The 72089-nt window shown below is 34.8% G+C and overlaps 2 protein-coding genes across 2 annotated transcripts; both read left to right on the forward strand.

Annotated features, from left to right (window-relative positions):
* Positions 1–5098: 5098 nt before the first annotated feature.
* Positions 5099–5963, forward strand: LOC138340365 (uncharacterized). The gene is made up of 2 exons (XM_069292079.1): positions 5099–5513; positions 5953–5963. Exons 1-2 carry the CDS (start codon positions 5099–5101, stop codon positions 5961–5963), a joined length of 426 nt encoding a protein of 141 aa, XP_069148180.1.
* Positions 5964–22533: 16570 nt separating this feature from the next.
* LOC101250377 (protein ANTHESIS POMOTING FACTOR 1) lies at positions 22534–40067 on the forward strand. The gene is made up of 11 exons (XM_004252166.5): positions 22534–22763; positions 23739–23839; positions 26225–26334; positions 26412–26478; positions 26923–27022; positions 32167–32283; positions 32356–32493; positions 37782–37860; positions 38811–38860; positions 39166–39559; positions 39661–40067. The coding sequence occupies exons 1-10, from the start codon at positions 22692–22694 to the stop codon at positions 39334–39336; spliced, it is 1005 nt and encodes a 334-aa protein (XP_004252214.1). The 5' UTR covers positions 22534–22691; the 3' UTR covers positions 39337–39559; positions 39661–40067.
* Positions 40068–72089: the final 32022 nt, after the last annotated feature.

A 72089-nucleotide genomic window follows, 5' to 3' on the forward strand; every position in this document is an offset into this window, starting at 1 on the left:
GTCCGTCCTGCCCAACTGTCATGACGGTCAAAGACCCTATTCCTAAATGTCTCATTTTTTTATAAGTGTCCACTAATGGACATCTAGGATGGAGCGTCATACCCTCGACGGTCCGTCCTGCACAACCGTCATGACAATTAAAGACCCCCCTTCTAAGGGCCTCCATACTTTTTTGAAGTTCCCCATAAGGGGCATCGACAATGGACAATCATTATCACGATGGTCCATCTTGCTTATCCGTCATAACTGTTAGAGACTTTCCTTTTGGGGTCTCAAAATAAGCATCGTTGAGTAAGACACGATGGACCTCATGACGGTTCGTCATACTCACGATGAGCCGTCGCCTGGTCCGTCGTGTTTCATTGCTACTACAGAGATGTCATTACAACTTTGCTCTTATGTGTATTTTGTATCATTTTTGCTTGTCTTTTTTGCTTCTTCTAGTACTTATAATGATTCGTTACAGGTATTATCTATAATGGCACCAAAACAAGATCGAGTTATAGGCTCTGATGATAAGCATGATCCCAAGTACGTGCCCCCAGGCACTGCCACTGCAGCACGAGCTGCACCTGCAACCAGAGCAACGCCCAAAAAGGTGGCGTCCGACGTAGTCACTACCTTCCAGTCTGATAAGGAGCGCACACTGACTGATACACCTTCTGGGTTAGCTACACAAGAATAAGGAGTATCTGGTTCCTTAGGAGTTTTGTGGTCGAAGGAAGCCTCCGGGTCCACAGAAGTCTCTGCACCCGCCACGGTTGCATAGTCTACCTTGTCTGATGAGGCTGACAGTCTTAATTCCACTTCAGGTTCATCGACTGGAGTTCCCGCCCCGGTTGCCGACCAGCCCTACCGGTGGTGTGTCGATGGGCAATAGCAAGTGTATTCAGACGCCAAGTATCTAAATGATAAAAGTGTCATGACACAGACCCTTACACTAGAGAGGCGGGTCCTTACGAGAAGTCTCCCCACCATGCCAGATATCCACACTCTCTTCACCAGACACCGGCTAGAGTGGACAACTCGTTCTTTGGGCTGCTACAGTGAGGAAGTGGTCCGAGAGTTTTACGCCTCTTATGTGGCTACTCTTCGATCACTGATCGATAAGTGGACTGCCCCCACCAAATAGGCCCCGCTTGAGCACGTCAGGGTACGCGGCATACAGGTCGACATCTCGGTGCCAGCCATCTACCGGTATCTATACGGTGAAGATGTAGATACTTGTTAAAGATGGTCGATTCTTGCATGATCAATCGCTTAGAGAGACCACCAAGAGGTGGATGGTCCTGCATTTATCTATTGATAGAGAGGGTAACGACTAGGTAATGGAGCCGAAGGGAGCCATCAGGAAGGTTAGGATAGCAGAGCATGATGAACCAAAAACAACATGTGTAACTAGACATAGTTCATACGAATTCCTTGTAATGCCATTTGGGCTGACTAATGCCCCGGAAACGTTTTGCAACTTAATGAATAATGTACTGTTTTACTATCTTGATGACTTTGTTGTTGTCTACCTAGATGATATTGTCATTTATAGTCGAACATTGGAAGTACATGTTAATCACTTAAGTTTGGTTCAGTCTCAGTTAAGAAAAAACACACTTAATGTCAAGATGAAAAGTGTGAATTTGCTCAACAAGAGATAAAATTCTTGGGGCATCTTGTTAGTAAAAACCAAGTTCGAATGGATCCTAAAAAAGTGAAAGCAATTGTTGAATGGCAGGCACCTCGTCATGTGAAGGATTTGAGGTCGTTTCTTGGCTTGGCTAACTATTACAGAAAATTCATTGCTGGTTACCCAAAAAGGCAGCGACTTTGACAGATTTGTTGAAGAAAGATACAAAGTGGGTTTGGTCTGAATGATGTGATGAAGCATTTCAGAATTTGAATAATACTATTGCATCTGAACCTATGCTTAAATTGCCTGATTTTTTGTTACCATTTGAAGTACACACTGATGAGTCAGACAAGGCAATTGGCGGTGTATTAGTGCAAGAAGGTCATGCAGTGTCCTTTGAAAGTAGGAAATTGAATGATGCTGAGCAGAGATAGTCAACACATGAAAAAGAAATGGTTGTGGTGGTACACTGTTTGCAGGTTTGGAGAGTTTATCTTCTAGGTACTCGATTTGTAGTAAGAACTGATAATGCAGCAAATACATTCTTCAAAACACAGAAAAAGTTGAGTCCTAAACAAGCACGGTGTCAAGAGTTCCTGGCAGAATATGATTTCATGTGGGAACATAAACCAGAAAAACACAACCCAGTTGCTGATGCGCTGAGTAGAAAAGAAGTGTTTGTTGCAGTATATTCAATTTCAAAACTTGTAACTGATTTCTATGTTAAATGGATGTGTGCTGCAAATGATTCATTATATGTTAAATGGATGGGTCAAGTGCAAGATGGCACAATGAGATGGTTTTGGATCGAGGACGATCTGCTCTATTTAAAAGGGGGGAAAACCGTTGTACCAAATCAGGGCGGGTTGCACAAAGACGTAATGAAAGAGGCACATGATTCTGCTTGGGCTGGACATCCCGGTGTTGAAAGGATGTTAGCCTTACTGTGTCGTGTTTATTTTTGGCCGAAGATTGAAGACGATATAGAGGCATACGTCAAGACTTGTCATGTTTGTCAAGTTGAGAAGAGTGAACGTAAGAAGGAATAAGGTTTGTTGCAACCTTTGCCTGTTCCTGAAAGGCCATGGATATCAGTAAGCATGGATTTTATTTCTTGATTCCCTAAAGAATATGACAAAGCATCTATCATGGTGGTAGTTGACAGGTTTTCAAAATATTCTGTTTTTATTGCTACACCTGAACTATGTTCATCTGAAGTTGCTGCTGATTTGTTCTACAAAGATATGGTTAAGTATTTTGGTGTTCCAGCTGACATTGTGAGTGATAGAGATACAAGGTTCACTGGTAGATTTTGGACAGCTTTGTTCAATATGATGGGAACTGAAATAAATTTTTCTACTGCAAGTCATCCACACACAGATGGACAGACAGAAAGAATTAATCACTTGTTGGAAGATTACTTGAGGTACTATGTGAAAACAAGTCAATGGAATTGGGTAACATTGTTAGACACTGCGCAATTCTGCTATAATCTGCACAAGTCGTCTGCAACAGAAATGAGCCCTCTTAAATTGTTTTAAGAAGACCGCCTATGATGCTACTTGATGTTGCAAAATCAAAAAATCAGGGAAAATGTCCAGCAGCATATAGGGTTGCAAGGTATAGACTTGAAATGTTATCCAAGGCATAGGATAGCTTGCGCAAGGCTCAGCGGCGCATGAAGAAATATGATGATCAACATCGTCGCTCAATTGAGTTCAATATGGGTGACAAGATGTTACTTAAACTTACCCCACAAATCTTGAAACAGATTGTAAGTAAGACCAGACATCGGGTTTTGATTCCTAAGTATGATGGTCCATTCAAAGTGGTGAAATGAGTGGGCGAAGTTGCTTATAGGTTAAAATTGCCAGAAAAGTTGAAAATTCATCCCACTTTCCATGTGAGTTTCTTGGAACCTTACTTTGCAAACGCAGATGATCCTGACAGAAACAGGTCAAAGAGGGCTCCTCCATTTGTACCTACACAGTATGATGTTGAAATTGAGAAGATCCTTGATCACCGGGTGTTGGGCACAAGTAAGAGGAATACTAAGATAGAATTCTTGGTTCATTGGAAAGGCAAGAGTGCAGCTGATGCAGTTTGGGAGAAGGCAAAAGACTTATGGCAGTTTGATGCTCAACTCGAGGACTATCCTAAAACAGTATCGATGAGGACATCGAGTTCAAGTGGTGCAGGTGGTCTGTTAGACCCACAAACTACTTGATCTAACTACCCGCAGACATGTCAAGGACTTGGGCATTGGTCTTGACATGGACGATGACAAAACAATGCAACACAACTTCAAGGTGCTTGGGTGTTGGCAAGGCAGCTTGAACATGCAAGGCTTACGTGCGGGATCAGGTCATTGGCAAGAGAGCGTGTTGTCTTGACAAGGCAAGGCTGTGAAGACTTGACAATGGCAAGAACAAAGGCAGTTCACCCGAATTGCTGAAATAAAACTAAGTGTGGGAGGACAGCTGAAATATTCCAGGTGTTGGAAGCTAGCTGAAATATTCTAAGTGTTGGAATGTAGCCTGAAATATTCTAAATGTTAGAATATTAGTATTTCGTGTAGATAATAATGTATTTTGAATTAGATTCTATTGGTTAGAAATATTATTGTTGAAAACTTAGTTTGAACCCTGTGATGACAAGTGTCGGACAGGTGTCCTTTGTAACTGCCACATGTAACTGCCATGTGTAGAATTTTTATTAAGGTGGAAATTCGTCTAAGGCTTAGACAGAGTGTTTTTTAGCCTTAGAATAATTCGTGAAGCCTTCTATGTGTATTAGTTATCAGATTAATAAAGGTTAGGACAAGTTCCTTTAAAGTCTGTTTACTATTTAACTTTGCTTTAAGTATTTCTATACTTAGTCAAATTCGTGGGTGTAAAGTAGGCTAAGTGTTACAGACGTTTGCAAGACTGCCTAGAGTAGTGTCAGGTAAAAATAAATGGACCCTCTTTCCTTTAGTATGAAGAAGGGCATTGCATAATTTGTTCCTAAGTAATCGAATTGCTAGCAAATTAAAGTAGAACACCAAAGGCACAAAGGTAGGGATCAGAATATAAAGATTCTAGAATGGAAGTGGGATATGATTAGTATAGATTTCACTATAGGTTTTCCAAGATCTCAAAAGAAACATAATTCTATCTAGATTATTTTGGACAGAATTTCTAAAGCATCCCACTTTTTACGAGTAAAGACTACCCATTCAACGAAGGATTATTATGCGAGGTTATATATTAATTAGGTTGTAAGAATTCATGGAGTTTCTATTTTGATTATATCAGTTAGAGGTGCGTAATTTAGTGCACATGATTTTCAAAGTAACCCAAGAGAGGTTGAAAATTGCACAAAGTCGTCAGGAATCCTACACTGATGTTAGGAGAAGGGAGTTAGAGTTTGAAGTAAATGATTTTTTATACTTGAAATTTTTACCCATGAAAGGTATTATGAGCTTTGGTAAGAATGAGAAGCTCTGTCCTCGATATATTCTTTAGTAAGAATGAGAAGCTCTGTCCTCGATATATTTGCCCTTATAGAATATCAAAAAGCTTGGGTAATGAAGCTCATGGGTTGGAGCTACCACAAGAGTTAGAGGAGGTGCATTCGGTGTTGCACCTCTCCATGTTCAATAATTGCATGAGTGATGATTCATTGATCATGCCATTTGAGGATAATGGGATCAAGGATAGCGTATCTAATGAAGAGATTCCGGTTCAGATTCTAGATCACAATGTTCGCAAATTAAGGACTACGAAAGTAACATCAATAAAAGTTCTTTGGAAAAACAAATTTGTTGAGGAAGCTACTTGGGAAGATGAGAAGGATATGAAGAAGAGATATCCACATGTTTTTGAATTCGGAGAAACTATAGACCAAGGTACTAATTCTCTTCTTTGTACTCTTTAACTTATGAGATTGCATGTGGTATTTGCATTGCTTCTTGGGTGTTTGAGTTGACTGTTAGTTATTACACTGTTAGCCTACTAATATTAAGCTCATGCGAGTATGAATAATTACAAGGGGATATATTGTAACACCCCTTAATTATAAAGTACTAGAAAGAAGTTAGAAATTTGAAATAGTTTTTTTTAGAATATAAAAATCTGGAAATTTTTTAAGTGTGTTAAAATAGTGTTTAAGTAATTTAGGTGTGTTTCTATATATGGTAGGAAATATCTTGGAATGATCCTTCGAACGCCGAGTTTGTGCAATTTCGAGTTTGTATGAGTGAGATATGACCATTGGAAGTTGGTTTGTTTAAATAAGGAAATGTCCAATCTGAATTTTTAAATTATGTTTTTGTTTTTTCCATACAGTATTACTGTAATTTTTAGCGAATTAACTAAGGGTCAAAACTTATTTGTTTCAGTTTGCACAATTGGAAATTAACGCTAGTGTTCTAAAGAGAAGGACACAAGAGAAAGTAGAAGAGAAAAGTGAGATTCTTCATTTCGTAAGGAATTGATTGTGGTTTTTTTCAAGGATTTGATTCTACAACATATGTAAGTCTTCTTTAATGTTTGGTCCATTCACCCATACGAATCATTTTTATTTCAGTGATGTTTGTTCAAGAAAGTTGAAAATTGATGAGTCTTAAATGTTGTTCTTTAGTTCTTGAGTTAGTTTGAGATTGAAGAGTTTCTTGAGGTTAAAATATTGTTTCCTTTATTTGTTTGAGTTAGATTCATGTGCATAGGTACTAGTTATCTGAATCTAAAGGAAAATTTGATAAAAAAAATAAAGTTAAATGGAATTGGGGTCCGAAAATGAAGAAGGAATAAGTCAGACAAATCTGAATGCCAGGTCCCTATCATGGACCTGTTCCTCATATTTGAAAAAAACAGTTTCTCATCACGGAGCAGTCACAGGTCGGTCATCCTCAGAAGTTATTTTGCGACCTAATATTTAATTCATCTTCGCGTCGCAGATTAGGTTCCTAACAATGATTTCTTGATCGTTTCTCATCATTAACTATATAAAATCACTCCTCAACATCATGAGATCTTTCTTATAACAAATGTTAATCCTTAAATCCATAATTCAATTCAAGGATCAATTAAAAGTCAAGACAAGAGAAGTTAATATCCAAGTTAAGAGAAGTTCTTAGAGTCTTCCAAAAGTCTTTTACAAATGATTTAACTTTGTTTTAAAACTTGAGTTTTGAGTTTAGTAAGGAGTAAAGTTGAAGTTCATTTCTTCAAAAGCATATGGGGACTATGTATCTCGGAAGAGTTTAAAGTATTTTTACATTTAAACAAATAAGGAAACTTTGACTTCCAAAAGAACATTTGAGCTAATTATTAGTAAAGAGTCTTTAATCTAGTTTTTCAGTAAAGAGCCTTTGAGCTAGTGTTTTGATACAGAGTAAATGTTTTAACAATTAACCAAGAGAGGAAACTTTGATTTCCAAGGTAACCTTTGAACTATGTTTTTGAGCAATTGTTTCAAATCACATAAAGAAGTATGTTTTTTAAATATACGAGCTAGTATCATATTTTGGGAGTATTATTGAGCACTGATATGGGGGAGAGTTCAAACAACTCACAGCCCCCATACACCATGTAGCCACAGTGGCTAGAAAAGTGTCATACTTTTCAAACAACTCAATATATTGTAGAACTCGAGTATTCAAGTTCCAGTTTCCTAATTATCTAGGTTTAGAGTGGAAAAAAATTTCAATAGTGCCTAAGGGTCGTTGCATTTCATACCTTAAGGAAAGGAAGTTCTTTTCTACGAGGTGTGTCTATCACTTGGTTTGAGTTAATGACTCTTAGAGTAGAGATACCTCCTATTCATTCAATTTAAGTAGTAAGAGAGTTTCTGGAAGTTTTTCCAGTGATGTACCCGAAGTCCCTCCTAAGAGAGAGACATAATTCAGTATATATGTTCTCCCAAATACTCATCCTATATCTATTCCTCCATACATAATGGCACCAACAGAGTTGTAAGGGTAGATAGAGCATTTTGAAGACCTTCTTGATAAGGGATTTATTCGACCAAGTGTCCCAACTAGTGGCGCTCCAGTATTATTTGTGAGAAGGAAATATGATTCCCTTGTAATTTGTATATATTATCGCCAGTTGAACAAGGTTACCATTAAGAACAAATATTCTCTTTTGAGAATCGATGATTTTTTCGAGCAACTCAAGGGTACCATTTGTTTTTCTAAGATAGATATCAAATTTGGCTACCATCAGTTAAGAGTATGGGAATGTGATATTCCAAAGACAACCTTCAGGACCCCTTATGGTCATTATGAGTTTCTGGTCATGTCGTTCGGCTTAACCAATACACATGTAGTGTTCATGGACCTTATGAATAGAGTACACAAACCTTATTTCAATATGTATGTTATCTTCTTCATTGATGACATACTAATCTATTCATGAAATAAAGAAGATCATGCTAGTCCTCTCAGGATAGTTCTCCCGACTTTAAACGATAGAGAATTATATGTCAAGTTCTCTAAGTGTGAGTTTTGGCTTGAGTATGTGGCATTATTAGAACACATTGTGTCTGGAGGGGGAATTAATTTTGATACTTAGAAAATACAGACAATGTAGAATTCGTCTAGACCCACATATCCAATTGATACTGGGAGTTTCTTGGGTTTGGATGGCTATTATAGAAGGTTTGTAGAGGGGTTCTTGTAACACTCCAGAAGTCTATGACTTAGTCTAGAGCCTCACATTATGAAATAAGACTTAAAAAAATGTTTATAATCCTAAACTAATGTATCCAACCTAATTAGGAAATGTTAGGATCAAAACGTCAAAGAAGGTTTGGGAGTATCATATGAAGTATAAAACATTTAAAATGACTTTAAATAGGTAAAATAATTCTTATACATTCCAAATGACCATTCACGACTTCCCAAGGACCACGGGAAGGATCCTTGAGAACAACCCAAACTTTGGCAAACTGTTTGCGACCAACAATGATTTGAATGCTATGGCGTGTCGCACCCTAAACATTTGACAGGAAAAGAGTTCCTCATGAAGCGGGGCCTTTACGAGGATCAACCCGTATTTAAAAAAAAAGATCTGAATGTGACCCGCGACGCACAACCACTTCACAGATTCGTTTGCCTAGTTTTTAAGTCAATTCAACTTCACAAAAGACCTAATTAAGTGAGGTGTTTTGGGTAATTTAGGGGTTTACTATATATTCACTTAGGGTCAGTTTTAAGTCATTATTAAATACTCAAATCAATTCCCCAAATCACTCTCACTTTTCTCTAAATTCTCTCTCTACTGAACCACCATTGAAGAGCAATGGAAGCCTGAAGAAAGGGGCCAAGTTCTTAACTTTTCTTATAATATTTTGTGGATTAAGTCTTCATTAAGGTATGAATTCTTCACTGTTGGGATTCCTTTCTACCAAGAGGTCCATTCAAAGTTTATTTCCAAATCACCTAATTTCAAGTGTTTTTCTCTACACTTGGGTTTCCTTCTAAACTTGAAATTGTTGATTAATTATGATGAATTATGATAACCTATGAATAATTAAGGGTATATAGTTGAGTAATTAATGTTGATTAATTTGAATTTCATGTAATCCATTTCCTTATCCCAATTTCCCCAAATCTTAGATCTTGGTTTATAAATTGCTTAGAGATGATGAGGTTATGGATTGATATATTGGTGTTGATGGTATTCTTTCTTCATTGACTGTTATGTAACATGTTTTTATGGGTTTTTGATCTTGTTCTTGGAGATTCTATTTGATGAACCATTTTCGGTAACACAAGCTATGAATTGGACTTGTAAATGACTAGGGTTGTTACAATTGATTATGTTATTGATTAATTTACTATATTATAATGATGATGAGAGTATTATTTTGATAATTGTGATGAATTGAGGGTATGATCTTGAAGAAGGTATTGGAAACTATTGGAAAGAGTTCTTATGACTCTGAGTTCTCTACTTAAATTATGTTGGTTTATTCTTAATGATGATATTCAATTGAAGAATGATTATGTGAGTAGATTAATAAGATGATGATTATGATGCTATATTATGAGTATGATGAACTTTGAGATCTTGATAAGGGTATGATCATGCATGTTTGAATATGGTTCTTTTGTGTGCCTTATTATGATATGATTATGATATATTGATCTCACTAATGATTGTTTGTGATGAAAGGAAGTTATCATAATATACCTAATGAGATAATGACATTATTATACAAGGGGTTAGTCTCCTACGGCCTATATTAAATTTTGATGATTCAGAATGTGTTAAAGGAATTTCACAAAGGGACTTTAGCTTAGCACCGAGCGAACTAGATATGAGAGGTGTCCCTTCCCAATGCAGGAATGTAGGTTGACAATGGTTCTCATGATATGGAGATTACAATGCAATTACGCATAAAAAGGGTCTCTAGAATATCTCCTGGTCCTTTAACTATGTCACTTCCATAAGAATACTAGCTAGTGGATCCACCTAGAATGTTGTTCATGTTTTTGTTTTACCTTGTCAAGTAGAGCACCTTCTTTCGATGTAGGGTTTCATGACACCGGATTCCATGTTTATCTCACATGGTCTATTTCGATTAAGGCAATTGTTCCTGAAAGTAAAATAAATGAATCAACTAATGATGATGAAAACTATGTAGGGTGACTTAAGGGGTTCTACTTAGTGTAGGTAGGGGTATGGGACCATATATATACATTGCACAAGTTGGCCTTGAGGGGGAGTCCTAGGAGGTTTTTACTATGTTATCATGCATTTATGATATCATGAAACGTATATATGTTAATCTTATATGATTTGGCTCTTACACGTTGTTTTTTGTTACATTGATGAACATGATATTGGTCTAAGTTGATATACATGATGATGACTATGCATGATGATTATGTGATATGAAGCAAGGCGTTACTTATAGTTCCTTTTCTTGTTAACTTGGTTGTGTGGGGTTATGGGGCTTCACATGAGCATTGCACTTGTAGGCTAGGGATACGATTGTGGTAAGGGTCTTATTTTATGATATGAACCAATGAACATGTAATGTCAATATGAATTTATGATTATGTTGTCCATGTTTATGAACATGTCTTATGTTGTTGTGATCCTTGTATTGTATATGCTCTTGTGTGTGCATAAAGGCTTTTCACCATGACTTAGCATGTTTATAAAGAAATGGTCCCTTTGTGCATGTCTTAAAATAGTTTATTTGCATATGTCCATACTTAGTATGAGTTGTTGTACCAACCCATATTTTTTATGATTCTTCAAATATATAAGTTTGGGTCGTTGAAATTCTAAGAGGCAATTTGTGAAAGACTTGGATATCTTTCCCAAGTTGATTGGTGCGTTCTCAATGATTCTGGGGATGGTGCCACCTATCTCTCTTAGTAGGATTGTTATGTTATGTCTAATGACATTTGTTTTCTTCCTTTATCATTTGAGACTTCTGATGTAAGGCCATAATGGCATATTCTACTTGTAATGGCTATGTCCAAATCTTTTACTCCTTTTAGATCATTTATATGAGATACAAGATATTAGACTCTTATATGATTTGTTTATGATAAACGAGAAGTCTATGTATACTTTCTAAACGAGGAGTCTATGTAAATTCCATGATTTGTTTCCGCATTTTTTTTACCTATGACATGTAATGATGAATTCTAAGTGCTAGTCTAAGTCCTCTTCGAGGACGAACATGCCGGTTAAATCTAAGGGGTGCTACCCGGTCGTGACAATTTTCATCCATTTTGTATCTTTTGACCAAGTTGACTCAGAAAATAATGAAGTTTCAATGGTCTAAAGCTTGTGAGAAAAGCTTTAAGAAACTTAAAAAAAGGTTGATTAATGCCCCAGTGTTGACCTTAGCAAAAGTTACTCAAGGTTCTTTGATGTATTGTTATGCATATAGAGTTTGTTTCGGTTGGTTGTTGGTGTAGAAATACAATGTTATAGCCTATGCCTCTAGACAGTTAAAAGTTCATGAGAAGAATTACCTAACCCATGACTTAGAGTTGGATGTTGTAGTATTTTTGTTGAAGATATGACGTCATTATTTTAATGGTGTTTATTTTGATGTATTCACAGATCAAAAAAGTCTTCAATATGTGTTCACTCAGAGCTTAATGTCAGACAGAGGAGGTGGCTAGAACTACTCAAGGATTATGATATGAGTATTCATTACCATCCATGTAAGACTAATGTTGTCGTTGATGCTATAAGAAGGTTGTATATGGGTATATCCTACCATGTTGAGGAAAATAAGAAAGGGTTATCCAAAGATATGCATAGACTTGCACGATTGGGAGTCCAACTAATGGGTTCCATATTATGAAGAGTGGTAGTTAAAAATGGGGATGAATTATCATTGGTATCACAATGAGATGCAAGACCAAGGATCTAGTTTTTCTTTAATTGAAGGCAAATGTTCATAAGAAGAGGCTAATGGCATTTGAATGTAACAACCCTAAAAATGGATATGCTAAGTAATGGTTAATGTTTCTAGAATGCCTTTGATTAGTCCGGGTTCACATGGATTGATGCGTGTAGAACCAGATCTCTAAACCCTTACGAAAGCCAAGCCAACTAACTTGGGGAGTTTAAAGGTTTGTTCCAGCCATGTAGGGCTCCCAAATATGAAGATTTACTCGGATGAGTCTTTACCGGACTAAGAAAAGGGAAATCTTAAGTTTGAAGGGTCTAGGGGTAAAATGGTCTTTTTCCAGGCTAAGGGTAGTATTGTAATTACCCTAAATATATAATTATTTATTTAATTAATAAGATGGAGGGGCATTTTGGGGTAGAGAGGGTCGATAATTGGCTGTTAGAATGAAGTCTTGCTCCACCCGGGTTTGAACCTAGGTGGAAGTGATGATTTAAATTATTTTATTATTTAAGTTGGTAAAATAATGTAATTAATATATATTTATTATTTATTGTATGATTTAAAATAAAAAGTAAATCAGATTTTTAATATTTAACTAAACCTTATTTGACTAAGTCCTAAACTAGACTCCTAAGCCTAAGATAACTCTCTCTTCTCACATCTATCTCTCAACACACGTTCAATGTCTCTTATCTCTCACATTCTCTCAACCAAAATAACTTCAATAACAGAAAGATAAACCAAGTTCTTCACACTTTAAGAACTCACCACATAATATAAAAACAAACAATGAAATCAATCACATATGCAAAGAGAAGGTTGTCCGTCGACTTAAGTGTCGAACTTTCGGTGTTGGACGTGTGTTTGGAGGAGTTCTTTGAGCATAGAGTTGAGGTTTGCACCCCAAAAAGGTATGTGTTCTCTTCTTTCTTGGTACCTTTCCCAAGAGACCCCTTAAGGTTCAGTATATTATGTCCGAAAACTAGGGTTTGTTTCCGCGTTGCCTGTCCCTTTCATTAGCTCCCAATGAATCATAGGTTGGGTATGTTTGCTGGTAGAAAACTAGGGATAAAATGTGTTTTCCTGATGCTTGTGTCTTTATATGTATTTTCAGAATTATGTGACTTATGTTGATGTTTTCCAAAAAAAGTTACTACGTGCGTTTGGGTGTGTTGCCGTGGCTATTGGTCACCGTTTAGAAACTGAAATGGCATATTAGTTCTTTGTATTTCATGTAGACATGTTTATGTAAATTATGAAATTCATATGAGATAAAATGTGGCTGATTTGAGTGATAATCTTTTGGCTAAACGATTCCATAAAAATGCATCTAAAACGTTCTAAATGCACTATGAAATTCCCCTAAGTAACGTGTAATGGAACTGAAAAGAAGCTGAAAATGTAAATCAAATTTCCAGCACCTTGTTGATTAATTTCAGGAAATTTAAGTTGGTTAAAATGTCATGAAAAGTGAAGAAAAACAAGTGAGGTCATTGAGGGTCGAAACAGTGACCTCACCACATTAAAATTTGTGAAAATAAAGAAGTGAAAAACAATGTGGAAAGGGGGAATCGAACCGTGCTCCTGGATGTAAAATAAAGTATGAAAATCAGAAATGAGAGGAGAAGATTCGAACCCACAACCTCTCGGTCAAGCTTAAAAAGAAATTTAAAAGAAAATGAAGGCGGTGGGGCTTGATCTTGGGTCCCCAAGACATGTGGACCAAAAAAATTAAATGAAAAATGCAAGTGTTGTCCATGGGATTTGAAACCGGGTTCCCTTGCACAAATTTCGTATCGATATATAAGTCATACGTGAATTAAATGTTCAAGAATAATGTTGCCTACATAGATCGGAATTGAGATCTTGGAATACATACCAGATGCATAAGTCTTGTACCACATAATCTTAGAAAGATGTGAATCACGTAAACGAATTATGATTGAAGCCTCATGGCTTGTATGTATAGACCCATAAGTCTAGCATACCTTAGACTTAAGTGAACTTAAGATGTATGCAATGAAATGATGATATGAACAATGAATTGATGAAACACTAGAAGGTTTAAGTAAGAGTGTGAAACACACGAAATGGCCAAGTGCATTGGCATATGATTAAATGAGCATTTACGTAAAAGAAGGGGTAAGTAATTATGAAGAGAAAATGTGCTAATATTAATGACTGTGGTGACAACATGATATGAGGTAAATGTAAAAGATGAGAGCAATCTCAAATGAGCCTAATTAAGTTTTATAAAAACGTACTCACCTATGAGATTGTAAAGTTAATGAAGAGACTAGTCTCTACGAACACTTTGATGAAAGTATTGACATAAACACACTTAATACTAATGATTAGATGAGAAATCATCTATTGAGCTATGATGTTTTCATACTAGAAGCAAGATTCCATGATGCATGAGTTGATTGTAATGAAACTTTATACTTAGCACCGATAGACTAGCTATGAGCGGTAATGAATTCTTTTGTGAAGTTTGGAGGTTCACGTAACTTTTATGAGATGAGACTATCCGTCAAGTCGGGTATGGGTCTCCTTATATCTCCTAGTCTTTGAACCTATACTGCCAATATAGGGATCTGGCGGAGTTCAATTCCCATGTACGCTAGAATGTTTTGGGTCACTTTCGCTGTTGATTCCACCTCTTTTCGATGTAGGGGAGATACTGTATTTCATGATGCTCACATGATCTATGTTGATTAAAGTTAAAATTCCCAAAGAATGAATGATCCATCCTCAAATGATGCACATAAATAAATGAATGATACCAAAGGTGTTAGGATAGGATAATCAAGAGGTGAAATAGACTTAAATTGATCATTGCATGGCGAACCCGATGAAAGAGTTAAGATACATCTTAGGTATAGCTGGTGTCTACACTAGGTTATGAATGTATGAAGTGAAGTACATATGAATGAATGAAGGAAGCGACGACGAATTTGTTTTTTCCTTGCCAATCGCCTATCGTGATGTTCACTCCGTGCACTCCAACTACGGGAGTCGGTGGTGCATTGATCGTCCTAATTTGGGCGTTGCTTGGACTATAATGCAACCCCAACCTCATTACGACCGTCTTGGTCATGATATTGACCTCTGCACCTGTGTTGACAAACATACGAGCACTTTTTCCATTGATCGTGATGTCGACATATTGAGCGCATGCCATAGACTTCGCAAGCCCCTGTTCCGCATGCTTCGGGTTCGCTTGACTTGGCTTCTCTTGCTTTGGCGTCTTCGATGGTTTCTTGATGACAGCTCCGCATAGACTTATCAAGCCCAACTGCTTAGTATCCTCAACTTCATCTTCCTCTTGGGCTTCCTTTTCCTTCTGTTCTCGGAGGATAGCACCAAGACTCTTCAGTTCAGGGCAATTTTTATAACTATGCGGCCCGCTGCATATGTAGCAACCATCTCCCTTGGCATCATGTTTCCTCATCGTGTTGCCACGATCTCCGGATTTCTTGCCGTTGGACCTATAGGTGTCATGCCTGTGAGGCCGTTGCTATTCGCTCCGCCTCTTGGGTTGTGGCCGTTGCTCCTCGCCTTCGCCACAATCTTCCCCACTATCATCATGACTACCTTCCTCGTCGTCCTCCTCGTTACTGTGAGACTTCTCCTGCCTAAAGTCTGTTAAGGCTTCGGCCTGCGTGATGGCTTCATCAATAGTCTTGACGTGTCGCCGCTCCAACTCCGTCCTGTCCCAATATTGCAACCCATCAAGAAAGTGGAACAACATGTATTCATCCGTGAGGTTGGGAATCTAAAGCGTAAGGGTGGTGAACTCCCGCACATACGCGTGTATGCTGCCCTTTTGCTTTAACTCCCTAAACTTGCGCTTTGTCTCATAGATGAGGTTGTTAGGGAAGAACGACTTCTTGAACTCCTCACGGAATTGCTCCCATGTGTTCAAGGTGCATGTCCCCTTCTTGATGTCGGACTCTTTACTCTTCCACCATAGTATGGACAACTTTGAAAGATATAACACAACAGTGTTGATCTTGTTCTCATCACTTCGCACCCGATTACACTTGAAGTAGTTCTCCAAGTGCCATAGGAAATTCTCCACCTCTTGTGCGTCACGGATGCCTTTGAATGTAGGTGGCCTGGGAGCCTCGACTCTGGCCTCCCTTTCCTGGTCAAGTGATGTGGATCCACCAACCTCCCTATCTTCCTTGAGCGTCGCCACTTCGGCCTTCAACGACTCAATCGCACCAAGTGCTCCCATAAACCTGAACTCTAAGGAAGTAATGGCCTCTTTCGTCTCGAACTCGGCCCGCTGGCGTACCTCCAACTCCTTTCGGATGTTTTCAATCTCCTCAAGGGCGAAGTCTTCAAGGGTTTTAAATTTGTTGTCCGTCCCGTTCAAGCGTCGGCCTAAGATCTCAACGGCCTGCTTTGCCATTTCTACCCTTGCAACCCACTCTTCTCCGACAGTAACATCTACGGCATCCTCGCTGGTCTCTTCGTCACTTCCATCGACAATTGTGGGTGGGTGAGATGATATTTGTACCTCGCTTGGTGTGGGCTTGGGCAGAATCCCTTCATTTCCCTTCTGCTGCTTCTTCCTTTTCTTGTTCTTCTTTCCTCCATTCATGCGGACGTTGGTGGTGGTGCTAGCGCCGATAACGTCTCCTTCGTTCGTCATTCTCTTACGATCAACCTACTCTGGTACCACTTGTGACGGACCTAGAGATTCTGACAAGACTCCGTGTGACTCTTGACGGTTTACTCACGATTCTTTCAGGATCTCGTAAACTCAAGTAAGCCTTTTACTACTCAGAACGCTAAGAGAATAAGAAGAAAGACAAAGACAAAACTTTGGAAGAGAGGACTTGTATTTTATTAGTCAATTGATGGATGATTTACAAATACAATGACCCTCCTATTTACACTACTCCTAAGCCTAAGAGTAAATAAATGCTGCTATACAAGTCCCTAAGTACATGCACTCAATACATGTTCTACATTCCTAGAATATGTCTCTAGCTCTTCCAAAAGACTCCTAGATTTCTCTAGTCTGCCCCAAGATTGTAGAAGGCTTCTAGAGTCTTGCATAAGCCTCTACAAGGCTCAAGGGTCGCCTGTCCCTTCGTATGCTGCAACATGGCTGGAAATGTGGCGGGACGTCACACAGAGCTCTGAATCTTTAATACTCAAAGTTGGACTTGGAGCAATTTTTCACTAGATTTCATTATCATTCCAATGTTGTTTAGAGATACACATTAACGTTCCTATTACAATAATCTTACAAAATGTAAAAAAAATTTATATACAATTTTAAAATTGATAAGAGTTAAACTAATAGTTATAGAAGGAATGTGGAGTTGTGGTAAAAATGACAACGAATTTTTAAAGAAAAAAAAAGTTAAAATAACAAGATTTTTTTAAAAACAAGATACTTGTAAAAAAAACCATTATTTTATATTGCTCACTTTTTAATATCAGATAGACAAACAATACTATCAATTCAGATTTGTTAAGAATATTAGTAGAGCCGTATAATTAAAATTGTTACAAATCCATTGAACTAATTAAGTGGATTGTCCATTGGATATTCATGAATTACTTGTATTCATGTATGTATATTTACAAGTTAATATGATATACTATGGATAAACATATATCTATTAATTTGGTGACATTTGGGAGTGATATCTCAACACTATAAATAGAGACATCACTCACCATTTGAAGTACACACTTGCATAAAAAGAAAGTCTTATCTTACATTTTACTTCTCTTGTCTTCATCTCTTTATATTTATATTGTCATGAGCTTGATTTTATAACACGTTATCAGCACGAGTCTCTAGTCAATTAAGATTGAATTTTAGTTTTTCTTTAACTCATGTTTTGGTTGATCTCGCTATGAGAATCAAGGTATTATATGCATAAAATCAGGCATGTATTTTCTAGAATATTTTTATGATTTAGAATAAAAATAGTATTCAGCCACTAACAATTATCAGGAACAGAAGACATATACTACTATTGGTTGAATATGACATGCTATACAAAATTTCTTAAATAGAAGAAGGTATAAAATTTTAATAGCATGAATTTGAATGTTATTTTGATTGTTTTGAAATACTCAAAGGGTGAGTCATGTTGTACTTCGGTTTATTATACTGTTGGTTAAGGGTAAGACGATGGATTCAAGTTTCATCGCACCAAAAGGTAAGACATCAGGTTAAAGTCCGGATGCACCATAAAAAAATATTTGAGGATAAGAATATAGATTCAAGTTCTATCACACCAAAAGGGTAAGACATCAATTTGAGTTTTGATGCACCGTGATTGGGTTCAAGTCCCATAGAATTATGGCATAACATACCTTATATGGATAAGACATTGAGTTTGAGTCAATGCACCATAGTGATGATATAATGATGACTAAGGCTTTGATGAGAAGTCTTGAAATTCATCCTATTGAATTTGCTCCTTGAAAAGAATGTGGTAGCAACATATGATAATTTTAAAATCGCATGTTCACTTGCTCCGTTCTATCATATGAATGTGGTAGCAGTAAATAGTTTGTCTGAAAGATGACAAATGATTAACAATATGAAAAAGATCATGAAGGGACGGAAAAAAGAGCATGAAGGAACGGAATTATAATAGTCATTATTGTGGTAATTATAAAAGGAAGAACACTATGGGTTTTCCAAATAGTCCTTCAAATTGTGAAGACAGTTTTCATTATCAAAATGGTATGAAAGGACATTGGACTTGTGAATGTTGTCGACCCAATAATTTGACAAGTTTATAAATCCTCTATCATGATACAAGAAGATAAAATGATGGTACACCTAATATTTCAAAGTGATGTTGAGGTGTGTCATGGAAATATGATGAATTTTAAAGCCTTGACAATGTGCTTATAATGCAAATTTATGAAATACATATAAATAATTTGTCCATTCCTTGAAGAGAATGTGACTTGTGATGAGTATCGTGAATGCTCGACCATTTTATAAGAGAATGGGTCCAGATGTGATAAAATCATTATGGGTTGGATATATGCCACAACTCACCTCTATGGAAGGTTTGAGAAAAAATGATACATGTCACTTCTCATCTCTACGGGAGATTTGAGAGAAAATAAATTTTATTTGGCAGAAATGACTAATTGTATTGTACGTTTTATAGTCACTTTGGTATGAACTATCGAAAGGGTAAAAGAAAGAAATAGTTCTTGCCTATAAGGATTGTGGTCATTATTGTGTGGCAATACAAATTTGTCATTGGTTGTGTACCTATGGTACAACAAAAGTAAATCAAGAAAGACGTCTTGCTCGTAATGATTTTGACCATAACAATAATAATATAATTTCCTCCTTGAAGGAGATGCTCACCATAGGGATGGTCTCATGCAATATGTGATAGTACATAAAATTAATTGCAAGCTCTAACGAGTTGTGCTATTATCAGAGGAATAATATTGGGGTTGTAGTAAGTCTCAAAAGAAACTTTTTAAGTTTCGGATGAATTGAAAATAAATATTGAGACTATAAATCACTACAACCGAAGAGGGTTATAAATGTTTATGTAAAAGATTACCCCACTTTTCCTCTTGTTTGTTTTATACAAACATGTACAAGCTGATGAAATCACATGTAAAAGTAAATTATAAGTGTACTAAAATAAATATTAGTTGGCCTGGCTGGTTGACCATTCCGATTAAATGTGATGCAAACGTGATTGAGAATTCAGGTGATTTATATGATGAAGAAATAAAGATTCTTCAAGAATTCTCTTGTGTTGCTTGTTCTCTTGATAAAATGATCATTGTACCATCTAAGGTTTGGATTGTAATCCCCTAAAAAAAATTTTGGAACATATAAAAGGGTGAATATAGGCACATTCACCTGTCATGTGGATCATTTGCAACTATATGATTGATGCATCTATGTGATGGTCACATATATTTTGTTGTCAACTTACAAATTGGTTTTGTAAGGTTGTTTGCTCGAATTGTTAAAATTAAGAGCAAAGTTCCAAACTATGAAATTATATTGATAATGCTGGTTGATTTAGCAGAAATTGTATGCCTCCAATTATAGCTAAATCATGGTTATGAAAACAAAACTCCCAAATAAGATTTGGTATGAGATAATTTTATTTAACATGTAGCCACACATGTATGCATCAAACCAACAAGGTTTCCCCATTGAAATTGGTTCAGGGTCAGGAACCATATAACTTTCATCTAAAATATTGAATGTGCGGTTATGATTTTAGTTGCTCCACCACACACAAAGATGAACTTCCAAATAAGGTTGGAATGAATGTTAGATTTTCTAACATTAGGGGGAGAGATGATTGACAGCTGAAAATTATGTGTGAGGTTAATTATGAATTATCTAGATCCTCGTTAAATAAATATGTGAACTTAAAGTTCAAGGAATAATTCAGTTGCATAATGTTGCAAATCAGTTGCCAGATGAACGCACTGACCCTATGACATAATTCAAGCTGCAAATGCTTCAATGTGAAGTCCTTGAAGGACAGAGTCTATGATACGCTGAAAGCGTAATAGACCAATCGATTGCAAATATAAAATTCCTTGAAGAAGGAAGGAGCAAATGATCAATATGGTTATGATAATGAGGCAAGTGCATAAAGGAGCACATTGACATAACACTTCATAAAATCTTGAAAAAGGTTCAGGTACCTGACATAATGAAAAATGAAGAGATATCGATAAGTTATGTCTTGTTGGAATCGATATCAAATAACCGTTTACTGTATCTTTGATATGAGGTAGCGCTCAATGATATAAATTGTGACGAGGATCTTGAATTCAAATCTGTCATATAGTGTGGACAGATAAATGGTTGGCCAAGTAAAATGCACAATTCAAGTATATTTTGTTTCACTTAGAAAAGTGATATTTTGGACTGGTAGTCCATAAATCAAGGTATAATGTCAGTGAGGTACAAATAAATTATTATGCGATAGTATAACCGTAAGATATCAAATACGGTTTGTGCCTTGGGGTATAAAGGTTTGTCGCAAAAATCCTGACATTATTGGAGATGTTTTCTCCTTTGGTGGATGCAATGAGGTTTGTTTTGATCTGACAACATATGAAAACTTGAATGCATGTAATGAATAATTGTAATGTCTATCTAGACAATGAAGGTTATATGAAAATCCTTGAAACAATCGAGGTGTCTGAAGCATAAAAGAGTTTGAAAGAAACTTTTTCAATAAATAAAGCCTCAAGAATCCTTATATGGATTGAAATAGTCAAGGAAGAAAAGGGTACAAAAGAATGACCCTAATTGTCTTTGTATTTTATGAAAATGTCTTGGTAAGATAGAATTTTCTCTTGACCTACAGATTGATAATTTGACAAATGAAATATTTGTCTAACAGTGCACATAGTTTTGATGCAATGTTATATGGATAAATCACATTCATTGATTACCCCAATGATTATGAGATCACTTGACATAAATGATGATTTTGTTTGATCTCAAAAGAAGGATGAAGAACTTCTTGGTGATGAAACTCCATATCTTGGGCACTGGTGCATCTTACTAACAATATTTGACCAGATATTTGTTTTGCAATAAATTTTTCTGGCAAGATTCATTTCTCCCCGATAAAAGGACATTGAAATGGTGTTGAGCACATGATTGAATATACTCGAAGGACCATACATATGGGTTTATTCTATTCCGAGGAATCCAAGATAAAATTGTTTGGTCAGGAAGATACATAATATTTATCTAGTCCGTACAAAGCTCTATCTCAAGCACGCTATGTGTTTGCATGTGGAGGCACAATAATATCCTGGCGATCAATAAAGCAAATGTTGCTATACAGAAATAAAAGGTTGAGATAAATGACGCACCATATTCAAGAAATGTGTGGTTTTTCTTTGAAAAAGAATATACCAACCACAATGTACGAAAATTGGAGACATCATCACAAGAAAGTAAGTGATGTTTTAAGCAGGGGAGTATAATACGTGTTGCACTCTTTTTTCCTTGACCAAAGTTTTCCCACTGGGTTTTCCTGGCAAGGTTTTTAATGAGACAACAAATAGTGCGTATCAAAAGATATGTGTACACTTTTTCCTTCACTAGAATTTTTTCCCATAGGATTTTTCCTAGTAAGGTTTTAACGAGGCACATTATCTATGGACATCCAAGGGAGAGTGTTACAAATCCATTGAACTAATTAAGTGGATTGTCCATTGGATATTCATGAATTACTTGTATTCATGTATGTATATTTCCAAGGTGATATGATCCACTATGGATAAATATGTATCTATTAATTTGGTGACATTTGGGAGTGATATCTCAGAGACATCACTCACCATTTGAAGTACACACTTGAATAAAAAGAAAGTCTTATCTTACATTTTACTTCTCTTGTCTTCATCTCTTTATATTTATATTGTCATGAGCTTGATTTTATAACAAAAATTTCCTTTTAGAAATTCGATACAATTTTTTTCTTACCATAAACTACTTATACAATGTACCAAATCAATCTAAAGTCATACCTCAAGGACTACTTTAATCATTTCTCTCACTTTTTATATTTTTATATATATACAGATGGTGCTCTTTGAGAATGCCGGTGAGCAGCGTTTAGCAAATGGTTTTAGCTTTTGAAGGTATAAGAAACCCTATAAGCATAGAAGTTTGTTGCAGAAGATGATGGCACTGTCGGAGCTCACCGATGACATTATTGGGAGCATGGCCGTTGGAGCCACTTTCTCAGATTTTGTGAGTTTCTCCTTCGACACATTTATATTCAATTGAGAGTTTTGAGTTCCAAGCTAGTTGGGTTCCGTTCTTTTGAGTACATTTGCTTAAATACAAGGAATGAGCAACTAAATAAATAATTGACAGACTTATACATGTGAATTTTTTACTGGAACTCTTATCTGATTGGGGCTATGACTACTGATTTTTATTGAATTAATATCTTTACCCAATGGAATTTGAGTTTGAGATGATAATTGGATCAGGGTCATTGTTTTTGGTATATTCTAGATTAAGATGAGTCCTGGGTATTTAGGTATTTTATCTTTTGGAGAAAACTTTACTACTTCTTGTGATACCATATATGGCTTTGAAATAGTATAGTTTCAGTGATAATCTAACACCCTATTCTACTCCTGTTGCTGCTTTGTAACATTTACCTTCTGCCTTCCATAATGTAAATGGTTCATATGTGGTCAAAGTAGTTTTAGGACTCAGGAAAATAGCACACTAGAAATGATTGAAGAAGGAAGAACTAAGATGCTTTCAGGATAACAGCAAAGCAAAGAAGAGGACATAGGAATTTGGTTAACTTGGTCCTATGTCTACCAGCCCCCTGTCCTTAATGCATTCGTTTAACTGCAGTTTAAATGCAAATAGCTAGTTGAAGATGAAAATCAATGATGCTTTCTACTTTCAATGTGATCAAAGAAACCCTTTATTATAATGTGGATGGACAAGATTAATGATGCCTAATTGTAAGCAAACCTAGGGACAGATCCATACTTTTGAGCTCATCCTACACATTCATGCTCTTTTATGCAACATCATTCTTTTAATCTTTCTCAACCTTTTTTTTTTCCGACCGATATCTTGTAGCTTTATATATATATATATATATATATATATATATTTTCTGTAGCTGTATCAATCTATTAATTTTAGCTTTGGATCTACGGCAACATTGCTTTTACCTGGGCATATCTCTTTTTTTAGGGTGGGCAGATAAACTCACTTGATTTTCATCGGACAGAAGATTTACTGATAACTGCTAGTGAGGATGACTCAATTCGACTTTTTGACATTGCCAATGGGAAGTAAGTTCTTGAAACAAGCTTGCAAGAAAAGCTCTTCATGTAATTTTCCTATATACTGTCCACTGACATTATTGTGTCAGGTCATGATTCATGCCAAATTAGTATATTAAACGTCATCCATCATCTATCAGAATATGATGTTTATAGTGTCATCTGAGATTGGAAATCGTTTAACAGAACAGGACTATAATAAGAAAAAGCATAGCAACAATTGTTGAATAGGTTATTGTTCAGATCATAACCAGGGTGCAAACCTTCAGTGTTGTCTTCGTCTCCTTTATTTAAAAACCTGTAAATCTCCATCTGATCATTACCCATTTTTTGGGCTTATCAGGTTCTGTTAACATCATATTCTTCCAGCTTGCAAGTTCTGGCAATGACTTCATGTTTTTAAGTACTACTTCCTCCGTTCCAATTTTTGTTACACACTTTCGGTTTTAGTCCATAAAAAAAGAACGCCACATTTCTAAATTTGGAAACAATAAACTTTCTACTTCCCCTTTTTCCTTGAGAAGCTTTAATAACCTCACAAATACCATGGCTTGTTTAACGCCACAAGATTCAACAATTTTATAGCCACATAATTTCTATGGCATATTTCTGCCACAAGTTTCAAAAATCTGTATCTTTCTTCAACTCTGTGCCAATTTGATTCTGTCATGTAAATTTGGCATGGAGTGAGTATAAATTAGTTGATTTTGTGCAGTTTAAAACCAGTATTTTGAAGTTAATGGTTTTTTCATATTTAAAGAGTATATGCATAGATTATGTAATCATCAGGTATTATGAGTTTGTCGTTCCTATAGTTGTCTTTTCTCTGTGATTACGTATTTTCAAAAAGCCTTATGTATTCTGAAAGAAATCCTTCAATCAGTATAAGATGTTACCATGTGGGTTTAAAAGTTTGAAGAACTTCTAGTTGAAGAGCATTTAAAAAGTTATAGGTTCACAGGAGGACTGCATTAGGCTGCAGCAGCCATTTCATAGAACAACCTAAATGTTATAAAAAAAAAAAAGAAGTGGCTGAAGAAGTTTCAATCATTTTGGAACTGTGCCATTATATCAGAACAAGAGTGCAATGATTTTACCATGGTAGGCCTATTTGTGACTATTTGGGAAGTTACAGAACTCCTGTCTACAGGGCTCTTAAGCATGAAAAGCAACTTTGACATAAATATTTAAGCTATGTGAAGAAGCTTGACTCTAAATATTTTTGGGCTGGAGCAATCTATTTGTGTCCTCTTGACTGCGACTGATTCATTTTAATTGTTGATTATGTACCAAGGAAATGCTCCCAGTCCTTTGATCCAGTGTTAAATGCGCATCGTGTGATGTGTTGGTTAGGCACATTTCACAGGTTCGACCTTACCTTAGACAGAAGCTTAGTATTAAATGGAGAAGGTTCTAAGGGGCAAACCCATTATACACCGAGTTTCAAACCCGGTGCTATTGGATCTAGGGTACTTCTCAGTTCTAAAAATTAATGTACCAAGGAGCGGTTGAATTACTGGTTCAAATTCATTTCCAGATTATTTTCTTTGTCTATCATTATAGGGAAGTCTGTCAAATCATGGAATTATACTAGTTCCACGTTTGACAAAATTACTATTAGGTTGGGGAGAATATAATTACCTTGTGCGTATTTTTCCGTTTTGAAATCTTTTATACAACTTAGGGGTTGTTAGTTTTGTAGAATGGTTTAGAGAAAACAATGTATGCATTAGGCTCGTTTACCACTAATACTTTGTTATGTACACTTTTTCAACCTACATTAGTTATACAATCAATCCATTCATTGCTAATACTTTGTTCTGTATGCTTTTTCAACCTACACTAGTTATACAGTCGATGCATTCATTGCTAATACTTTGCTCTGTACACTTTTTTGACCTACATATTAGTTTTACAGTCGTATTCAGTATTATACGAAGTATAACTAATACATGGGAAATCATGGTATTAGCAATGAAAAGAGTTCTAATAAATGTATTAGCATGCTTAAAGACACATTTGCCCCTCAAATCCCTTTCCACATCCTTTCCTCTGTTTATGAAGCGTATTTTTGTAAGCAGATAATTTTTTTTTTTAGAAATTATGCAATGCATATTGTTTTTGATACACCAAACCAGGCACTGCATGATAAATAATCTTAGCATAACAATTGCACGCATAAATACCAGCATTACTAATATACCGTATTAAACACTATCCTTATGAATCCTAATTCCTACCAAACGACCCCTTAGGCTTTAGACTGATTCAAGACATGATTCTGTTTGGTCCTTAAGCAAGTTTTAACTTTTGCATACTGCAACTAATGTCTCTATGAGATATCTTAACTAGACCAAAATATGCCGTTCCTATCAAGTTCTTTTTGACCTTCAGGTTGCTGAAGACTACATATCATAAGAAGCATGGAGCTGATCGAATATGCTTTACCCACCACCCTCATTCTGTTATATGCTCTTCAATACACAACTTGGATGTGCATGGAGGTGATTCACCTTGAACCAACTTCTGATTTTGATTACATGAAAGGATAGTTTACATGTTGCTTTGTGTCTGTTGCCAGAGTCTTTGCGATACCTATCCATGTACGATAATCGATGTCTTCGTTACTTTAAGGGACATAAAGAGAGGTAGGTGCTTTTATCTTGGTATTTATCTCAGTAATGATTGGAACAATGTGTGTTTTTTGAAGAAATATGGGAATAGACAATGGCCTACTTGATTTTTCTTATGAGTGCTTACTATGTAAAACAAGCTGAAATGGTTGTACACGTGCATTTGTTTTCAAATAATTTCTTTTGGATTTAAAAAGATGTTATGGAGGGTTATGCATGTTCTCTCCCAATAGAAATAATAATGATTGTTACAAGGTAGAAGAGAAATGAATCCAAGGGTGAGTACGAAATGTCCTACAAAACAAACATAACAAACATTTAATGGGTGGTATTTTAGGTTTATTTTATGTATAGTAACTGTCATCCGTTGACATTACTCTTTTCCTTTTGTCCCTCTTCCTACCACTTGATTTTGACATAATGATTATCTTTAAATCTGTTACTCTAATTTGGATGTAGGGTTGTGTCACTGTGCATGTCTCCAGTTAATGACAGCTTTTTGTCTGGATCTCTTGACCATAGTGTGAGAATATGGGATCTTCGTGTAAATGCATGCCAGGTTGGTATCACATTTTTATGGAATGAACCTAGTCTTCAATTATCAAAGATTTATTAGACTTGCCTTAGAGCTTGTTTCGCTTAACTTTAAAAAAAAGTAGCTTTATAAAAGTAGTTTTTATAAAGTCAAACTTACGTAACTTTTAAGTTAAAAAATGAGAAGTGGGGGATTACCTACTTTAAACTTTTATAGAGTCATTTTAAAACTTAATTTAAGTTATTTTTAATTTTGCCACACTCTCAAAAGCGAAAAATAACTTAAAAGTAGGTTTAACAACTTTTAAGTCAAACTAAACAGGCTCTTAGTAACTTAGTGGACTTCTAAAGGGGGATGGGGATGGGGGTGGGTGTAACGGTTGCTTGACCAACTTTCTTAAAATCTGACTAATCAATTGAGTACATGTTACCTCTCCCTAAGAAGATGAGAAGATATCACCTAGTTTTTTTTGTCTTTGTTAGGATTTGAACTCTAGTCTCCCATTCCAATTACATTAGCTATTAGGTCAACACTCTATGAGGAAAGTCCAATTACACGATTAGTAACATAAGAAAAGGTGTTATTCAACATATATTGGTAATGAAATATTCTTCCTTGGTGACACAATGTATCGAGTGATGCTAATCCTATCCAATGAAACAAAACCAAGAAAAAGTGAAACTAATTAAATGAGCTTTTGGACAAGTTGAGGAAATTATGACAATCTTTTGTAGAACTAGAAGCCACTTACATTTATTAAGGTTGAGTTATTCTCTCCGTGAACTAAACATGGCATGTGTAATTGTGGTTTCCACTTATGGACTTGCAATAGTGTTTTCAGAAGCAATAAACACAAAAATGACAAGGGTCCTAGAGCTTAAAACAGGAAGCAAAGTGCACGCTTCACTTCAAGCGTAATTTTAAAAGAATATCAAAATGAATATAGAAAAATAAAGGGAAACTAAATAAACAAGAGCTCAAAAAAATAATGTATCTATTAGCAACTCTTTCAATTTTCAAAGGAGCTGATACTTTAAGCAGTTTGGTGGTAAAAGGAGTCTTTGTTTAAATTTAAATTTAGTTAGATGATCTGGAAGCAAGAGGTGTATCAGTAGCCTACATTATGGCTATAAAAGACACGAACAAAGGAGCTAAAACGCAAGTAAGAACGGTGGGAGGAAACCTGGAGCACTTTCTCTTATGGTCCCCTGTTATAGATCTAGTTATTGGACGCTGTAAGATAAAATCTGAAGTTTTTTTCTATGACCTATAATGCTGGTTCATTAAGAGAGAACCTGCAATCTCTTGAGTTGAAGTACTTAAAAACTGAAATTTCTGCTTTTATTTCCTTAGACAAACAAATAGTTAAAGTACAACACTTTTAAGATAACTACCCCTAGAAACTACGACATGTCTTCCGAACATTGCTGGAATGAAAAACTGCATTACTACTAGAAAATAACTACTACTAAAAGGAAATAACTACTATTGTAACTATTGGATGACTAAGGAGTGATAACATTACTCTCCTCTAAATTGTGCTTTTCCTCAAGCGCTAAGTGCGAAAAGTAATAATATTTCTCTCTAATCAAGCAAACTCTTCCTCATCGTCTATATAGTCAATCCAGAATAATTTCTTCAATTGATGACCTCGGGTGAATGGTTCATCACATTTGAAACAAAGCCTTTAAGTCGCCTATCGTCCATTTCAGATTTGGTCAGTTTCTTCACAAATTAGGCTTGTTGTTGAGGTGAGAAATCTATTGTCTTGGATTTGCAAACATCTAAAACAAATGCGAACAAACAGGTTGTTCCTTGCGTTCATAAAGCCTGGATAGACTCATCAGTCATCACCGTAGCCAAATCTAAAGGATTATGCAACTCAACCTCAATTGCTATTAAATTAGTAAGACCACTAATATAAAGTTCAACCTTTTGCGACTGAGTGACTGTATCAGACCGCGAAATTAACTGCTCAAACTTTTCTTGGCAATCTACTACATACCCGATCTGGCATGACATAGACAATTCTCTTAATTTCTGACTTTTGATTGGTGGCCCAAAGGAAAGGTTACATTGACGTTTGAATTCATCCCAAGATGGTTGAGGTATATCTACCTCTAGTTGAAGAAACCTAACTTTTGCATTGCCTTCTAACTGAAAAAAGCAAGTCCAACCTTTTTTTCTTCTAGAGTTTGTTGGTGTTGAAAGAAGTGTTCACATCTGTTCAACCATCCAAAAGGGTTCTCTTGGCCATTAAATCGTGGGATCCAACTTTTTATGTCGAGGAATGATGTAACTTCCTCCTACTTTTGATTCTGACCCTCCTGCCACTTTATTTTTATCCTTCCAACTGCAATTCTAACTTGTATTGTCATTTGAATTAGAATCGACCTTAGAATTCACTAAATCCTTTGCTAGTGCATCCAAACAAACATTTATTGCTTCGTGTCTGGCCAAATTGGTTGCACATTCTTCTTGGAAAAAGTTCACCAATTATGCTAGTTGATGTTGAATTTGGTTTCCTATTATTCCCGACTCTGATATGGTCGCTTGCTATGGATTTAGTTATGGGACTCTGCACGATAAAATTTGAAGTTCTCTTCCTATGACCTATGGTGCTGGTTCGTTTAGAGAGACCTGCAATCTCTTGAGTTAAATTACTCAAAAATTGAAATTACTTTTCAGCTTCCATTTCCTAAGACAAGCACATAGTTCAAATACAACACTTATAAGATAACAACCCCTAGAAACTAGGGAGTGACTTTCTAACTACAGGGAAGTAACTACTACTAGAAAAAATATAAAAACTGGTGTAACTATTGGATGTAAGGAGTGATAACACTTTCCTACGGAAATGAGGTTACTCTAGGGGTTGACTCTTAAGCATGTTTCTATTTTATATTTTCCTTGGTGATGGATGTATTGACACGACATTCAAGATGAGGTGCCATGTTGATATTTGCACATGACATAGTACTAATTGATGAGACGCGCAATGGAGTGAATGCTAAGTTAGAGGTGTGGAGACAAACTTTTGGAAGCTTAAGGGTTTAGGTTGAGTAGGACTAAGACAAAATATGTATAGTGCAAATTCAATGACATGATGCATGTGGTAGGCGTGGAAGTGAGGCTTTGCGCATAAAATATCCCCAAGAGATATAAATTCATGTATCTTGGGTCAATAATCTATGGGAGTGGAGACAACAATGACGATATCACACACTGTATTGGTGCGGCGCGGGTAAAGTAGAGGCTTGACCCTAGAGTCTTGTGTGATAAAAAGGTACCACTGAAATTCAACGGTAAGTTTTATAGGGTGGTGGTTAGATCGAAATGTTGTATGCAGTTGAATGTAGGTCAGTCAAGAACACCCATGTCCATAAGATGCATGTTGCAGAGATGAGGATGTTGAAGTGGATGTATGGTCATACCAAAAGCGATAAAATTAGAAATAAGGATATCCAAAATAAGGTGGGGATGACCACAGTGGTGGACAAGTTGAGGGAAGCGAGACTGAAATGGTTTGAACATGTAAAAAAGAGATGCATAAATGCACCAGTGAGGAGGTGTGAGAGGTGGTTATAGAGGGCACGGGGAGAGACGAAGGAAGGCCGAAGAAGTAATGGGATGAGGTGATAAGATAATATATGACACAATTTCAAGATACCGAGTACGTGATCCTACATAGGAAGGTGTGGAGGACTCGTATCAGGGTAGAATGGGGTCTACAATGACACCTGTTGTATTTTTTTTAAAAAAATTAGTATCATTGTACTTTATGGTGTTTCGATAATCACATGATTTAATTGTTTTTGTTGTTAGATGAGTTTAGTTGAGATATTGTAGGCTTTTGAATTTTATTTTGCAGGTTTTGTGCAGTTTTTTTTTTTTTGTTTTCAAGTTGGTTATTTAAAGCTTTCCATGCTAAATAAAATTAAAGTGAGAAAATTTTCAAATCATTCTTTCAACCTTTTTTGGTTCACTATCTTTTAAAAAGCAACACTTATCTTGAAAGAGAAAAAAAGTAGCTACAGGACGAGTCCTAATTTATGAAGTTGAAGAGGAAGAAGATGAGTATTTTGACAATCATGATGAAGAATAAAAGTTCTGAACAATTTGTTTTGATTTTGCTTGTCTTATGGAGGATATTAAGCTACTTTCTAAATTGAAAGATTCGCTGATAGGTGCTCCCTCTGTTACAGTTTGTTTGTCCTGATTTGACTCGGCATATAGTTTAAGAGAGTAAAGAAGACTTTTGCATCTTGTGGATTTAGTCTAAAGGTGTGTGTAATGTATCAAAATGGCCTTTGAATCTTGTGGTCATTCCAGGTAGAATATTGAGTGTAAAGAGTTTCTAAATATAGAATGTGGTATTTTTTTTTATACAGACTAAAAAAGAATGTAAGACAAACAAATTGAAAGAGAGTAGTATTATTTTTTCCTAGCTCTTGTTTATTTAGTTATATATATATATATATATATATATATATATATATATTATTAGTGCACTGTTATTTTGATATTCTTTTAAAACTGTGCTTCAATTTAATGAAGTGTGCGCTTCGCTTAAAGCCTTGTTGCTTTTTTTGCACGTCTCGCTTCTAAAAACACTGTTTTTTAAAAGAAAAACAAGCTGGTGCATAGCTACATTTTATTTGAATATTATTTTTAGATTACTCAGACTAGGTAATCATTGATCTGAAAGAACTGTATTAAAAGAGTTGATTTGGCAAGTCACAAAATAGGTTCAATATCAGTTCTTATTCCTCTACTCTTCGAGCGTGGGCTTATATGTTAATTAATGATCTCAGATGTTAATTCTTCAGTGATTAGGGGCATATTTCCAGGTTCACTAGGAATCTTTTTGACATTGTAGAATTGAAACTGTGGCAAAAATAGCCTCAGATTACAGCCATTTGCTTGTGCATGCATGACTGGGGTGAAGACACTATCTATGCCTTTAGTCCCACTTACTTTTGAGCAGGTTGGATGCTAATCAGCTGTTATGTTAGCAGTTGTTAGCTCTCACAAATATTAGAAGTTCAGGTCCAGTTTGCTGTAGTGTTTAGTTAGTGTAAAGAAATTCAGCAGTTGGTACTAGCTTGTCAAACTTCTACCTTATGAAACACATGCTTGTGATATATATTCACTCTTGCATTTTTCAGGGGATTTTGCGTCTAAGAGGTAGGCCTGCAGTTGCTTATGACCAACAAGGCCTTGTCTTTGCAGTGGCAATGGAAGGGGGTGCCATCAAATTGTTTGATTCAAGACACTTTGACAAGGTTTGTGTCTCTAAAGCTCAGCTTCCTTTTGCATTACAAATAATGATTTTTTTCTTATGTTGTGATATGTAGGGGCCCTTTGAAACCTTCCTAGTTGGTGGAGATACAGCTGAGGTTTGTGACATAAAATTCAGCAATGATGGAAAATCAATGCTTTTAACAACTACTAGTAATAGCATCTATGTGCTTGACGCCTATGCAGGAGAGAAGGTTATTTGTTCATCATAATTCTTCCGTCTGCTCTAGATTCTTATCTTGTTTCCTACTCCCTCCATCCCATTTTATGTGGCACCATTTGACTTGGCACGACATTTAAGAAAAAATGGAAGAGTTTTGAAACTTGTGGTCTAAAACAATCCTTTGATAATTGTGTCGTTGTAAATTTCATTAAGGGTAAAAGAGAATTTTAAAGTTGAATTGTTTTTTGTTACAGAATATTGTAAATATATTCTATTACCTTATATAGATAGGGGAGATATGTAGGATATTTTCTTACCTTTATTGATGTTTCTTTCTAGTGTATATATACATGTAATGTTGATATAATAAAGGAGTTCAGTTCTATAAACTACATGGTATCAGAGCTAATAGGGCTCCAGATCTTGTTCAAAAACTTCGAAACTTTTCCTAGCATCTTGGGAAAAGGTTTCGGCTACTTGGGTTTTGGTAGAATACCTCTAGGCTTGCTGTCCCAACATCATTTCATTTGTTCCAACGTACTGTAGGATTGATTTTGGTGTTAAAATCACTGCAGGATAATAACTCTTCACTTACAGGTTCGATTTTCATCCTTGCATCTGTGACGTAAAATCTTGAAATAACATTGCGCTACAATGGCTGTTGGGTTCATTTTTGGTGTCAATTTTTTGATGTTTTCAACCAAACGTTTTCAGCTAGTTTGGTGTCAGATATTTTTATCCTTTACTCTTCTTGATCAATTTCTTGGATAAACATTAGTTAAAATGTCTGATGATAAATCTGCCATGACTGGAATTATTCCAGTACTGTCTAAAATTACTGATAATAAATTAAATGGGTCTAATTATTTAGATTGGAGTAGAAAAATTAGGGCCTACTTGCGTAATGTTAAAAAGGATGACCATCATATCCAAGATCCTCCAACGGATGATACTAAAAAGACTTGGCTTAGAGATGATGCTAGACTACTCTTGCAAATTATAAACTCTTTTGACAATGAAGTTGTTGGTTTGGTTAATCACTGTGAGTTTGTGAAAGAGTTAATGGATTATTTGGAGTACTTATATTCTAGCAAAGGTAATTTATCTCGGATTTATGAAGTTTGTAAGGCTTTCTATCATTTTGAGAAGGAAGCTAAGTCACTCACTACATACTTCATGGAGTTCAGGAAAACATACGAGGAACCGAATGTACTTCTACCATTCAGTACTGATATCAAGGTGCAGCTGGCTCAGAGGGAACAAATGGTTATAATGAGTTTTTTCAGCTGGACTCCCATCTGAGTTTGAGACTGCTGAATCACATATTCCGTCTAGTTCTGAGATCAGCTCTCTCAAAGATGTTTTCAATCGAGTGTTGCGCACAGAGAGTACTCCATCCAACCAATAGACCAATGTGCTTGTTGCAAAAGGAGGAAGAAATAATGGGAGATGAAACAACAATAATGATGCACGGAGATGGAACAACAACAATGATGCAGGGAAGTGGAATCGTAACAATGATGCAGGGAAATGGAACAACACCAATAACTCTGGGAGATGGAACAATAACAAAGGAGGAGACAATGATGTTGGTAGATGGAACAATAATAAAGGAGGAGACAATGATGTTGGGAGATGGATCAACGACAATACTTGTCGCTATTGTAAGGAACCCAGGCACATAAGGCGAAACAGTAAGAAATTACAGAATCGCAACCAACAACTTCAGAATCAGATTGCCACGGTTGCACCACATCTAGTTCACCCTCAATTGTTACAATCTCAACCGATGAGTTTGCTAGATTTAAAAAGAATTAGGAATCAATGAATGAAACCACTCCAGCCCGTGCCCTTACTGAGTCAGGTAACAAATGTCTCATTTCCTCCTCAAGCAACTGGATCATTGATTCGGGTGCCACATATCACATGGCAGGTAATCCCAAAATAATCTCTGAATTCCGGTCACATAAAGTACCATCCTCTGTTACCATAGCTGATGGATCTAGTTATACCATTGAGGATCTGGAATCATTAACCCCACTTCATCTATTACTTTGTCCTCTGTTCTTGGACTACCTAGTCTTGCCTTTAATCTGATTTTTGTGAGTAAACTTACCAAAGAACTACAATGTTTTGTCTCCTTGTATCCCGATTAGTCTTTTTCAGGATCTTATGACGAAACAGATTATTGGTAAAGGCATGTATTAGACGGTCTCTACATTCTTGATGAATGGGCGCCTCCATCAGTTGCTTGCTCCAGTATCATCTCGTCATTTGAAGCACATTGTCGTTTGGGACATCCTTCTCTACCAGTTTTGAAGAAATTATGTACTCAATTTCATAATGTACCTTTAATAGATTGCCAGTCTTGTCATTTTGCAGAACACCATAGAAGCTCGTTAAGTCTTAGGAATAATAAGCGGGCTGAGTTTGCTTTCGAGTTAGTTCATTGAGATATTTGGGGACCATGTCCGGTTGTTTTAAGTTGGGTTCAAATATTTTGTTACTTTTGTGGATGATTTTTCCCGAATGGCATGGATTTACTTTATGAAAAATCATTCTGAAGTGTTCTCCCATTTCTCTAATTTTTGTGCTGAGATTAAGACACAGTTTAATGCTTCTATCCATATATTGAGGAGTGATAATGCTAAAGAATTCATGTCAGCATCATTTCAGAACTACATGAATCAATATGGTATTCTTCATCAATCTTCGTGTGTAGATACACCCTCACAAAATGGAGTAGCTGAGAGGAAAAATAGACACTTGCTGGAGACTGCTCATGCTTTGCTATTCCAAATGAAGGTACCTAAGCAATTTTGGGTGGATGCGGTATCCACAACTAGTTTTTTGATTAATCGCATGCCATCCACAATACTTAATGAGGATATTCCATATGGTGTTCTCTTTCCGAATAAACCATTATTTTCATTAGAGCCAAAGGTGTTTGGAAGTACTTGTTATGTTCGTGATGTGCGACCCCATGTTACTAAACTAGATCCAAAGGCTTTGAAGTGTGTCTTTTTGGGATATTCTCGCTTATAGAAGGGTTACCGGTGCTACTTTCCAACCCTTAACAGATACATGAAGTCGATAGATGTGGTGTTCTCTGAGAAAATTTCCTTTTTTCTTCTTCTGACAGTTCTCCCACTCAGGGACAGAAAGAAAAAGAATGGCTCATTTATAAGACCACTCAACCGAGCTCAGAACACCATAAGGAAGTTTGTGGAAGTGTTGAGCAGTCAACTGAGAATGTGTCTTCTGATGTTCATTCTGCTCCAACAAGGCCACCGATAATTCAAGTTTATTTTAGGCGACAAGCGACCAATGATACATGTCTTGCACCAACTCTTTCGTCATCAGATCCTCCTCCGGTCAATCCCTCTCCAACAGTTGACATTCCCATTGCTCTTCGCAAAGGTAAGCGTCAATGTCAATCAATATATTTCATTGCTAATTTTATCTCATATGACCACTTGTCTCCCACATCTTGCTCTTTGATTGCTTCTCTAGATTCCATTTTTGTACCCAAAACAGTTTAGGAATCTTTGAGTCACCTTGGGTGGTATGATGCAATGCTCGAGAAGATACATGCTTTAGATGAAAATCACACTTGGAATTTGGTGGACTTACCAAAAGGAAAAAAGGCAGTGGGATGTAAGTGGTTTTTTATAGTCAAAGTAAATCTTGATGGTTCTGTAGCGAGGCTTAAAGCCAGACTAGTTGCTAAAGGATATGTTTAGACTTATGGAGTGAATTATTCTGATACTTTTTCTCCGGTGGCCAAACTCACTTCCATTCGCTTGTTTATTTCTTTAGTGGCTTTCAAGATTTGGCCGTTACATCACTTGGATATCAAAATATATTTCTTCACGGGGATCTCCAAGAAGAAGTATATATGGAGCAACCATCTGGTTTTGTTGCTCAAGGGGAGAATGAGAAAGTTTGTCACTTGAAGAAATCTTTGTATGGTTTGAAACGAAGTCTGCAAATGTGATCATTCGGTCTTCTACAGACAATGAACAACTGACATTATTCTTCTTGTTCTATATGTTGATGACATTGTCATCACCAGGAGTGATTATGCAGGAATATCCTCTCTTTACTTGCATTGGATATTTCACACGAAGACTTGTTCGTGCATTCGATATTTCACACGAAAGACTTGGGAAAACTGAAATACTTCTTAGGAATAGAAGTAAGTAGGAGTAAGAAGTAAGGAGTAAGAAGGGAATATTTTTATCTCAAAGAAAGTATATCCTTGACCTTCTTGAGGAAACTGGAAAGTTAGCAGCCAAGCCTTGTAATACCCTATGGTTCCAAATATGCAGCTCACAAAAGATGATGGTGACCTCTTCGCATCCAAAAAGGTACACAAGATTAGTTGAAAAATAAACTATCTTATTGTAACTCGTCCGAATATTGCTTTTGCAGTTAGTGTTGTTAGTTAGTTCATGACCACGCCTACACTAAAACATTTGGCAGCTTTGGAGCAAATATTTTGCTACTTGAAAGGCACCCCTGGACTTGGCATAATATATAGCAACAATGGATATACTCGCATTGAGTGTTTTGCAGATGCCGAATGGGCTAGATCCAAGATTGATAGAAGGTCTACTACTGGCTATTGTGTCTTTGTGGGTGGAAACTTGGTGTCATGGAGAAGTAAGAAACAAATTGTTATACCTCGATTCAAGAATTCGAGTATAGAGCTATGACATAATCCACATGTGAGATTATGTGGATACATCACCTCTTAAGTGAAGTTGGGTTGAAGTATCCCACACCTGCGAAACTTTGGTGTGATAACCAAGCTGCTCTTCATATCGCCTCAAATCCAGTGTATCATGAAAGAACTAAGCACATTGAGGTGGATGCCGTTTTATTCGTGAAAAGATTCAAGAAAACCTGATTTCCACGGGCTATGGGAAGATGGAGAGCACTAGCTGATTTGTTCACAAAGACATTGAATGGAGCTCAAGTTAGCAATTTGTGTAACAAGCTGGGCATGATTAATATATATGCTCCAGCTTGAGAGGGAGTGTTACAGAATATTGTAAATATATTCTATTACCTTATATAGATAGGAGAGATATGTAGGATTGACCTTTATTGATGCTTCTTTCTAGTGTATATTTACATGTAATGTTGATATAATAAAAAAGGAATTCAGTTCTATAAACTATAATAGTAAGGTGACAATTCTTTTTGGGAACAGTATAAAGGAAAGGTGCCACATAAAATGGGACGGAGCAAGTGTTATTTTTCATGATGTTTTGTGGACTTATCCAACACTAAATGACTACTTTACTGGTGCAGCGGTGTGGGTTTAATCTGGATCCTTCCCCGACAGCAATGGAGGCATCCTTTACACCAGACGGACAGTATGTTTTTTCAGGTATTAGATTAATTTTTTTGAGCTTATTATTAACCGAAGAAGAATCCTCCTGTATTATTGTTGGAGCTTAGATATTAGACTTAGTATGATCTCACTTTGCTCCAGCCTTGATGTGTACGTTTACATGTCATTTATGCTTGTGGACCATAGCAGTCTAGCAGACTGCCAGATGAATTAGTTGGAGAGCATTCAAGCTAACTGGGGACATTACCATCATTAAAAAAATCTAATGCCCTTTAGGAATGTCGAAGCAGTGTTCTAAACTTCCAGAATACCTGCCCTATCTTTGTGCCTTTATCGTCCTTACTTTCTGGAATATTTCATAGCCTGACCTTGGGAGCCGTATTTGTTTCCAGTTATGCATAGGGTATTATCATTTGGACACAAAAAATGTTAACCATGTATGAATGTGTTTTTGATTTTCAATCTTCACTGGTTAATGATCATTACTGAAATAACAATAGATGAGTGAGAAAATGAAAGAGTATACCGATAATCTTAGAGCTTGACTAGTACGATTCTTGTATTTTAGTTGTGAACCACCAGTACCCTTGTATAAGCACAATGACTTGGCCGGTCATCTGAACTTAACACTCTTTCGGGCCCTTTCAGGAAAAAGTTAAATGGAAAAAAATAGGTTTTCTAGCAAGAAGCTAGAACATATTGCAGACATTGTTCAGACAAAGAGTATGAGGGGAAATAATTTTTGGCAGTAGGAATTATAGTGCAAATAATCTTCGGGCAATAGTAATCATGCATTGCCAGCACTGTAATTCTTTTTTGTCTTGCGCCTCCACTTTGATGAGAATTTTTCTGCCATCAAGCTTGGTTCTTATTTTTTATTCTGTTCATACTATGAAGTGCTCACTGTCAAATGCAAACTTGACGCATTCTTCTCTATGATGGTATAGTTGATCCTAGAACTAAAATGCTTTATATTTATATTTAAGGTTCAGGAGATGGAAGCTTGCATGCGTGGCACATCGACACACAAAATAAGGTCTCCTCCTTTTGGTTACTCTCTCTGTTGGGTCTTTTTTACAGCTATCATTTGGGTCTTTGCAGCTGGAAATTTGGACAATCATTGATCCATCTGTTTGAATGTCGTGCCTTTTTGTGTACCCTTATTACTCAAAGGAGAAGTTATCTACATTCCGTGTTTACCCTAGACCTTTGAACACATGTCATGTTTATTTCATACGCTTTTTATCAGATGTATATTATGTCTTCACTTTTCCCTTACTCATAAGTACAGTTTATGTATTCTTTTATCTTCCAAGGACTAAGAAATTACTGTTTTGATAGGTTTGTAGCTGGGATAGCCACATAGGTGTGGCATCGTGCTTGAAATGGGCCCCAAGAAGAGTCATGTTTGTTGCTGCATCATCAGTTCTTACCTTTTGGATTCCTGATCATAGAGGTCCTGGTGAGGCCGCTGGAGTCCAAGTAGAAGAACAAGTTACTCTTACTCAATGACGTCTTTATAAGTTACATGTAGGTGTAAACACACTTGGCACTCCCAGGAGTTGTGTGGACATTGTTGATGCATGTGTGTCTTTTATTTGTTATCCTTTTTTGTGAAGAAAGAAAACGAAACCAAGGACTTGGATACCCCTTTCTGTTTGGTAAATAGGTGTCACCTATCTTCTATATGGGTTTTCTCAATCATTTGGCCCACTGCGAGCATCATTCTATCACGGTAAGCTTTCTACCCTCCGATCCCGATTTTTAGCTATCAGAGTGTAGACGAGTTATCGTTGAAGATCCATATTCACTTTTAGCGTGACATTGTAATTGCAGTGTTAATAGTTGCAAGTCTGTTTAAATGGTGTGTACAATGAGGCTTTGCGGTATACTTAGACTAACATATCGAGGATGACGGTGGAGTAATTACACAAAGCTAAAAGGTCATTTTGTTAGAGGAAGTGATATGCAATGGAAGGAGTAATTACATAAGATTGAATTTGAGTAATGTGTATGTATTAGTATTAGTATTAAGTAATTTATTTGTGCTTCTTGTGGCAATTAATAATTTCATTAAACTTATAAAAATCTTTTCCAATATTTGACTATTATAAGAAAAAAAGAGAGTAAATTTTAGTAGGTTTTAAGAACATTTCAATATAAATTAAATGATTTGAGAATAAAACTGTAAATCTATAAAGAATGATTCAATGTATCTTGATATCTAGTCATTTTTATCGTTATATTATTTATCATGATGTATGTTTGGTGATATCATAGTCATGTTAATATTGATTGATGTTTTTATAAAAGGGATGAAACATTACTCTATTTTATTTTTTTTGTATGGTCGGAACATGCTTGTTGAAAAAATCACTAGAAGTTATCAAAAATCAGTATAAGTTAGAAATAAGTTAAAATCGTTAACTAATACTACAACAACATAAACTTTTTTATAGGTATAATCTACTTGAATGAGAAAAATAAATTTGGTACATGTAATAACACTATTAGAAATTTATTTTTCATTATATTATTGCTCTCCAGACTCTTCTATATGCTTCATCTATGCCACTTTAAAAAAAATAAAAAATTGAAGTATGTATGTGTACTTGTTGCATTATGAAAGTACAAGTAAATAAAAAAATTTGGATTTTGGAATAATGTTATAAAAGAATCTCAAATATGAAATTTTTTAAAATGTGTCTAACCTAGATATCTCAAATGCTCATAAATGACTTGGTAATAGACAACTTTGTAGCTAAATTTATTATTTTTATTTAGAGTAGATTTTGTTTTATAGTTTTCAAATTAAGCTTGCTAAAAATAGTCATAATTCACGCTAAAAAATATTTGAGAAGGACCAAATGAGTAGAAAAAAGGAAATAAAAAACAATGAAAATATTGTCCAAGTGAGATCACATACATATTAAACAAAAATTGTCAATACAAAATTTTGGAGATAACAAAGTAGCAAGAAAAATGCATACATTAAGGGAGTAAAGTATGATATCTCTAATAATGATAATAAATCGTTCTAATTGGAAACGACGTATGTTTTACAATAAAATATCTAAAAATTTTGATTAACACTTCAGTCAACTTTCAATCATCATTATACATAAAATTCCAATGATAAAATTTAGTAAAATATTAAGGAAAATATAAAACATAAAAAATATGGGAATGCAAAGTCATTAACTCTCAGAGAACTTTTCCAGAAACAGAAAATTTTATCCTTGTATATGAAGTAATGACGTTGCCGATGAAGAAACTAAAAATCCCAGGAAGAGGCGATAGTTTTATTTTGGACTCTAGGATGACATTTGGGTAGAAGTTGATGTACTATATATAAGGATTTTTTTAGTGATTCTGAAAACATAAACAATCTAACATTTAGAAATCCTATCAATTATTCAGAATCGTAGAACTATATGATTTTCACATATATTTAATACTACGATATTTCAATTAAGAATACATACTCGAATCTGTCATTATAATTATTGACTTGATAGAGCGAAAGTCTTTTCTTTTGGTTCTTTTGAAGTTGTTTCTCTCTCTTGCCTTATACATTATGTATAATTTTGATGGATAAGATTATATCTTTATGACTGAGAGAAGACCCTTTAAATAGATTGTGTTTTAACATCATTCACACCTTTCCATTATGGTAAGTAGCGGAGATTATGGATAGTTGAAAGAGGTTATGGGTAAAGTGGAAGAATTACTGGGTAGTTGAAGTAACTTCTCCACTTCTCCACTTCTCCAATTAGAATTAGAATTTAGTTAATAATTAATTATTAAACCAAAATAATATTAATGTGAGTGGGTCATAAAACTAACATTCTCCCACTTGACACACGTAACATCATTTACTTAATGATTTAATAAACATTTCAATTACAATGTGCACATATACTAAATTCAAAATTATTTGTTGTTATTAAGTAAATCAACTAATATGAGTCATGACGGTTGTACACCACTTTATTTGGAATAGTCCCTTTCATGCACTACAAAATTAGTCTATTGCCCAACACAACATTTCAAATACATAATGGGTCCACCATAATTCCTAGAATATCTTTATCTAAAACAAAACATGTCATCATCATTCTCAACATAACGTATACAAGAGAAAAAACAGGTAATAACATAAAGATATATATAGTTGAGCTCAAAGTATCAATTGCATAAACATAATATAATTTTTACATAAAGTCATTCATTGCTATTAATAAGACCCACTCTTTCAAGATGTTCAATAAATGTTTTGGGCGGTAATCCTTTCGTCAAAGGATCTGCAATCATATGTTTGGTGCTAATACGTTCAATTGTCACTTTATGTTTATGGACTTCTTCCTTAACTGAAAAGTATTTCAATTTCATATGTTCGGTACCCTTAGATTACTTATCATTTTTTAGAAGAAGACTGTTGCAGTATTATTACTATAAATTTTCAACAGCTTGGAAATACTGTCGATTAGTTCAAGTCTTGAAATAAAGTTCCGTAGCCAATTATCCTAAACTGTAGCCTCAAAAAATGCCACAAACTCAACTTCCATATTGGATGCAGCTATAACAAACTGCTTCTCACTCTTCCGTGATATTGTTCCTCCGACTAATAGGAACAAATACCCAAATGTGGATTTTTGTGTATCCACACAACCAGCATAATCTGAATCTGAATATCCAATCACACCAAAATGATCAGATCTTTCTATAAGTGAGCTATGATCTTTAGTTCTTTGCAAGTATTGCAACACTTTTTTCCCAGCTCTCCAGTGATCCATTCCTGAATTACTTTGATAACGACCCAATATTCAAACAACAAAACTGATGTCTGGTCTAGTACATGTTTGGGCATACATCAGACTCCCAACTATTGATGCATAAGGAAAATCATTCATTTTCTTACGTTCCAATTCATTCTATGGACATTGATTGAGACAAAATTTATCTCCTTTCTGAATTGGAGCGGGACTTGATGAACATTTTTTCATTCTAAATCTCTAACACTTTATAAATATAGGCTTTCTGAGACAAACCTAATAATCTTTGTGATCTATTTCGAAATATTTATATTCCAATCACATAAGATACCTCTCCCATATCTTTCATTACAAAATTGTTAAACAAATATCTCTTGGTATCATGCAACAAACCAAGATCATTAGTGGCAAGCAAGATGTCATCAATATACAAGACTAACATAATAAACTAACTCCCACTAACCTTCATATATATACACCGATCAACAGTGTTTCCTTAAATTCAAAAGTGACAATAGTTTTATTAAACTTAAGATACCATTGTCAAGAAGCTTGTTTAAGTCCGTATAATGACTTTTTAAGTTTACACACCATCTGTTCCTTTCCTTTACAAGAGAACCTTTAAGGTTGATTCATATAAACTTCTTCATCAAATTTCAATTAAGAAAGACTGTTTTCACATCCATTTTATGTAGCTCTAAGTCATAATGAGCTACTAAATACATTATAATTCTGAGTGAATCTATTCTAGAAACAGGTGAAAATATTTCTTTCTAGTCGATGTCATCTTTTTGAGTGAAACTTTTTGCAAGAAGTCTTGCGACGTTCGATGTTGCTAGTTGAGTCACGTTTGGTCTTAAAGATCCATTTACACCCAACTGTTTCGCAACCTTCTGGTAATTCAACAAGTTCTCATACTTCATTTTATTTCATAGATTTCAACTCATCTTTCATACCATTCATCCATCTATCAGAATTATTACTTTCAATAGCTTGTGAAAATGAAACTGGATCATTATCAATTCCTAAGTCAATTTATGACTCGTGTAAATATACCTAATAGTCATCAGAAAAAGCATGTCTCTTCTGTCTTCGATATTTTCCTAATGGTACTGCATGTGGTACAACTACTGTAGGTATATTAATTATTGTTTCATTGAGATTAAAAATAGCATCAATTTGTTTTTCTTGTTGATTGTTAGGTTGTGCAACAACTTTAGGAACATCTTTAAAAAAAAGTAAAAGGTAGATAAACCCTCATCCTAACTTCTTTTATTTTCACTTTACGTGGTTCTTCATTCCCACTAACTTCATCATTCTCAATGAACCTAGTATTTACAGTTTTAACTATTCTTGTTAGGACAGTATAATCTATACCCTTTTGATTTTTCTGGATAACCAATGAAGAAACCACTGATTGTTCTTGAATCCAATTTCTTTTCTTGTGGGTTATAAACTCTAACTTTTGTCGGGAACCCCAAACATGCAGGTGCCTTAAACAAGGTTTCCTACCAGTACATAGTTTAAAGGGAGTCTTTGAGACTGCTTTACTAGGAACCCTATTAAGTAAGTAAATGACAGTCCTTAAAGCATACATCCACAATAAAAAAAGAATAGATGAATTACTTAACATACTCCTAACCATGTCATTTGATGTAAGATTTCCCCTTTCTACTACACCATTTTGTTGTGGTGTTCCAGTCATTGTTTATTGATCACATATGCCATGTTTTTCGAGGAATTTAGCAAATGGACCTAGGTGTTGTCCATTTTCATCATATCTTCCACAATATTCATCACATCTATATAACCCTATTATTTTCACCTTACTATTTAGTTGTCTTTCAACCTCAGTGATAAAGACCTCTAAGGCATTTATCGCTTGAGACTTTTCATGCAACAAATAGACATACCCGTAACATGAAAAATCATCAATAAAAGTGATAAAATATTTTTCTTTATTGAAAGATGTAATATCAAAAGGACCACATATATCAGGGTGTATAATTTCAAGAAGTTGTGTGGTTCTTGTGGCTCCTTTCTTTGTGTGTCTTGTTTGTTTTATTTTTATACAATCCACACAAATGTTAAGGTCTGTAAAATCCAAATTTGGAAGAATTTCATTCTCCAATCTTTCTTTGGATATGTGACCTAAACGTTTGTGCCATAAGAAAGCAGATTGTTCATTTACTTAACCTCGTTTGGTTTCAATATTATGATGCAGAGTTAAGAGTGTTTCGAAAAATAGATTATCAAGATTCAGTTTGTATACGTTATCATAAAGAGTATCAGTAGCAATGATATAATTATGTTTATACAAACTTAAACATCCATTACCAAAATTAAAAGAGTATCCGGTCTTATCCAACTTAGACAAAGAACCTAAATTTCTCATAAGAGAAGGTACATAACAAGTTTCAAGTAAATATAAGTGGCGCCCAGTATCAAGGATCAAACAGTAAGTTCCTATAGCTTTAACTGAAGCGTTCACTCTATTCCCCATATACACATATCTTTCATTCTAGTTTATGATTTATGTTGTAAGAAATCCATGTATCGTATTAGAAACATGAACTGTACAACCAGAGTCAATCCACCAAGTATTGTAAGGAACTTCGGTTAAATTTTATTCGAGACATTTAAAAGCACTAGTCTTACCTTTGTTCTCGAGCCATGCCTTAAATTTCAGGCAATCTTTCTGAAAGTGTCCAGATTTTCCACAAAATGACACTTACCATTCTTATGTTCCTTCTTATGTACTTGAGAGGAGCACTTATTGACATTATGGTGCCTCTATGTTCCTTTAACATGTTTCTTTCCTTTCTTTCCAACTCCTTGATGACTTACAAGGTTAATGAAGTGGGTTCCTTGATTCTTGAGCCTTACTTCCTCCTGAACCAATATTTCGTGCAATTTATGCACGTTTTATTTGTCTTTCATGGTGTTGTATTTCATTTGGAAAGGGCCATACTTAGACGGTAATGAGTTGATAATGAATTGTACAAGGAAATTTTGTTCTACTTCCATTCTCAAAGACTTTACTCTTGTTGCTACGTTTGTCATTTCAATGACATGCTCATGCATGGTACGTGAACCATGAAACTTGATTGTGGTCAGAGTACCTATTAGTGTCCCAGCAAGAGACTTACCAGCAGTTTGAGAGGATTCTGCCACGAATTTCAGAAAATCTTTTTCATTTTCAGTTTTGGGAAAAGTAGTCTTAATGTTGCTCGCAATATTCATTTGCATAAACATTATGCCTAATTTGTTAGATCGATCACAAAACTTATGATGAGACCTTTCTTCAGGTACTGCTAGTTTTGAGAATAGTAGTTGGCTTCTCAGTGTAAAGTGCAACATCAAGATCTAAAACTCCGAGATGGAATTTGATATGTTCGCACCAATCTGAGAAGTTAAGACCGTTAAAGGTCGTAATACATGTTGAGTGCGAATGAAGAGCAAATGCTGCAAATATAATATACTCATTTGTTAATACATCGAGTTATGAATTTTAACTTATTATCAAACTTAAAAATGGTTTATAAATTCTAAAATATGTATTAATGTCCTCCTTTGGGCGAAACATCAAATTATAACTTTAGACATAATGATGGTTAGATGTGAATTTAACATAATTCAATAATTTTAAATGTTTCAATCAATAATATTTATTATCTTTGGATGAATAAATAAACCTAACTATACATCTAAATTATCTCATTAATGTTCAATGGTTATAAAATGAAATAATCAACCTTTTGGTGATCCCTAAATATCTTACAATCAAAAATTTCAATATATCCATAAGTTATATCAATTATAAGCATCAAAATAATGGATAATTGAATATACATTTAGTCATTATTTTTTTGAATCAATTCTTCAAAGATTAGACCACTTTGGTGATTAACTAATCTTATATGCATAATTTCAAAATAAAATACATTATGATAGTGAACAATTATTTCACTTAATACTACCTATTACCGTTTTCAAATGAGAAAAACATTAATTTTATGAAAAACCACTAGATCTTAAACCATGCTCTGATACAACATATAAAGATTTTTTTTAATGATTGTAAAAAACATGAACAATCTAACATTTAGAAATCCTATCAATTATTCAGGATTGTAGAATTATATGATTTTCACATATATTTTATACTATGATATCCAGTCAAGAATACATACCCGAATCTTCCATTACAATGCTTGACTTGATTGAGCGAAAGTCTTTTCTTTTGGTTCTTTAGAAGTTGTTTCTCTCTCTTGCCTTATACTTTATGTATAGCTTTGATGGATAAGACTATATCTTTATGGCAGAGAGGGGACCCTTTAAATAGAGTGCGCTTTAACATCATTCCACTTTTAGATCATGGTGAGTAGTGAAGATAATGCATAGTTGAAAGAGGTAATGAGTAAAGTGGAAGACTTAATGGGTAGTTGAAGTAACTTCTCCGCTTCCCCACTTCTCCACTCAATTATAATTAGAATTTTGTTAGTAATTAAATATAAAACCAAAATAATATTAATGTGAGTTGGTCATAAAACTAACACTATAGTCTTAAAGTGACACAACATAACTTCACAGAGAAATTACCAATCTTGTTATAAATAGTTTTAACTTTTCAACCATTATGTTTTTTCTTCATAATACACGTTCTTCTAAGCAAAATAACATCAACTACAATTTCTCTTAAAGCAGACTAACCCTTCTTATTCCATAATTTTTGAAGTTCAATTTGTTTTACTACAACAAGATAATACTTAAAAGAACTTTTTACCATACAACTTCCTTCTTCTCACGCACTTTCTATTTTTTGTCTTGAATAAATCCCTCCTCTCACCATCAACAATTTTACTGTCCTATTTTTCTTCTTAAAATTTAGACCAACATCATAAATCATTTTCCCATTTATATGCTTTCAATTTTTTTACAGCTTACATGTAATTTTAAATTATTCCTTTTAAACTCAATTATTAAGATGTTAAAAAACTCTCTACCGTACAATCATAAATTCTGAATATAAAGATAAATGATACATCAATAAATTTGAATGTGAAATTTAAAGCGGTGGTACATTAGTTACTTACCTCCTTAAACTTAGACCTTTTTAATTTTATCAAATCTAACTAGTTGAAGTCCTGAAGGAAAAACATATTATCTATCTATACTTGGGTAAAATAAAAGCAAAACAGACTCAATACGTCACTTACATACTTTAAATTTGATAATTTATATGATGTTAAATGGTACAATAATATAGCATATTCAAATCAAATATTTGTGCCTATAATCAATGAATAAATCTATGAAATTATTGTTGGGAAAATGCAGACAAACAAAAAATACATATGGTCAAACGATAGAAATAAAATGGAAAAATAATGACACCAAGAATTTTACGTGGAAACCCTTCTAAATAAGGGAAAACCACGGGTCAAGAGGAACAACTGATATCACTACAGTAAGGAATTTTATACTGTGTAGTCACAAATACAATACTCAAAGTGACTACTACACATTCAAAATGAACAACACTCTTTTGGTTTCCATCAAACTAAAATATCGCTCACACTTTGTTTTTCTTCACAGATTATTTTTCTTCTATAGTCTACCGAATACCTCACTTTGCTCTCAAAATGGTTTCTCTCTCTAATTTGGTGTATTCTACAAATGATCAATAATGCGCTATTTATAGAAGAAATTTACAACAAACGATGTCACCAATGACATCATGAAAATACTAAAGTTTCAAACTTTTCAACTTAAGTATTATCTTGGTAAGATTTAGTTGGTAGGTTGTTGTACCAAATTAAAACTTTGACAATTAATATGGGGCTGGAACCCCACAAATTTCCCCCTCCAGTACCATTCACTGGAAGGAGGTATCTTGATCCTTTTTAGGGAGAACTCATATCCACAAGTTCTTTGCATAATTCGAACTTGTCTTCATTATCATCTTGGTCAGCATATCTGCAGAATTTTCACTTATGTGAATCTTTTTAAGGTGAAATGATTCACTCTCCACTTTCTCACGAATCCAATGATAACTGACGTTGATGTGTTTTGTTGTTGCATGGTGCATGGAGTTCTTACTCAAGTCTATTGCACTCTGGCTGTCACAATAGACAATATACTCCTTCTGATTCAAACCAAGATCTTGAAGAGATTGTTTTAGCCATATCATCTCCTTGTCTGCTTCAGGAGCCGCAATATACTCAGCTTCAGTTATAGATAGTGCAATACACTTCTGCAATTTTGACTGCCATGATATAGCTCCTCTTGAAAAAGTAAACAAATATCCGTAGTGGATTTTCTGTTATCAAGGTCACCTGTCATATTAGAATTTGTATAGCCTTTAAAGATTGGTTTTGATGGTCCAAAATACAAGCATTCATCTGAGCTTCCTCTAAGATACCTGAGTATCCACTTTACAGCTTCCCAATGCTCTTTTCTCTGATTATCGAGAAATCTGATGACAATACCAACTACGTGAGCAATGTCCGCCTAGTGCATACCATTGCATACATCAGACTCCCAACGATGAAGGAATATGGAACTTTGTCCATGTTATCTTTTTCCTCCATAGTTGTAGGACACATCTTCTTGCTCAACCTCATATGACTAGTAAGAAGTTTGCTAACAGGCTTAGCCTTCTTCATATTGAAGCTCTCAAGTACACGTTCAATGTACTTCTTGGAACAAATAAATCTTCCTTTTATTTCTGAGACGAGTAATTCTCATGTCCAAATTTTTTGGCATGACCCAAGTCTTTCATAGCAAAAGACTTACACAAATTTTTCTTTATCTCGTCAATCTTGGAAGTATTCTTTCCCACAATCAACATATCATACCCATACAACAAAAGGATGATAAAGTCATGGTCAGAATTTTTTTGTACAAATACACAATGATCTGATGAAATCTTCTTATAGCTTTGCTCCCCCATAACATATTCGAACTTCTTGTATCACTGTCTAGGAGCTTGTTTTAGGCCATATAGACTCTTTCTGAGTTTGCACACAAAATTTTCATTACCTTCTACTTTGAAGCCCTCAGGTTATTTCATATAAATCTTTTCTTCTAGGTCACCGTGAAGGAAAGCCGTCTTCACATCCATCTGCTCAATCTCTAAATCAAGACTAGCAGTCAAACCTGGAACTGTGCGAATTATGGACATTTTCACAACAGGAGAAAATATTTCATCAAAGTCAATACCTTTTCTTTGACCAAATCCCTTAACAACCAATATAGCTTTGTACCTGGGCTTCAAATTGTATTCTTCAACTTTAACTTTGAATACACACTTATTTTTCAAAGCTCTCATGCCCTTGGGAAATTGTACCAACTCATAAGTGTGGTTCTTATGCAGAGACTTCATCTCATCTTGCATGGCTTCAATCCATTGATCCTTGTGCTCATCTTCCATGGCCTCCTCATAACATTCAGGTTCTCCCCCGTCAGTGAGTAAGACATACTCATTGGGTGAATGACGGGAGGAAGGAACTCTCTATTGTGTGGACCTCCAAAGCAGAATATTTGATTCGTCTACAACTTCATGAGCAACAGGATTATCAATAACAATATCATTGTTATTATCAACATCAACATATTGATTCGATACATAATTCTGGGCGTCACCATGATTATCAAGCCTAACAACATCATGCATACTTGTGTGAGAATCGTCATCATGATGACCTATATTATCAAAACTTGATGATTCTACCTTCTCCGCATTGTCAATTTCTTTAAATGTTTGATTCTCCATGAAAAAAATATCATGGAATTCTCATAAGTTTCTTTTCAATTGGATCATATATCCTGTAACCAAATTCACCTAGGCCATATTCAATGAAGATACATTGCCTTGTCTTGACATCTAACTTCGACCTCTCATCTTTCGGCACATGTACAAAAACTTTGCAACTAAATACTCTCAAATGATCATAGGAAACATCCTTTCCATACCAAACACTATTTGGTACATCACTTTGCAAAGCAACATCAGGAGATAGATTAATAACATGTGCAGTGGTAATTAAGCCTCACCCAAAATTAGTTCGACAACTTTGCTTTTGAAAGCAAACATCTAACTCTTTCCATCAAGGTCTTGTTCATCCTCTCAGCCAAACTATTAAGCTGAGAGTCTTGGGAGGAGTCTTCTGGTGTATAACACCTTGATGCTTGTAATATTCATCAAATATTCCACAATATTCACCAACATTATCAGTACGAATACATTTCAGTTTCTCTTTCAACTGAAGCATGAAATTACTTGAAGATACCTAACACTTGGTCTTTAGTCTTCACGACATTGACCCAAAATTTTCTCGAGTAATCATCAATGAAAGTTACAAAGTAGAGTGCACCACCCAATTTATTTGTCTTCATTGGACCACATAAATCATAGTGCACCACCTCAAGCAACTCTGTCTTTCTCGAAGGGGGTAGGACTTAAAGAAAACTCTATTTTGTTTTCCAGCCAAACAGTGCTCACACTTTTCTAATTTAGCACATTTGAAATTTGACAAAAAATTCTTCTTGGCAAGAACATGAAGTCTTTTCTCACTGATGTGGCTAAGTCTCTTTTGTCATAACGTTGAAGAGTTATCACTCTCAACCGCATTCACCGTATCAACACAAGCAAATGTCGTAGTCCAGTATAGACCACGATGTTTGTTACCACAAGCCACAACTAAGGAACCCTTAATGAGCTTTCATTTTCCATCACCGTTGGTACTAACATATCCTTCATCATCCAAAACACTAACAGAGATTAGGTACAGATGAAAATCAGGAGCATGTTTCACATTGTTCAAAACTTGTTTAGTTCCAACACTAGTTTCCAAACAAATTTTACCAATACTAACCACCCTAGAAACAATCTCATTACCCATACTCAAGGTTCCAAAATCACCATGAGTATAGGAAGAGAAAAAATCCTTCCTTGATGTCACATGAGATGCAGCACCAGTGTCCACAACCCATCATGACTCATCACAAGCAATATTTTTCATATCCGCATCAAGAACAGTAACAAGATCTTTGGTGGTGATGGTGTCTAGGCAATTTTCATTGCCATCTTCTTTAGTTTCCTCTTTGTTGTTGTTCTTCCTCTTGAACTTCTTTCAGAACTTCTTCGTGTTCCCTTTCATACCACAATGATAGCACCCAATATCCTTAAGTCTGTATCTACATTTGCTCCTATTTTGTTCTCTATGCTGAGAACCACGAGTTTTGTTTCTCCTCTGAGGGCCAGTTATCAGGACATCTGACGAAGAAGAACCTTAAGTTTTTCTTTTTATCTCTTCGTTCAAGACACTACTCTTGGCGTAATCCATAGACATCACACCATCCGGAGTAGAATTTGACAATGAAGTTCTAAATGTTCCCCAAGTGTCTGGTAGGGAACCAAGTAGAAGCAAGCCTTGAATTTCTTCATCAAATTTGATGCCCATAGTTGATAATTGGTTCATGATCCCTTGAAAATTGTTCAGATGGTATGTCATCGGAGAACCATCATGATACTTTAAAATCAACATCTGCTTTATTAAGAACATTTTGTTATTGCCAATCTTTCGAGTATACAAACTTTCAAGATGCTCCCATAGGATTCGAGCATGTGTTTCCCAGAATTATGGTTCAACACATTTTCGTCGATCCATTGCCTAATGAATCAAGAAACCTGTCTATGCAACAGGTTCCACTCTTCATCTGTTTTATTATCAGGCTTTACAGTGGTAATACTGGTTTATAAAAGTTCTTGACATAAAGCAGATCTTCCATTTTTCCCTTCCAAATGACATAACTAACACCATTTAAAGTAATTATTCTACTTGTGTTGGCTTTCATTATTTTTCCCAAGAAAATATAGTTATCACAAGTCAAAGTAAATTTTTTCTGATGTGGAAGTTCAGACTGTGCTGCAACCATAGAGCATACTCATATAAAACCTTGGCTCTGATACAATTTTTTTTAAAAAAATGCGGACAAACACAAAGGTAAAAATGGTCAAATGATAGAAATAAAATGGAAAAATAATGACCCCAAGAATTTTACGTGAAAACCCTTCTAAATAAGGGAAAAATTATGGGCCAAGAGGAGCAACTGATATCACTATAGTAAATACTCAAAGTGACTACTAAACACTCGAAAGGAACAACAAAGTTTCCACCTTACTAAAATATCGCTCACACTCTATTTTTCTTCACAAACTATTTTTCTTCTATAGTTTATGGAATACCTCACTTTGATCTCAAAATGATTTTTCTCTCTAACTTGGTGTATTCTACAAACTAGTTTACGTACCCACGCGTTGCACGAATATTTTAAAAGTATATGTATAATCATATATAATATTTTAATACAATATATACAAATAACGCTAACAAACTTATTCCCCTAATATATGTGCAATGATGATACATTCTTCAAAAACACTAAACATTATTCTAACAACTTCTCCATCCTTTGGTATAAGTTAAACCAAAAGAATATATGGTATTTGTTGAACTAATAATTGTTCTAATAATTAAAATATGTATTTATAGGTTAATCTGAAACTAACTATTAAGTATATTAATTCTACTTTTAGCTAAAATCTAAATATAATTTATAAAGTTTGTTGTGATCTCTTTAGCACAATCAACTCTCGTTCAATCCTGCAAAATAAGACGATTTTCATTTAATAAAATAATGATGTACAAAATAATGAATTTCGATGATCAATTTTAAAAATTATTATAAATTAATTAATTAATATAACCACTTAAAAATATATATATAATAAATATAATTTTTTTAGTGCAAAGAAAAAGATGAAAGATGAAAAAAGGGATCAACTTCTATTCTTTTAATTTACTATAATTATCTTCTTTTATTTATGTAGTTTTTAAATTTATTTTTGTTCCTAAATAAATATGTTTATATTCACATATTATAAAAACTTTAATTTAATTTTATATAAATTATTAATATATTATTTTTAATATTTCATTAGATAAAGTTAATAAATTATAAGTACCTTCAACATGCTATTATCAAAGAAAAAATGTTGTTGATATAAGCAAGATTAGTTTCAAATTATATCTTTTCAGAAAAAGGAAAATAAAATTATTTCTTTAAAAAATATTTTAAACGATACGACATTTTATTTTTTAATGGAAAAATTATATATAATAGCAAATTAATAACTTAAAATAAATGGATTAGCTAGAGTTTGATTTAATTGTGCTCAATAGCAAACGTTTGCAAAAAATTATCAGACGTCTCTCTTCCAAATATCTCGCTCGCCACTCTCCTCCTATCTCTCGCTCGCTTCCTCACTTTTAATATAAACACAAATGTATAAAAATTGTTTCTAATTGAATAAAGCAGAGAAAATTGTATAAATACATATATTTTTGTTCCCCTCTTTCCCTCTTCCAAATCTCGCTCGCGACTCTCCCAAATCTCGCTCGTCACCCTCTCCTTTCTCACTTATACAAACAGAAGTGAAATGTATAAATTGTGTTTCTATTTGTATAAAGCGTGAAAAAATTGTATATACACATGCAAGTACATATATTTTCATCCTATACACTTATAAATATACAATAAAAATACTCCCCTGCCCAGTTTCTTTTACCTTTCTCTCTTTCTCGTTTTATACAATTTTCAAATTGTATCTAATTTCTCTCTTTCTCGTTTTATACAATTTGATTCAATTGTATATTCTTTGTCAAGTCTCTTTTGTCTTTCTCTCTTTCTCATTTTATACAAATTCAAATTGTATATAATCGTTCTATGGACTTATAATAATACAATTCATTTTATACACTTCGTTTTTATACAGTTCTCTACCCAAGTGTCTTTCTCTTTCTTGTTTTATACACTTCGTTTTATACAATTTTCTTCAACTGTCTATGTATAGCGAATTATGCAGTTTCTATGTTTGTTATGGAGCGTCATTATGCAAACTTTGCTATAACATTCAAATATGAATTTTTTATTTGCTACATATGAAAGTTGCCCTTTTTTAATTATGAATTTCGTAGTTGTGATATTTAATAATTTATTTTTTTTAAAAAATACTAATGCAACCATATCCCCTATTAACTTACTACCCATAAAATAATATCTATTCTTAAAAATAAAATTAATCCTAGAAGATTCTTTATTTAAGAATAAATATTTATAAAAAATAATTTTTACGACAAGTTATATTTTAAAAGTAACACATGCATGTAATTGCACTTACTTATTTAAAATTGATAGATCAATTTTAAATAAGTTAGTGGAATGAATTTTAAATTTATATGAATATTTTTATCTTTAAAATTTGAGTTATGAGAGATTTTAGTGAATTCCTAAAATATAAGGAAATTGATTAAGAATTTTCCACTTCCCCTTTGAAATTACATAATACAAATAATTTTAATTTGTAAATGATAATTTAACGAAAAAGTAATATGATAAAATTGTTAATTATAATTTAACATAAAAAATAGTGCAATAAAAACAATACAAAGAGTTAGCATTAGGGGTGTGCATTGGTCGGTTCGGTTTTATATACTATCGACTCGATTTGTTGGTTTTTGATTTTAAAATAAGCTAACCCGAGAACAAACCAATAAGAGATTATTTATCGATTTTGGTTTATCGGTTTTTGATAGTTATCGGTTATGTTTTCGGTTTACCCATGTAACGACCCGCTAGGTCGTTTTGAGAACTAGGACTAGTTTGACTCCTTTTGAAAATTTAAAAGGGTATTTTAAAAACTATTTGAAACTAAGAATATTTATATGATAAAAATTTTAGTGAAGAATTAATATAGTTAATAGTTAGTGGGTCATATCCATAATTCATTTAATGCCTTTTTACTTGACCCACTAATTGATTTAGGTTAGTGGAATTAGTTTATTTATTTTACTTAATTAACATTAGAAAGGCAGAAAATAAAAGGGTCAGAAAACTACATGGGCAGTGTGAATACAGACGTGAGGGAACCAGCGAAACCTTCAGGTAAGAAGCGATTTGGAGATTTTCTTGATTTTTATATGGATCATAGTGAATGTAAGGTAGATAGAAAGTTGATCCCTTATTCGTCTATTTATTATTATAATAAGGGCTTTGATAGGAAAATTGGCAGGGAACGATATATATAGTTTTCTTCGTAGTTGCCAGTTGGAGTATGTTGATTCTGTTACTATTATTATTAGAAGTGTAGTTGTTATACTTAATGAAGTTGGGGAAAAAATATTTGGGGTTATTTAATTTTATCGGAAAGGATTTAAAGGCCAAATTGGTGCACTTTAGGTTTATTTAATATAAAAAAATAATAGTGGTGGAAAATCATGAGAAAATCATGAGCCAATCATTGACAATCAAATTCATAAGTCAATCATTTGGCAAGCTTGACAATGATTGGCATTTGTTATGAATTTTTGGGATTTGACAATTTTTTTCTTCAGATTGTCACGTTGCAGTGCATTCTGCCTGTCCGTAGTGTAGATATTACGTTGACCTGCTTCAGTCGAATATCGAATAAAGATTTAAGTTATATATATTGAGGTAGATAATTAAATATTATTTGAATAGTGTTGTATGAATACCATTAAAATTAAGATTTTTGGAGAGATTAAGGTTCAATTCTTGACTTGAAATTTAGCCAATGTGATAATTTTGGCATATAAGTTATATCAAGATTTGGAGTTTGGTTGGAAATATGAGTGAGTTTTAGCGTCTATGATAGACATATAATAATTTGAATGTCTACAAAAATTATTTACTTATGAATATTGCATAATTGGTAGATTGGGAACGTTCCAAAACCTTGTGAAAAAGAAAGGAAAAATCTTAAAAGATTCGTGGCACGAGTTCGGCATCTAAGGTATGTTAAGACTTTTTAGACTTGTTGGACGATGTTTTTTGCCTAATTTAAGATTTAAAAAAATATAGACAAAGGGATAAGGGCGAAAGATGGGGGTCTCAAATCAATGGTGTGACGGGCATTGGTACGAGTACCAGTGTTGTAACACGGAAAGTTACCACTATATAATGCGGATTGAAATTTTAGAATTTCCCAAGGCATATAGGCATTAGCTGATATATTATTGACTTGAAATTTCGTGTGATTGTGTTTTCTTTATTACACCCGTATAGTTGTGATAATTGAGGTGGTTATGTATTATGTTGATATTGATTGAGTGAGATGCATCATTATCCCCTTATATTGAAATAATATTGTATACATGCATTGGCGTAAGATTAAGTATAAGTTGGGCACGCGGAGATCGTCCGTGCTGGAAATGGTGAGATGTTAAGATTGTATTTTGGGCACGTGACGACCGTCCATGCGAAAATTGTTTGATATTATGATAGTACGTTGAGATTGTCCGCACAGACACGTGGAGATCGTCTGTGTCGGTATATGGACCTCGCGAGTCCCCCATAGGTCATGAACTCTAGATGTATTTCCGAGGAGTATCATGTATAAACGGTTGTGTGAGTACTGGATATTCTGAGACATATCATTACATGGTATCATATTGCATTGCATTTCATCACATCATTCATTCTTGATGAGTATATGTTTTGTTTGGTGTTTGGAAAGTACTTGATGTTGATTTTCTTTATTGATGAAACTTAAATAGTAAGTGTAATATATATATATATATATATATATATATATATATATATATATATATACTTGTATAATTTAAGAATTTATTTTCTTATATAACTCCCGTCACTAGTTCTTCGTTATCGGTCAATGAGACATACTGGGTACACGTGGTTTCGTACTCATACTACACTTGTTGCACTCTTTGTGGTGCAGATTCGATTCCGAGTAGGAGCACATCTCGTGGAGAAAATTGAGTCCGAGCTTGAAGTTCTTGGAGTTGTGGTGAGCTGCTTGACTGTTCCATGGCCCACATCTCCCTCTATCTTTTATTTATTCTGTTATTAGTATTTAGACAGGATATCCCTTATGTTAGATTTGTCATTTAGTTTCAGACTTGCATCGAATTTTAGAAGCTCTTGTATTTAAGACACCAATTCTTGGGGTGATATATTTTTTTCTAGTTTCCGCATTTCGTACTTTAAGGAACTCAATTGTTGGAGATTCTTGCCAAGTTTATTTTTTGCTTTTTTTTCATTTGTTTGTTGCGTTTGGTTAATATGTTGGGTTGGCTTACCTATTAGTTGGGAACATAGGTGCCATCACGACTCGTGTTTCTTTTTGGATCGTGAAAAATTTGGTGTCAGAGCCCTAGGTTCATCGATCTCAAGAGTACAAGATCAATATCGAGTAAAGTCTTGTGGATCAGTATGAAGACGTCCATACCTATCTTCGAGAGGCTATAGGACATTTAGGAAATATTCTGTTCTTTTATTCATTATCGTGCACACTTGACCTTGTAGAAATTCTTATCTTGATATCTCATTCACTCTCAGATGGCGAGGAATCGTACATCGGCAAGTGGTGGTCAGGATCCTATTCCTGGGCCTGCTTCTGGGAATACTATCCGAGGTAGAGGTAGGGGATGATCTCGAAGTCGGGGTAAGGGCCGTATTGCAGCACCTGTGGATGGTCAAGTACCAATAGCTACCCAGGGTCATGATAGGACCATACCTCCTAATGTAGAGGTTATTCATGGGGATGTGCAAGATCGTGTCGAGGGGGATGGGCCAGCTCAGGCTCCACGCAATACTGTTGTCCCCCCAGTGCTTCAAGATACCTTGGCTCGTATGTTAGGAATCCTAGAGAAGATGGCCCAGGCAGGAGCTTTTCCTGTCAGTTCTGATGGCTCACAGACCCGTGTTGGAGGTCAAACTCCAGATACGATAGTTGCTCTAGATTCTCAGACTCCCAGGACTCAGCCAGCTGCCACTGTAGCTCGTCGTTTGGATAGTATGGAGTTTCCAGATATGACATCACATTTGGTGAACCGGCCTTCTATAACTATTGATGAGCAAAAGATGTTTGAGAGGTTCAAACTAATGAATCCTCCTACTTATACTGGTGACTTAGCTGAGGATGCATATGAATTTATAGTTAGTTGTCATGATAGGTTGCACAATCTTGGATTAGTGGAGTCTCATGGAGTTGACTACACAGCGTTTCAGATGACTGGCTCTGCTAAGCAGTGGTGGAGGGATTATATTAGTAGTAGGCCAGCTGGATCCCATCCACTATCATGGACTCAGTTTACTCAGGTATTTCTATCCAAATTTGTTCCACACAGTCAGAGGGAGCGCAAGAGGGCCGAGTTTGAGGGTTTGCAGCAAAATGATATGTCAATTACAGAGTATGAGGGTAAATTTCATGTCTTGGCTTGGCATGCTTCGATGATACTTCCCACAGAGGCTGAGAGAGTGAGAAGGTTTGTTAAGGGGCTGATTATTCCGATCCGTCTAGGAGTTTCTCAGGTTTTTGCTTCTAGTGTTCCATTCCAGAAAGTGGTAAATGCTGCTAAGGAGTTGGAGATGATCCAGGGTGAGGGATTTGAGCAGCGAGAGGGCAAGAGGACTCGTTATTCAGGTGATTATGGTGGTGCTCTGCCTAGGAGTCGGGGTTTCTTGGGCAGAAGTTTTCACCCTCAGTCCAGCAGACCCATTCATGCTGCTATACCAGCGTCTGAGGCTGGTTACGCTGGGCATAACTCTTCGAGCTCGGTGCATACTTCGCAGGGTTTATTTTCTAGACTTGTAGTTTGTGGAGGGCATTCTGGTCATTCAGGTTCCTCTCATCAGCCTGCATCTCGTAGGGGCTGTTTTGAGTGTGGTGATATGGGACACTTTGTGAGAGACTGCCCTAGGACCAGACATGGTGGATTACATCAGGGTTCTCAAGCTTCGACTTCCAGGGACGCACAACCTCAAGCTAGGGGTGGTGCACAGAATGGTAGAGGTAGTTCTCATTCAGGTAGAGGTGGTTTTCCTTCTGGTCGAGGTGGTGGTCGTGGAGGTTCACAATTTGATGGAGGTCGTTCTCACTGTTATGCTTTTCCAGGTAGGCCAGAGGCTGAAGCCTTAGATGCTGTTATCACAAGTATTATTCCGGTTTGTCATCGACCAGCTACTATATTATTTGATCCAGGATCTACTTATTCTTATGTGTCCACATATTTTGCTCCTAGTCTAGATACATTGTGTGAGTCTTTTGATTTGCCGATACGTGTTTCTACTCCTGTCGGGGATTCTATAGTTGTAGATCGGGTGTATCGATGATGTACTGTTACTTTGATAGGGTATGACACTCATGCAGATTTAAAGGTCTTAGACATGATAGATTTTGATGTGATTCTTGGTATGTATTGGTTATCTTCTTACCACGCAATTTTAAATAGTCATGCCAAGACCATCACTTTAGCTATGCCTGGAATTCCTATAGTAGAATGGAGAGGTTCTCTTAGTCATCCTTCTAAGGGTGTGATATCATTCCTTAAGGCTCGTCAGTTGGTACAGAGAGGATGTTTGTCTTACTTGACCTACATTCGAGATACTAGTATTGAGACTCCTATGCTTGAGTCTATTCCAGTATTGAGTGAATTTTCAGAAGTATTTTTGACCGATTTGCCAGGTCTTCCACCAGATCGTGATATTGATTTTTGTATTTATGTGGAGCCAGGCACTCGGCCTATTTCCATTCCTCCTTATCGTATGGCACCGGCTGAATTGAAAGAGTTGAAGGAGCAGTTGCAAAATCTGTTGAGCAAGGGTTTTATTAGACCAAGTGTATCTCCTTGGGGTGATCCAGTGTTATTTATGAAGAAGAAAGATGGATCTATGCGTATGTGTATCAGCAGTTGAACAAGGTAACCATCAGAAATAAGTATCCGATACCTCGTATTGATGATTTATTTGATCACTTGCAGGGTGCTTCAGTTTTCTCCAAAATTGACTTGAGATCTGGCTATCATCAGCTGAAGGTTAGGGCGGAGGATATCCCTAAGACGACTTTTCGAACACGTTATGGTCATTACGAGTTTTGGGTGATCTCTTTTGGATTGACTAATGCCCCGACAGCTTTTATGGACTTGATGAATGGAGTGTTCAGACCGTATTTAGATTCATTTGTTATTGTCTTTATAGATGATATATTGATATACTCACGCACTAAGGAGGAACATGAGCATCATTTGAGGATTATTCTTGGGATTCTAAAGGAGAAGAAGCTTTATGTAATGTTTTCAAAGTGTGAGTTTTGTCTTAGTTCGGTAGCATTCTTGGGACATGTAGTGTCCAAGGAGGGTATCATGGTGGATCCTAAGAAGATTGAGGCGGTTAGAGATTGGGTCAGACCTGCTTCAATTACTGAGATTCGGAGTTTCTTGGGCCTTGCAGGTTATTATCGATGGTTTGTTGAGGGTTTATCATCCATTGCATCTCCATTAACTAGATTGACACAGAAGGAGGTGACTTTTCTGTGGTCTGACGAATGTGAGGTTAGTTTCCAAAAGATCTAGACTATATTGACTACTGCTCCGATATCGACCCTACCCATGGAGGGAGAGGGTTTTGTTGTATATTGTGATGCTTCTCGGATTGGTCTTGGTTGTGTGTTGATGTAGAAGGGAAGGGTGATAGCTTATGCTTCGAGGCAGTTGAAGGTTCATGAGAAGAATTATCCTATTCATGATTTAGAGTTGGCGGCTGTTGTGTTTGCATTGAAAATTTGGAGGCATTATCTTTATTGTGTGCATTGTGAGGTGTTCACGGATCATCGTAGCCTCCAATATATATTCAATCAGAGAGATTTGAGTTTGAGACAGCGGAGATGGTTGGAGTTGCTCAAGGACTACGACATGACTATTCTTTATCATCCAGGCAAGGCAAATGTTGTAGCAGATGCCTTGAATCGGAAGGCGGTAAGTATGGGTTGTCTAGCCATGTTACAGGTTGGCGAGCGTCCTTTAGCTAGGGATGTCCAATCCTTGGCCAATAGCTTTGTGAGACTTGATATTTCAGAATCTGGTAAGGTGTTGGCTTATATGGAGTCTAGGTCATCCTTGTTGGAGCAGATTCAGGCTCAACAGTTTGATGATGGTGATTTATGTAAGATTAGGAAAAAGGTGTTAAAAGGAGAATCCAAGGCTGCAATTCTGGATAGTGAGAGAGTTTTGAGGATTAAAGGTCGTATTCGTGTTCCTCGGATAGGTGATTTGACTAGATTGATCATGGAGGAGTCCCATAGTTCGAGGTACTCTATTCATCTAGGGGCTACTAAGATGTATCGTGACTTGAAGCAACACTATTGGTGGTGTCGTATAAAGAGGGACATAGTAGATTTTGTATCTCGATGTTTGAATTGTCAGCAAGTGAAGTATGAACACCAAAAGCCTGGAGGTATGACTCAGAGGATGCCCATAATTGAGTGGAAGTGGGAGCGCATTGCTATGGACTTTGTGGTAGAGTTGCCACATACCTTGGGTAAGTTTGATTCTATATGGGTCATCGTGGATCGACTGACTAAGTCTGCACACTTTGTACCGGTTCAGACTACCTATAACTCAGAGAAGTTAGCCAAGATCTATATTCAAGAGATATTTCATTTGCATGGGTTTCCTATATCTATTATTTCAGATCGTGGCACCCAATTTACATCTCATTTCTAGCGGTCTATGCAGAAAGAGTTGGGCACTCGGGTGGATCTTAGTACATCCTTTCACCCTCAGACTGATGGTCAGTCTGAGGGGACTATTCAGGTTCTTAAGGACATGTTGCGGGCGTGTGTGATTGACTTTGGTGGTCAGTGGGATCAGTTCTTACCTTTAGCGGAGTTTGCTTACAATAATAGTTATCACTCGAGCATTGAGATGGCACCATTTGAGGCTCTGTATGGTAGGAGATGTCGATCTCCAATTGGCTGGTTTGATGCATTTGAGGTTAGACCATGGGGTACAGATTTGTTGAGGAATTCTTTGGACAAGGTCAAGTTGATCCAAGATAGACTTCTCATGGCTCAGAGTAGGCAAAAGCGATATGCAGATCGAAAGATTCGTGATTTAGAGTTTATGGTTGGAGAGAGGGTTTTATTGAAGGTTTCACCCATGAAGGGTGTGATGAGGTTTGGAAAGAATGGCAAGTTGAGCCCAAGGTATATTGGTCCTTTCGATATTGTTGAGCGTATTGGTGAGGTGGCATATCAGTTGGCTTTGCCCCTGGTTTGTCAGGTGTTCATCCTGTATTTCATATTTCAATGCTTAAGAAGTATCATCAGGGTGGTGATCATGTGATTCAATGGGATTCAATGTTACTTGATCAGAATTTGACTTTTGAGGAAGAGCCGAATCACCATTTTGGATAGGCAAATTCGGAAGCTAAGGTCCAAGGAGATTGCTTCAGTAAAGGTTCAGTGGAAGCATCGTCCAGTGGAGGAGGCTACATGGGAGACAGAGTCAGACATGAGGAGTAAATATCCTCATCTTATTGAGCGTTCAGATTAGCTCTTTTCTTTTCCCATCCGAGGACGAACTTTTGTTTAAGTGGTAGGTGATGTAATGACCTGCTAGGTCGTTTTGAGAACTAAGACTAGTTTGAGTCCTTTTGAAAATTTAAAAGGGTATTTTTTAAACTATTCGAAACTAAGAATATTTAGTTGACAAAATTTATAGTGAAGAATTAATATAGTTAATAGTTAGTGGGTCATATCCATAATTAATTTAATACCTTTTTACTTGACCCACTAATTGATTTAGGTTAGTGGGATTAGTTTATTTATTTTACTTAATTAACATTAGAAAGGCAGAAAATAAAAGGGTTAGAAAACTACCTGGGCAGTGTAAATATAGAACGTGAGGGAACCAGCGAAATCTTCTGGTGAGAAGCAATTTGGAGATTTTCTTGATTTTTATATGGATCATAGTGAATGTAAGGTAGATAGAAAGTTGATCCCTTATTCGTCTATTTATTATTATAATAAGGGCTTTGATAGGAAAATTGGCAGGGAACGATATATATAGTCTTCTTCTTAGTTGCCAATTGGAGTATGTTGTTTCTGTAACTATTATTATTAGAAGTGTAGTTGTTATACTTAATAAAGTTGGGGAAAAAATATTTGGGGTTATTCAATTTTATCAGAAAGTATTTAAAGCCAAATTGGTGCACTTTAGGTTTATTTAATATAAAGAAATAATAGTGGTGGGAAATCATGAGAAAATCATGAGCCAATCATTGGCAATCAAATTCATAAGTCAATCATTTGGCAAGCTTGCCAATGATTGGCATTTGTTATGAATTTTTGGGATTTGATAATCTTTTTCTTCAGATTGTCACGTTGCAGTGCATTCTGCCTGTCCGTAGTGTAGATATTACATTGACCTGCTTCAGTCGAATATCGAATAAAGATTTAAGTTATATATATTGAGGAAGATAACCAAATATTATTTGAATAGTGTTGTATGAATACCCTTAAAATTATGATTTTTGGAGAGATTAAGGTTCAATTCTTGACTTGAAATTTAGCCAATGTAGTAATTTTGTCATATAAATTATATCACGATTTGGAGTTTGGTTGAAAATAGAGTAAGTTTTAGCATCTATGATAGACATGTAATAATTTGAATGTCTACAAAAATTGCTTACTTACGAATATTGCATAATTGGTAGATTGGGAACGTTGCGAAACCTTGCAAAAAATAAAGGACAAATCTTAAAAGATTCGTGGCACGAGTTCGGCATCTAAGGTATGTTAAGACTTTTTAGACTTGTTGAAGGATGTTTTTTTCCTAATTTAAGAAAATATATAGACAAAGGGGTAAGGGCGAAAAATGGGGGTCTCATATCAATGGTGTGACGGGCATTGGTACGAGTACCGGTGTTATAAAATGAAAATTTACTTCTATATAATGCGGCTTGAAATTTGAGAATTTCCCAAGGCATATGGGCATTAGCTGATATATTATTGACTTGAAATTTTGTGTGATTGTGTTTTCTTTATTACACCTGTATAGTTGTCATAATTGAGGTGGTTATGTATTTTGTTGATATTGATTGAGTGAGATGCATCATTATCCCCTTATATTAAAATAATATTGTATACATGCATTGACGTGAGATTGAGTGTAAGTTGGGCACGCAGAGATCGACCGTGCTGGGGATAGTGAGATGTTAAGATTGTAATTTGGACACGTGGAGACCATCCGTGCGAAAATTATTTGATATTATGATAGTGCGTTGAGATCGTCCGTGTCGGTATATGGACCTCGCGAGTCCCCCATGGGTCATGAACTCTCAATGTATTTTCGAGGAGTATCATGTATATACGGTTGAGTGAGTACTGGATATTCTGAGACATATCATTACATGGTATCATATTGCATTGCATTCCATCACATCATTCATTCTTGATGAGTATATGTTCGTTTGGCGTTTGGAAAGTACTTGATGTTGATTTCCTTTATTGATGAAACTTAAATAGAAAGTGTAATATATATATATATATATATAAGTGTAATATATATATATATATATATATATATACATATATATATATATTTATATATATATACTTGTATAATTGAAGAATTTATTTTCTTATATAACTCCCGTCACAACTTCTTCGTTGTCGGTCAATGAGACATATTGGGTACACGTGGTTTCGTACTCATACTACACTTGTTGCACTCTTTGTGGTGCAAATTCGATTCCGAGTAGGAGCACATCTCGTGGAGCAAATTGAGTCCGAGCTTGAAGTTCTTGGAGTTGTGGTGAGCTTCTTGAGTATTCCGTAGCCCACACCTCCCTCTATCTTTTATTTATTATGTTATTAGTATTTAGACAGGATATCCCTTATGTTAGATTTGTCATTTAGTTTCAGACTTGCATCGAATTTTAGAAGCTGTTGTACTTAAGACACCAATTCTTGGGGTGATATATTTTTTTCTAGTTTCCGCATTTCGTACTGTAAGGAACTCAATTGTTGGAGATTCTTGCCATGTTTTTTTTGCTTTTCTTTCATTTGTTGGTTGCGTTTGGTTAATATGTTGGGTTGGCTTACCTATTGGTTGGGAACATAGGTGCCATCACGACTCATGTTTCTTTTTGGGTCGTGACTACCCAATAAGAAAATATCCATAAAATATAATATGACTTCTTACTTATCTAAATATAGTACAAAGGTTATAATTACATGTCACTTCCAAAACACATTCAAATGCTACAACTAGGGTTGTGTATCGGCAGGTTCGGTTCGAATTTGAAGTTTATCGGGTTGGCTTATTGGTTATCGATTTGTAGAGATGCTAAACCGTTAAAGAACCATTAAGATATTGGATTATCAGTTATTTATTTGTCAACTTTTGATCGTTATCGTTTCGGTTATCGGTTTAACCGTTAAGATTTGACACAAAAGAAGAAACATTGAAAATCACTTAAAAACAAGGTGACAAACCAAATAAACATACACGTGAGTTCACAAGTTACATCTTTCTCAAAAGCAAATACTTTTACATTAGTAGAATAATCAAGTGTTTGAGACAAAAAAAAATAGGAAATTAAACTCTAAGTCGAGGAGTTTATATACAAGTTATCAGTTAACACGTTAAGAAAAAACTTCAAACCGTTAAGAACCGATAACCCGATTAAAAAAAATTAAAACCGTTATCAAAACCACTAAATCAAAAATCCAATACCATAAACCAATAACTTTTTTATCGATTCGACTTATCGATATCGGTTCGTTTTTGAACAACCCTAATTAGCATAAACTCCTACATAAAAATTCACTTTTTCTATTTTTCCTCTCTATTCACACTTCACTAATAATCAAATTATAAATTATACTTTTAGATAAATTGATTTAAAAATTTTAAAAATAGTATAACTGAAAGATAAAAATAAAAATTGAATGATAAGCATTATCCATAACACACAATAATCATCTGAATTACTAAATTGAAAATAAAAATGTTACCACAAAACTCTTTTCTATTTTTTTTAATCTTTAGATTAACAAAAAAGATGATTAGCTGTTCATAATTATTTTAAAAAAATTTTAGAAAGCGCAAATTACGATGGTGTGAGAATTCCTACTAATCATTTAAAAGAAAACACATACATTTAAGTTTTTATTTTTTCATTAAATAGTTAAAATGTTTACATCTTAATTCAAATGAAAAATAGCTATATCAACTCTAAACTAATAAACTATACATAATTTATTCATTTATAAATTTATTCTCGAATTAGAATCAAACTTTTGCTTTAAATTTTAAGTTCAATGGGGAATAAATTGCATTTGCTTTTTTTTTTTAAAAAAAACTTTTATTGTTTAAATACAAAACTTTCAAGGGTTGCACTATAAATGTCGATTGTTTGTTGATTATTTGGTAGTAATATGTTTGGTTAGAAGTTTTTATATATATAAAATTTTTAAACAATTAACAATAATTTAAAAATTAATTATATGTAAACAAATGAATTTTAGAAATGTAGTTTTGTCTTAGACGTAAATATATTTTGTGGAAAAAAACGTGTGTAACTTCCTTTTGAAACTGAAAAGGTTGTGTTATAATTATCATAATAATAATAATAATAATAATAATAATAATAATAATAAAGAAAATTAGTAGCTCAAACTAATAATTAATTTATCTTTAATGAATTATGTGATAATTTAAGCTAAGAAGATTCTTCAATGCAATTGCTTATGTGTACACTGTACCTATATTTAAAGTGTTTTTGTAAAACTCTAATTCAAAGAGACTATAAGAGTTTTTCATTCATATAATTGTAATATATATGCACTATTTAATACTAAGTTGCAATACTTTCACTTTAATCTTATATTAAATTTGGATCCGTCAAATAAAGATCCTCTTGTTTATTATGAATATTCTTTTATTCAAATTCTTATTAAAAAAATAGTGTAAAGAAATAAAATCATAAAAAAAAAGAGAATATTTTAATTTGTTACCCAAAAGTCATGAAGCATAATAAAAATTTCTTATTATGATTTTCTTTAAAAAATAAAATCACATAATAAAGAATTTAAGTACACTTTTTGTATTTATAGCGAGAGAAAACAAAGAATAAAAAAGTAAGAAACTTCAAAACTGTAAATAGAAGTTATCATTAATTTTAAATTCAAAAACCTCAATGGTTTAAAATAAAGTTAAAATTTTACCAACTTTGTTTTGTTTTTATATTAGACCCACATTTTTTTTTTGAAAAAGGGTTTAAAATATCCTTGTAGTATTGAAAATGGTACAAAATTACCCTTCATCCACCTATTGGCTCTAAAATGCCCTTTTCATCCACCTATTGACTCCAAAATACCCTTGTCATCCACATTTGAGTTCAAAATTGACAACTTATTTAATGATTTTAAATTTAAACTATTTAAATATTTTTAAAATACTTGATGTTCAACTATTGGTTATAATTTAATTTATTTGTATTATTTATAAATCAACTCACTACCCACCCACTACTAACTAAACTCCACCCAATTAATAATTCAACTATAATTTTGAAACTGTCATAAACACTACTAAAACACGGTGAAATTATAGATTCATGAAAATGACATCCAAAATTATTCGAGTCCGAATCGAAGCCCCAAATTTATGTTGAGCCGCTTATTTAGGGGACACTTTCAATTTGATTCTCTTTCAAGATTGAATTAAAATAAAAAAGTAATACATCCCGAATTAATTCATGCACATTTTTAAAATATAATTTTATAAATATTTATGATTTGTTTTAAAATCTTTAATATATTATTTTAAAAAGAAGTTACTTTTGAAGTAACATCACATAATTGAGACGTAAGAATAATTAAGATGAACATAGTCAGACTTTTAAGTTTATCGGTAATTTTATTTAGAAACTTGAATGTATAATAATTTACTTCTATAGATATTTTCGCCTCAAATTTTTAAAAACACTCAATGAGCAGTTGCTTTTTTGTTGTTGCATTAATAATGTGACGGACTTATTAATTTGAAGGGTTTAATTAGTAATGGGTGGGTAGTGGATTAATTTATAAATTATACTAATAAGTTAAATTATAACAAATAGTTGAGCTTCACGTATTAAAAAAAATATTGAAATAGTTTAAATATAAAACCGTTAAATAAGTGGTAATTTTGAACCAAAAGGTGGATGACAAGGGTATTTTGAACCCAATAAGTGGGTGAGAAGGGTATTTTGAAGCCAATAGATGGATGGAGGGTAATTTTATACCATTTCCAATACTTTGAGGGTATTTTAGGTCCTTTTCTAGAATTGTTCAGTTTTAAACTCATTTAAAAATAGTTATATATTATTTAATACAATTAAAAATCTTATTTTTTTAGAACCTTTTGGTTTTAAACTAATTTAATAAATAGTAATTTAATATTTAATAATAAGAACGGATTAGTTTGAAACTCATCTTAAAAATAGTTATTAATTTAGAGTCCTAAAAATAGTATTATATCAGTTGGTTATTTTTATGTTTACGTGATTTTCAAAATTAATTTTATATATTAAATAATTAAGTTTATTATTACTATTATTACTATTATTATTATTATTATTATTATTATTATTATAAAATTATATATCTGTTTTGTTATAATTAATGAGGTTGTGGAGAGATTATTGCTATTATTATTTTTATTAAATAGATACTTTTGTTAATGATTTTTTAATTATATTATTTAATTACTTTTTAAAAAAATTCAAAATTTAAGAATGTAAATACTCTTTTACACGTTATTTTTATAAGGAAAAAACAACTAAATTTTATTAAGTAAAAGACTCTAACTTAAATTTTAAAATAGTAGAGCCGTCAATATGGGCTAGGCCCGTTGGGCCGGCCTGGCCTAACTCGGGATTTAATAGGGTTGGGCTAAGATTTTTGGAGTCCATTTAAGAAAAGGACTTTTTAGCTTGGCCTGAATAAGCCTGATGATTTGAGGGGCTTAATAAATATCGGTAGGGCCAGCCCGTGGGCCAATAAAATTTTAATCAAAAAATAATATAACATTAAAATTTAAAATTAAAGGGAATCCAAACTCAAAACAATTAGGTTAATACTTTTACTTAAAAAAACTTAATAATTTTTTTTTGTTTTTTTGAAAATGGTAACTTAATAAATATTTTAGGCAAAACGGTCTGATGGACTAAGTACTTGGAACAATTTGTATTATGGACTCTTCTACTTAAGTCTTTGTCATCTATAAGACTGTTACACTCAAAAAACACAATATATCAAACCCTTCTGACCATTAACCATGCTTATGTGGCATTAAGATGGTTCAGTTGGCAAGAGAGTGAGGCTAAACGCCTATTAAGGCAAGTAAGCAAGTGAACACCATATTTTAATTTTAAAAATTATTTAAATTATAAGACAATAAAATAATAAACTTAAAAAGAACGAAAATCATTCTTCTTCAACCAACCCATATGCTTTTTCACCCATCCATCTTTGCCCAAACCTTTTTTTTCCTTCCATCAATTGATCTGCTACAACAGAACAGACTCTAGAGGCGCGGGGGGGGGGGGGAGGAACCTCTGAACGTCGACGGCAATAAGTTTCTTCGCCTTCTGGTACGCTGGAGAGGATGGAGAGCATATGGGGTCCCTAGTGGTTCGCATCGGTCAGCAATGGCGAGTAGCTGGTGCGGTCATTTTTCTGGAGGTTGCAGAAGGAGGAAAGAAAAATGGTGAGTATGTGTGATGAAGATGTAGACTGATGAGAGAGATCGCATTTGTAGTTTCACCGACAAGAGGAGCGGCAACAACAAGGACTTTCTTCGGCAGTTGGCCCAGTCCACTGTGAAAATGGATGATGATACTAGGAAATCCAAACATTAAATTTAAAATAATAAATTAAAATTCAATTTGTCAAAATTGCATTAAATTTTATGATTTTTCTTTTGTCAAAAAAGATATTATTATAAAAAGGATAAAAAGATGAAGTGACAAATTTTATTTGACATGGAGTGTGACATCAGCGCAATGAGAGTCACGATGTGTTGAACGGATTCAACTGGTTGAGTTTAGACGGGTTCAAGGATCTAGATGAAAAAGAGGTAAGTAGAACGGTTCACAATACAAATGCATACAAGTACAAGGGTCCACCAGACCATTTTGTCAATATTTTATAAAGACAATTTTATTTGTGAATTTAATTAACAAGTAGTTATATTAACATCACGTAATATTTTTTTGTCGATATTTATGATAATATTTTTAAATTGTAATTTATAATTTAAATTAATAATCATATAAAAAAATATATTTTTTTAAAAAGTAGGTTGGCCCGGCAAACCTGTAGCCCACGTACTTGTGGGTTGGGCCGATTATTTTCTCACCCACACAAAAACTGGGCTAGCCCAGCCTGACCCGTAAAATATCAAAGCCTGTATGGGTTAGCCCGAATGGAGTAGGCTAGCCCATATTGACATCTCTATAAAATAGTTATTTCTTTTCTTTATTAAGAAGGCAAATTAATTATATTTATGTAATGACCTGTTTAGTCGTTTGAGCAGTAGAGTTTATTTCTGGTAATAGCTGTCTGGGTCAACGGATCCCACGACGGACCGTCATGGGTACGACGGACCGTTGAGGGGGTCTCGTTCCAAAACACTTAGACCCTGGAAATTTGGGTACTGATATCGACTCTCTGAACTTCACGACGGAATGGCAGGACGGACCGTCGTTTGCACGACGGGCTGTCACAAATCTTTCCACAGAATTAACTCTCTGAATTTTGTGACGGAATGGCAGGACGGACCGTCAAAGTCATGATGGGCCGTCACAGGCTGCGTAACCCTGACTGGGTCGGAATTCTGTTAAAACTTTTAAGGGGTGTTTTGGACTATTCCTACTTATGATTATAAAGTTAGTGGTTTAATGTTAATAATTCAATTACTTGGGGGTTAAAGGAGATAACCTTGAAATAAATAGTGGGTTACTTTTATCATCTTTTATACTTAATTAGATGATAATTAGGGTAAAAGAAAAGAGTTCGAATAAGGAAAAATAGAAAGAGCAAAGAAAAGAAGAGAGAAACGAGCGAGAGGAAGAGAAGAACGCAGAGGAAAGCAAAGGTTTTCGGGGATAGCTTGCTTGATCACGATCCTTCGGTGGAGGTAGGTTATGGTTTATGCTATTTCATAGTTGTCACGACCCAAATCGTGTCGTGAGTGGCACCCACATTTACCCTCCTATGTGAGCGAACCAACCAATCTAAACCCCAATCATTTACCAATAATAAACAGAAAATAATGCGGAAGACTTAAAAACTCATTAACGAATCAATTAATAACTTCTAAAAATTAAAACACTTATTATTTCCCCAAAATCTGAAAGTCATCATCACAAGAACATCTATCCTCAAATTACTAAAGCTAAGAGTATCTAGAAAGTTAGAATAAATAAAAAGCTAGTCCATGCCGGAACTTCAAGGCATCAAGACATGAAGAAGATGATCTAGTCCAAGCTAGAAGCGTTAGCTCACCCTGGAATCCGGTGTAATGAAGACTGGCTAGAGTTGCGGTTGAG

This window comes from Solanum lycopersicum, chromosome 12, assembly GCF_036512215.1.
Source record: "Solanum lycopersicum chromosome 12, SLM_r2.1".
NCBI lineage: Eukaryota > Viridiplantae > Streptophyta > Magnoliopsida > Solanales > Solanaceae > Solanum > Solanum lycopersicum.

Bases quoted from the DNA above. Each gene is read 5' to 3' on its own strand.
- LOC138340365 (XM_069292079.1), top strand. From the start codon at position 5,099: ATGAGAAGCTCTGTCCTCGATATATTCTTTAGTAAGAATGAGAAGCTC.
- LOC101250377 (XM_004252166.5), top strand. From the start codon at position 22,692: ATGATGGCACTGTCGGAGCTCACCGATGACATTATTGGGAGCATGGCC. The intron at 26,335-26,411 runs GTGATTCACCTT...GTCTGTTGCCAG, and splicing joins CAACTTGGATGTGCATGGAG to AGTCTTTGCGATACCTATCC. The intron at 38,861-39,165 runs GTCTCCTCCTTT...CTGTTTTGATAG, and splicing joins ACATCGACACACAAAATAAG to GTTTGTAGCTGGGATAGCCA.